Source organism: Apium graveolens, chromosome 1 (genome assembly GCF_009905375.1).
Source record: "Apium graveolens cultivar Ventura chromosome 1, ASM990537v1, whole genome shotgun sequence".
In the NCBI taxonomy this organism is placed as follows: domain Eukaryota; kingdom Viridiplantae; phylum Streptophyta; class Magnoliopsida; order Apiales; family Apiaceae; genus Apium; species Apium graveolens.
Window position 1 is genome coordinate 190,829,515 of NC_133647.1, and position 56,050 is coordinate 190,885,564.

General features: G+C 34.0%; 5 protein-coding genes across 5 annotated transcripts; 1 reads left to right on the top strand and 4 right to left on the bottom strand.

Annotated features, from left to right (window-relative positions):
* The first annotated feature begins 15,220 nt into the window (after positions 1-15,220).
* On the top strand, positions 15,221-17,687 carry LOC141674125 (glycosyltransferase BC10-like). The gene is made up of 2 exons (XM_074480853.1): positions 15,221-15,978; positions 16,942-17,687. The coding sequence occupies exons 1-2, from the start codon at positions 15,418-15,420 to the stop codon at positions 17,584-17,586; spliced, it is 1,206 nt and encodes a 401-aa protein (XP_074336954.1). The 5' UTR covers positions 15,221-15,417; the 3' UTR covers positions 17,587-17,687.
* Positions 17,688-21,733: 4,046 nt separating this feature from the next.
* LOC141713918 (uncharacterized) lies at positions 21,734-22,621 on the bottom strand. Its single transcript, XM_074517482.1, has one exon. The coding sequence runs from the start codon at positions 22,619-22,621 to the stop codon at positions 21,734-21,736; it is 888 nt and encodes a 295-aa protein (XP_074373583.1).
* Positions 22,622-23,635: 1,014 nt separating this feature from the next.
* Positions 23,636-28,773, bottom strand: LOC141674120 (uncharacterized). Its single transcript, XM_074480846.1, has 9 exons — positions 28,646-28,773; positions 27,837-27,908; positions 27,095-27,211; positions 26,791-26,984; positions 25,934-26,039; positions 25,689-25,836; positions 25,417-25,556; positions 24,279-24,445; positions 23,636-24,188 (listed from the first exon to the last, which is right to left on the bottom strand). The coding sequence occupies exons 2-9, from the start codon at positions 27,895-27,897 to the stop codon at positions 23,895-23,897; spliced, it is 1,227 nt and encodes a 408-aa protein (XP_074336947.1). The 5' UTR covers positions 27,898-27,908; positions 28,646-28,773; the 3' UTR covers positions 23,636-23,894.
* Positions 28,774-31,721: 2,948 nt separating this feature from the next.
* On the bottom strand, positions 31,722-32,261 carry LOC141713925 (zinc finger BED domain-containing protein RICESLEEPER 2-like). Its single transcript, XM_074517487.1, has one exon. The coding sequence runs from the start codon at positions 32,259-32,261 to the stop codon at positions 31,722-31,724; it is 540 nt and encodes a 179-aa protein (XP_074373588.1).
* Positions 32,262-34,925: 2,664 nt separating this feature from the next.
* On the bottom strand, positions 34,926-38,463 carry LOC141674134 (putative leucine-rich repeat receptor-like protein kinase At1g68400). The gene is made up of 2 exons (XM_074480861.1): positions 36,911-38,463; positions 34,926-35,749 (listed from the first exon to the last, which is right to left on the bottom strand). Exons 1-2 carry the CDS (start codon positions 38,259-38,261, stop codon positions 35,100-35,102), a joined length of 2,001 nt encoding a protein of 666 aa, XP_074336962.1. The 5' UTR covers positions 38,262-38,463; the 3' UTR covers positions 34,926-35,099.
* Between the last annotated feature and the right edge of the window lie 17,587 nt (positions 38,464-56,050).

Below are 56,050 nucleotides of genomic sequence, written 5' to 3' on the forward strand. Positions count from 1 at the left end.
AGTTTTGAAGAAGACACTCATGAAAGTCTAATCTTTGCAAATAAAAATGCATTGCTGGAATCTGGATCAAACTCTAATGAACTATTAAATCCTGATGATCCAAATCCTGAAACTCCTTCATATTCTGAAGATAATCATTGTACTAATGAACCTGCACATATTGAGGGGGAGCAACAGCAAGGGTCAGCTAATGGTACTAGCACTGAAGAATCATCTCAAGGTTCTTCTCAATCTAATCTCTCAGAGTCCAATGCTGATTCAACATCAGATTAACATGAGTCAAGTCCCAATATTTCATCAGGAGATAACACAACAGATTCAGGGGGAGCCTCAAATATATTTGATGTGGCATACAATTCAGGGGGAGCATCTAGCTCCAGAAGGACACTTCCCAGTGCTAGAAAATGGACTAAAGATCATACTCCTGATCTGATCATTGGAAATCCTGATGATGGTGTAAAGATAAGAAGTGCAACTCAGAATGAATGTTTATATCATAATCTACTTTCAAAAGAAGAACCAAAGAAAGTAGAAGATGCACTCAAGGATGCAGATTGGGTCATGGCTATGCAAGAAGAATTAAATGGGTTCGAAAGAAATGAAGTATGGAAGCTGGTGCCTAGACCTAAGAACAGGTCAATTGTAGGCACAAAGTGGGTCTTTAGAAATAAGACTGATTCTGATGGAACAATCATCAGAAACAAGGCAAGATTGGTGGCTAAAGGTTATTCCCAACAGGAAGGTATTGACTATGATGAGACATTTGCTCCTATTGCTAGGCTGGAAGTAATCAGAATCTTCTTGGCATATGCTGCTCACAATAAGTTTAAAGTCTTCCAGATGGATGTCAAGAGTGCATTTCTCAATAGAGAACTTGAAGAGGAAGTCCATGTTGAACAACCACCAGGATTTGTGGATCCTGAACATCCTGACTATGTTTACAGACTTGATAAAGCACTCTATGGACTGTAGCAAGCACCTAGAGCATGGTATGAAACCCTTGCTTAGTTTCTACTTGAGAGTGGATTCAAAAGAGGTACAATAGATAAAACCTTATTTTATCTGAATAAAGGTAAACATTTGCTTTTAGTTCAAATTTATGTGGATGATATCATTTTTGGATCAACTAATCAAACACTGTGTGATAAGTTTTTAAAGTAAATACAATCAAGATATCAAATGAGTATGATGGGAGAGATGAGTTATTTCCTAGGCTTGCAAATTAAACAAACTGATAATGGAATCTATATTAATTGGTCCAAGTACACAAGGAATCTACTGAAGAGGTTTAATATGCAAGAAAGTGCAACTGCAAGTACTCATATGGAAACTGCTACAAAACTTGATCCTCATGAAGGTACAACAGTTGATGTCACAAGCTACAGAGGTATGATTGGTTCTCTTTTATACCTAACTGCTAGTAGGCTAGACATTATGTTTTCCACTTGTTTGTGTGCAAGATTTCAGGCAAATCCAAGGGAGCCACATCTAATTGCAGTAAAGAGAATTTTCAGATACCTCAAGGGTACCGTTTCACTTGGACTTTGGTATGCAAGGGAAGCTGATTTTGCATTATGTGGTTATTCAGATGCTGATTTTGCTGGATACAAAATAGACAGGAAGAGTACATCAGGAAGCTGTCATTTTTTGGGAGGCAGATTAGTCTCATGGTTCAGCAAGAAGCAGAAATCTATTTCTACTTCAACTGCTGAGGCTGAATATATTACAACTGGGAGTTGCTGTGCTCAGATGTTATGGATGAGAAATCAGCTCATGGACTATGGATTATCATTTTCAAAAATTCCTATTTATTGTGATAATCAAAGTGCTATTGCTATGACAGGAAATCCGGTGCAACACTCTCTTACTAAACACATCAGTATCAGATATCACTTCATAAGAGAGCATGTCATGGAAGGAACCATAGAGCTTCATTTTGTTCCTACTGATCAGCAGTTGGCTGATATCTTCACAAATCCATTACCTGAAGTAACATTTACAAAGCTTGTAAATGAACTTGGTATGGTTAGTTGGGATAAATAAATTCATTTCAATTTATATTTGGTCAAATCCCGATGTATATTGATCAAATCCTGATATGTCCTAAATGTTGTTTTAGATATTAAGACAGGAATATTTGATGTATTTTATTTTATGCATAATGAATTAAGTTAATTTATTTTCTAAATATGCATGTATGAATAAATATATCATTGTCATCATTACAAATCAGCCTAGGGAGACGCGTCTCAACAAGATATCTTTTGGTTAAAACATTAAGTTAACTCTTCACTTAATAATTGATCAGTCCTCTAGTCCCTTGATATTCCTTTGGCTATTTGACCGTCATTTCAATTCAGTCATAACATCTCCTATTCTCACACAAAACGATCTTCTCTCTCTCATTTCTCATTATTTTCTCTTATCACAAAAATGGTTCTTTTCAACATGTTCATGAACTTTGAGAACTTCAACATTGAGTTCAGTTGCGATGACTGGCAGCAGGAATGGCACATCACTTCCATTCCCGATGAGGTTTGGAACTTGGTTCCACAGGAGATTCAGACAGATCTCTTGTTCTTTGAGATGGATTATCATCTCCAACTTGATCGCTTGGAAGAAGCACGGCGAGAGGCCCTTCTTCGGCAAGAACGGATCATCCGTCTTGCTATGCTATTTGTCAATAGTAGGAGGAACTAATCAACATCAACAACCTTAGTTCTTTGACTAGGACTGTTGATGATTCATCTTCCTAGATTAGGACTATCTTGTAACTTCTTTTGCATGTAATCCAAATATTTCATGAAATGTACTCTTCTGATATATTAATGAAATTTCTTTTGATTGCAAGATTTAGTCTATGTTCTTTCGCTATGTATGCATGTGAATGTTCTTATTGAAGCCTATTAATCTTTACATCATCCATTTAACATGTATATCATGATGATTGTTTTGATTAAAATTATGGTTTGCTAATAATTTGTGATGCTTTGACAAATAACTGTTAAATTCGAATCGACATATCCTGAGTTTGTCAAATCCTAACAGAAATGAGGTCTCAAATACTGACGACAGGTCAGCATGTTCTAATTCAGATTATTAGTCCTAATTAATTTCTGAGTAGTTTTCTTGCTGCAAATTAAGTGTCTCGCTTAATTAATGGTTAATGGTGGATTATCTAATAAACAAATTTCTACAGTTGTGTCTTGACATATTTGTATGTATTTTGTCTTTACTTCCGTAATTTACTCCACCGTCAAATTCTATTACTCAGTAATTGTTACCTGTTCAAAGTCATATTCACTAAATTACCTTCTTCATATGAATGTGTTATACATACCCCAGAATAGTAAAGTTATAAAACCAGAAGAAATTATGTGACACAATTCATCATACACATAGTTTCATTATGTACATCTCACCTATACTCTCTCTCACAAGCTATACACATCATGACACTGTCTGAAGTTTCACCTCTCTTCAGCCAAACCACAATCATTCATGGAAATACATTTGGCACTAACAATTACTTAGCTCTGCTTACACATCAGTAGCTACCATCATCTTTTCATGATATTCAGGATTTTCTACTTCAATGTCCAATTGGATATGCTCTTATGAATACTGTCAAGGTGTCATACAGGGCTGTCATGTAGGTATGGAATACAGCTTTGGTAAAATCAACAAACACTGGCTTTTCTTTTGAGTATAAGGGCCAAAGATATAAAGTTGATGCTGATATTCTGCTCTAAGCCTTGAGATTGTCTGCCCTTGATGGTGCTCCTGATACTCATATCACTGAACAGCTGTTTGATATGCTAAGGACTTTAGGCTATCAAGGAGAAATCATAACCATTGGAAAACTGGCAGTGACCAAACTGAAAAGAGAATGGAATTTTTTCTTTGATTGCATCGGTAGGTGTTTCTTGAATAAGACAACAAATTTTGATGTTCTTCCATCCACTTCTCTGAAAATTGGGTACTCTCTTCTTTACTCTGTTAATTTTGATTATGGTAATACTATATTACAATTTATAATTGCCAGGAGAGAAGATGCTTCATGAGTGATAGGGTATACTAGATTTCTACAACTGATTTTCAATTTTCTATGCCCTGATGTTATCTTTGATAATGATGAATTACTCCCTGTTTTTCAAATTTCTGAAAAAACAATCACTGATCATATTAAAAGGGATGAAAAAATAAATTTTCAGGACCTCCCTTTCTTCCTAGAGAGGTCAGGAAATTTCTTTTAAGAAATAGACCTACTCCTACACAAGTGCCTGCAAATCCTGATGCTGGCACCTCTGTCACAGTTCCTGATGCTGAGAATCAAGAAACCACCCATCTTGTTTCTAACCCAAACATTTCTTCCTCCAAATAGCAAACACACTCAGCTTCTAAATTAGCCTCCTCTGCTGTCTCTCAAAAGACATCAGTTGTAACAAAGAAAAGGTTGTTTAAGAAATCTGTAATAGCTGGACAGAAAGCTAAACAAGCCTTACTGAGTGAGAGTGAGAAGAAAGAAGACTGTTTTCCGGTCAAGAAAAGAAGACTAATTATACAAGATGATTCTGACTTAGATGATCAGATGCTAATAGGGTCTTTGTCAAAAATCAAGAAATCCATTGATCAACATCCAGATGTCTCTGTTGACACTACTGGAACCAAGGAGCCAACTACTGATGCTAGTGCTCTGCTCGACAAGCTTCCAGTAATTAAAGAAAATGTTGAATTCAAGACAACTGCAAAGAGCCAGTTGATAAGAAAAAGTGAAAAAATAGTTGGATACATCAGAAAGAAGAAGAAGACTCAGCCTCTTCCCAAGGATGTCAGTATACAAGAACCTAAGTATCAAAGGGATTTACCAACTGCAACACATCCGGTCACACAAGAACCATCTTCTCAAAGGGAAGATGTAGACACTGAGGCTACATAAATCATTGTTAATATTGCTAAGAGTGATCTTCTTGCTGACTATGTTCAACTACTACAGGAAAAGCAAACTCATCAGGAAATACTGTCAAAGGTGGATGCAATCATAAATGATCCTATTTTTGAGAAGAGCACACAAGAACCTTCACCAAGCATTGCTGAAGCAGCTCACATTTCTCAGACTCCACAAGAACCATCAGTTCAAAGTACTGATGCTAGTCTTTCACCTTCTCCTGACAGATCAAATCCTGATGTTACAACAGCTCCTACTCAGATTTATCCTTCAACTGAACTAGCTACTATTGACGATCCCCTACTGATTGCTAGTTTGCAAAAGCATCTTGATGTGCTGTTTGTTCCTCCACTATCCTCACTTCCACTTGAGGACTCACCTTCAGGTATTGTTAACTTCCTCATATATTCTAATGTTTGTATGATTATAAATAGTCTCTTCCTTGAGGTTACCTCTATTAATATGACAAGCATATAACTCTTCTCAGCCATCTCTTATTTCTTTGATAAATGTGTGATTCAGCCTTTCTGTGAGACTGTGTGAAAATATCATATAACAAAAAAAAATTGAGTGGCAGTCTCCTGTACTGACAAAAGGAGAGGTAGCTTTGAGACAAGAATCTTATAAGTTTTTTTTACTTATAAAGTTTCTTATGTGAGAACAATATTACTCTTAAAAGTAATATATTGTGTGAGAAGTGATGAGATCACTTGAAAAGAACAGAGAGATTTAGGTGTTACCATGTTTCTGTTTCAGGATCTCATCAACCACAGGCATCTCTTGCAAAGGATTTGGATAAATGCAATACAATTCTGCCTGATTCTGCAAATTCTTCTGATGGGTTGTCTGATTCTGATAATGACAGTGATGAGGATGATTCCAACACAGCTCAGCTTAAGACTGCAATTGATGCATCTAAGAAGTCCAATGTTGGTTCTTTTTCACATTTCAATGAAAATCCTTCTTATTACATACTGATGCTGAGCATTTTCGACAGACAGAATGGGATTATAAATGAAACTTGCAAATACTTCTATCTCATCTATTGCTGGCTTGCAACATATTCATTGTGCCTAAGATGAAAATTCAAAATCCTGATCTGAAGTTGCATCTTAAGTCCTCCACTATTTCTGTTAAAGGAATTCACTCTGACCTTGATGACATGAAGAAGTCTCATGCTGCTGTCAAGGAGAAAATTGATGGATTTATGCTTCACAAACCTACGTCAACTGAATTCAAAAGTGTGAAGAATACTATCATAGATGTTGTTGAATCTCAACACAACATGGCCTCTAGACTTTCCTCCTTAGAAGATAAGGTTTCTTCTATAGGTGACAAACTGGATGCTCTATTTCTCTTCTTTCAAATACTGATGCTAAAAAGGGGGAGAAGATAGTTGCTACAAAATGTACACCAGATTCTATTCAGACAATGGATAAAGATATTGATGATGATGGTGATAAAAATAAGAATCCAGTTACAGATGTTCAAATTACTTCTACTGCTCAACAACCTCAACATTCCAAGAAGACTCATCCTTCAGGACAAAGGAAGTCTACTGGTGCTCACAAAGCCAAGCACAAGACTACTGTTGGTGCTCTTGAGGATGATGATGTTACAATCTCTATTCAGCAGATGCTAATGGATTATTCTTTCCTTACAGTCATAAGGAAACAGGTAAAGAGATTATATTGTACTACAAAGACAAGAGGTTTGAGCAAAAGAATGCTAGGAGTGCTCTTGGGTATATAACTGAAAAATTTACTGATCTAACACCTGAAGAAGCAGTTATGCAACAAAAGGAGTTAATGACTCAAATTGAAACTGAAGCTAACACTTCTAAAGGAAGAGGAAAAAGAGGTGGAAGATCTACAAGAGCTAGAGGAAGAGGAAGGGGAGGAAGAACTTCTAAATCAAGTCAAATGACTGAATTTAACTCTACTTTTCTGAATTTTCTATCCAGAGAAGGTTATGTTCCTGTACAAGGACATGAAGAAGATGAAGAAGTTCAGAAGTCAGAAAAATTGATTATACCAAGGAAGAAAAGATCAACCACTGACATTAATCAAGCTGATACGGCAAATCAGAATGTAACTCCTGATGCAGACACAAATCCTGAGATAAAAGCAGATCCTGATGCTATGAACCTGATAACTGATTTTGACTCTGATGAAAAAGTGATCGAAGCATTAAATGATTCAGCCCTTGCTACAGTAGTCACTCCTTATATTTCAGAGGTTGATAGAAGGAAAGCTGATCAAGCATGCAAAGAATATTTGCAGAAAGTTTTAAAATCAAAGAGGGAGTTATGGCATAAAGCAAAAGGGAAGATTCATGATCTGTCTACAAGTTATGCTCCTCTCAGCAAGAAGGATAGAAGATGGAAAAACATTTATACATTTGATTATCCTAAAGGGTTCAAGCATGTTAAATTTATGTCAGCAGGGTTAAGAGATTATATTTCAGAACAGGAAGATGTTGATAAGTTAATCAAGAAACCTTCTTGGGTGGAATACAATAAAAAACTGAAACTTGTCAAATCTCGAACCAGAGGAGGTATTGGTCATTCTGATATGGAGATTCTAAGATCTGATCTGCTGGATACAAATACTCTGACTGAGAATTTTGGTGAAAGAGTTTCTCCTTAACATCTTAAGAAAGTTGAAGTTGTGAAGATCGTTTATAGAAAGATAAATGATAATGATGTCAGAGAAGAGATTCTGTACATTTTCAGGGATGGTAAAGTAAAGAGCTTTACATTGCAGCAACTCTTAATGAAGACTATGACATAATTGAAATACATTCACTATCTTCTTAGAGTTGAGAACAGTGTCACCATAAATTGATCTTCTATGATACTTGAAGTCATCAGAAGAAGAGTTATGACAAAAGATGATAAATACAATGGTGATTATGTTCCTGAGTACAGAACTTATACTGGTCAAGAAATGAAGATGAAAAGGGGAGTTGCAGTGCTACAAGTTTTTCTCAACAATCCTCAGTTATCCTTCAGTCATGATCATGAAGATGTCAGTTTAAGCTACATGTTGATTGGTGATCTTGAGATAAGCAAAAGCTCAAATTTTAAGTTGAGATCAGCCATCTATCAGCTTGGAAAAGACACTGAAGAGAAGAGAGAGTTGAAGAAAAAGCTTGTTAAAGTCCTACGAGACAAGGAGGAAGAAAGATTGAAATACTTTCTGGAAACAACTGTCAGTTATCTGAAGATACTGAAGTAAGCTTTACTCCTTGTATATTTTGTAGATTGGTTTTGGCATCATTGAGAATGGAATTTGTGCTTCATTATATTAAGCATAAATTGGGGGAGATTGTTACATATTGAATTCTCAATGATCAGAAGAAGCTCAGGACCTGGTTGTTTGGTGTCATCAGTATTTGATGTGTCATCAAGATTTGACACATCATCGGCATTTGGATGTCATCAGTATTTGAAGACAGTCAGCTTGGAAGATTTATTCTGTTCCTTATATAGTGGAGTAGATATCTTTTACGTTTGAGTTATAAGATTTTATCTATTCAGTTGAAGATATGTATCAGTTTCAGTTAGCTTTTGATAATGCATATCTTAGATTGATTTGTTGTAGCTGTGTAGTTATAAACACAGTTTAGGTCATCACGTAGTGTATCGATCTCGAGTATCATTCGACCTAGCTGTTCTCAAGAACATCAGTATTTCTTGAGAGAGTTTTGTAACAGTTTTTATCAGATATATAAAAAGCTGTTATATTTTATTACTTGTTCGAAATATTTATACAATTGTATCCAAACCCCCTTAAACAATTGTATATTTACTGGGCATTAAAAATAGTGATCGTGAACTAATGTATTAGAACGGCTTTAACATAGTTTTCTAGTTAATAACGTTATTTAATAAGCGAAACCTCTTTTTAAGTGGTATTTTGGTTTCACTTATTTTTTGGTTTCATCACCTTTTGGTTTCACTTTTTATTATTCATATTATAACTCTAGGTATATTATTTTTATCTTTTCTGATTCATATATGACTTATAATTTTATATATATTATTTTTAATAACCTTTATTAATAAGGTTTCACTTATTTTTTGGTTTCACCACCTTTTGGTTTCACATTTTATGATTCATGTTATAACTCTAAGTGTATTATATTTATCATTTATGATTCCTATATGATTTATAATTTTATATGTATTATTTTTACCCGTTTCTTTTCTTTTTTATTCATATATGACTTATAATTCTATATGTATTATTTTTACTTTATTTGTTAATAAGCGAAATCAATTTTTAAGTATTAGGGGCCATTTTTTACAACTGAATAGTACTGAATCAATTGTAATCTGACTGATTCCCATAATCAGGCCATTTGTTTGCAATTTTTTGATTCTGAATGATCCACAATTAACTGAATCGCTCATGCTTAAAATTTCAGATGAATCATCCAGGAGACATAATAAATAATGCTACCTTGTATTTCATGCTCAAAATTTCTTTGCTTTACATACTAGTACCATATTTGCCTAAAAAATTGAATATTATCACACATTTATATTTAAAAAAAGTTGAGTTCGGTTTGTTGTATCAACTTTAGAAAACAATCTCAATCATTTTTTATGTTTGTTGTATTTAAATTACTGTAGAACTTTGATTAATCTAATAGCCGACAAAATAATAATATCGTTAAAATAATTTTTTTTACGATCTCAATATAAAGAAGACAATGTATATTTATTTTCGTTGAAATGATATATTTTTTTTCCGGTATCGAGACAATTACTTTGTATACAGTATTTAAGTTATAACTTTAATTTAATATAAAATTATATATAATTAGGACATAAAAGTTGTACAATAATCTATGGATCGTTCAGTAGTTTTACAAACAAAATTATTCATTCATATTCAGATTTATCAATCTTTCGGAAATATGAATTATTAGATAAATTTGCTGAGATTTAACAAATGACCCCTTACTTTGGTTTTACTTATTTTTTGGTTCCACCACCTTATGATTTCACCTTTTATTATTCATATTATAACTATAAGTATATCATTTTTTATTCTTATATGACTTATAATTCTATATATATTATTTTTACCCATTTTTTGAATTTTATAAGCCATGCTTTTTTATTATTTTATAAGTTTAAATCCTATTTTTAATTATGTTTTAAAATAAATAGATTCATAAATTGGCTCAACTAAATAGTTTTCGAAAAATATAAAACCACGACCAAGTAAATAGGTCATGTATTTAAGTTGGAATATATTAATTTAGAATTTTTTAATTTGTTGGTGGAATTCTATTTTAATAAAATGATATGGATATTATAGAAATTTGTATTTTGATTTCACCCCAATAAAATAATAAAATTGTTCAAACCGTAATATGATTAAAATTTTATTTTCGTAGAACCCTAAATTATTTCTTGATAGGTACTTGATTTCATTTTAGTACGGTTAGGTTGTATTTTAATTTCATCCCTAGATTTCTTTCATGCAAGTTCTACGTTGTTTTCTTAACAAAATATAGATTGTTGAAATCATATTGTAATTACGATATTTTTAATTTTCGTAGAATTCTTTTAATTTTTTTATTAAAATAATAAAATGAAATCCTTTATACAGCGTTATTAATAAGGGAAACCATCCTTTATACATCGTTATTAAATTTCTTTTTAGTAATTACGAATTTTATTTTTTTTTGACAAATGCAAAAAACTTTCATTAACTTCAATATAATACAGTCGGGACAAACTCCCAACTGTCGATACAACCAGGTGGTAAAATAAATATCATACTAAAAACAATTAGATGATTTGTTTCCTGATCGTTTAACACATAGGAATTTAAAAATTCTTGAAATTAAAAACGAAATCAAAGAAATCCCGAGCAATCCAAATTGTACCAACATCTCTGAAAATAGCAACATCGCAATTGACCATATCACATAAAAACCATTGTTAGCCCAATGTTCAAAAACACCAATCGCTGAGATTGGAAAAACGACACCACAGCTATCTACTTGCCGGACACCGGCTATAGACATGCCGAAAACACCCCAGTTATCTACATGCCGTATACCAGCTATAGACATGCCGAAAGTGTAAACACGTGAAAGATGAACAAACTTTGGTTGTGAAAGGTGAGCTCTTGCAATAATCAACACCGCTCCAGATTCGACGCAGGCTTTGCAGATCACCAAGAATATCAATAAACTCGTTCTCAACCGATTCAACACGAAATAAACCCAACCATAATTAAACAAAAACATAACAAAGCACTCCAAAAGGAGAGACAAAACACACACTCCAAAAGGAGATACACACAAACACCCAAAAAATTGGGTTTTATTGAAGGCAAATTAATAAGGACAAAAGAGAATGAAGGGTTGGGGCTTTCCACCGGAGAAAACCAGTAGAAGCCCCTTGATTTACTTGAAAATAAACAAACCCTGGGAGAGGAGAGGAGAGGAGGGAGGCGGCTAGGAAACAGTAATTACGAATTTTTGGTTTTACCTTTTTTTAAATCTTACTATAGCTCTAAATATATCATTTTTATTCTTCTTTTTTTTTATTCCTATATGACTTATATTCTATATGTAATATTTACCCATTTTTTGATTCTTATATATCATATATTTATTTTATTTTTATATAAACGGAATAGTATATATATTGTAATTTCTAGATTCATACCTATAGAGTTATATTTCAGCACCAAATGCAAATTTATATATACATAAAGAATATTTTACGAGAAAAAAATATGTGATCACAAACTATAAAAAAAACAAATCCAGCTAACAATAAGAAATCCAATATGTAATTACTTAGTTAGTAATGTTGATTTAATATTTTGTTAAATTATTCGTCAATCATGTTACTCATTACTTGCGTAAAATTTTGATATAAGATGTTAGTTATGTTTTTTCGAATAACAGACACGTAATAATGTTGAGTTTGTTGTTATAATAAGATTTGATTAATGAAAACTACATATAATTGCAAAAAAAAATATTGCAATAATCGTATAATTTTATTTATTATATATTTTAATTATAATTTAGACTCGTAATAACTAATAAGTCGATATACATTTTTTTAAGCTTAAAGTGTATTACAATCTATTCAATATAGCTTTAATAGAAGTCGTTACCGTTAAATTATCATTCCGCTAAGAAAAGAATAAATTATTTAATGAATAAAAAGAAATGAGGCAGAATAGTTATCACCCGTTTTCATCCAAATTGACCATCAACTTGCCACAGATTCGATGAAGTCAAGTCATGAAAAGTAGTTCAAAATAAGTTTGGATGTGGATTTCACTTCAACGAATAATGTTTGAATGCATGATTCCCCTTTTTTGCATTTGCGGTGCCTTAAAAACATGTTTTTGACTAAAAATTTTATATATCTTTACCTTTTTTGAATACATATAGGATTAAAAAATTAAGTTTCAACTATTTTTTTAATTAAAAACGAGTTAATTCATGAACTTTGTTCTGACTATCCAGTTTAGGATTAAAAAATAATATAAAGATTAATTGATAATTTTGGAGTAATATTGTTTGTATTGATCAGTGTGAATTGTAGTGAACTCAATAGTGATTGTTCATTGGTGGAAGAGATGGTTCCAGATTCTTACATTTCCTACGTACACCAGATTCGAGACGTCAGCTTCATTATTTTGTACAAAATTGCGTTTACCTAAAATTGAAATTAAATCACTAAACTCTTTTCCCCTCCTGAAACACTAACTAGGTTAGCAGATTCAAGTTTCGCGGTCACTTGTATAAACAAGAAATGTTGGAGGTTTCAATTCCTTAAAAATAATTAAACGTACAAGACAATTTCTCATCCATATTTTTTGATTAACTGTGTTAATTTCAGTTTTTATAATATTTATACAATTTATTTGCTTTGTTAAAAAATTATAATTGTGAAGATTATTAATTTAAAAATTATTTTATAATATGATTACAATATGTAGGATATGAATTGAAATGAATATAAGTTAATACACAAAAAACATGAGAAAAGTTAAATTGGTAACCTAATTGAACATGTGGCTTATTTTACTAGCATTGTTGATAAAATTTATTTTGAAAATTGATGAAGGTGGTATATATACTGAGATAATAAAACATAAGTTGAGTACCGGAGTTAGATTGAGCACGGTTGGATAGCTCAATTGGTAAGAATTTATCCTCTTGTCCCAGGATTTCATGAATTTATGAGAAGAAATACTCATTTATAAGACAATTCAAAAAAAGAAAAGTTGAGTCAGATTAGGAACCTAATTGAAGGCATAATTTATTTTCACCACCAAGAATTTTCTGGAACTGATAGTCTTTAAGATGAGGAATTAATTTAGATTTCAATTGATACATAAAATGTAACTTTTTTAGCTAAATAGATAATTAATTAGATAATCATATTGATACTATTTTTATCTTATTTTTAATTATTTAGAATAACAAATGGAAACCCATAATAATTTGCATGCATGAACATGTGAATCAACTTTTACTTAAAACTTCAAAACTTATACAATAATAGATAGCATATATTTAAAGTCTCGAAGAAAACATATCAAAATCCATATAAGCTAAAATATTTATATGGGTGCAAATATTTTGATTAAGGTAAAATATAGTTCATTTCTTTTTCTCAAAATAAATAAAAATAATAATGTGCTTCTTTTTATATTCTCTCTATTTTTTTTATTTGTCACACTTTTATACACATTTTAATGTCATTTGACCGGTCAGTTAAAATTATGATTTGTAAAAAAAAAATTGTAAATAAAAGTAGATAACTTATATTTTAATTGAAAAAAAAAATTAAAATCATATTTCTAATTAACCGGTCAAAATATATTGAAACATGCAAAATTAAAAATGACAAATAAAAAAAGAGTAGTGCTAGGTTCTCCAAATATCTTCCCAAAAATTTTACACACCTGGCTTATTTTAATTCGTGGACGCATATTAATGCACGCGGGGTACCATTTTATTATTAGGAAGGTTACCAAATATTTGTGTGACACGTTAGATTTGGGGAAATTTTTTGATGTAAAAATTTGAGATTTTTAGCATTTTTCATAAAAAAAATAGAGGAAATATTTCCTATTTAATGTTCGTAACTATCATATTCCTTTTCTAAGTGTCAGACAATATATCCATACTATATTATAATAGACGAAACATTAAAAGTTTGGTAGTCGGTTGTTCCGCAGAAATTACTTAATTAACCTTACTTAATTATTTAATTTTAATTACTGCATCGATCAATTCCAATTCTAATTGATATTGAAGTCAACTTACTCCATTATTTTACCAATTTCATCTCTATTTTATATCGAACTCTATATCATTATAATTTATATCAAATTCAACTTTTTCTACCAATTTAAATTTTAATTCATACCGAGTTTTAAATTTTTCTAATTTATTACTTCCAGTTTTCTGAACTAAAAAATCAAATTTAATTAAAATATTTTTAAAAAAAAATACACATAAAATTATCAATAAAACTATATCGTTCAATGAGTAATATTATCTTTTTCAAATATCTTTTATAGAGTTATAATTAATCGATTAAGTAATCACAATGCTAAAATAATATTGTTTTTTAAGGTACCAACATAATGGAGACATTATATTTTTACCCATAATAAAATAATAATTTCGTTATAATAATATTTCTCTCATTACCAATACTATCACTTTAAATAAGTTTAAATGTTTTAAAAAGTTACGAACATATATGTCTACTAATATAATTATCATGTATTCATATCATTTAAAATTTTAAATGAACAAAATTAAGAATTGAATTCAATATATTTTTTTAAAAATATATATAATATTAAAAAAAATCTGTGCAATCAGATGAATTTTAAACCTAGTAATCCTATATATATTAACCCATATAACAAAGTTAAATTTTAGTCATGCTTACACTACATTTCTACATGTCTTTTGGAAGATTTTCTTCCAATAATTGAGACATCATTGCATTAGTGGCCAGGAAATTTCGAGAACGAAAGAAGTCACATTTTATGAGCTTACATTTTCACAATCCAAACTATGCAATTACACACTACAGTCTTTGTATTTGACACCGTAAATCCTTTGATTAACTACTTAATCTCCACGCGGCCTACTTAATACCTTCTTAAATTTGTAAGTTTTAGAAATTTCTCCTCCTCTTTCCTAACCACCTTCTCTTGTATATATACCTATTCATACGAGTATTCATATAAAGAAAATTTTCTTATGCAGATAGCTAGTTTTCTTGTATTGTTCAATTAGCTTTGTGTAATCTACATAGAGCAAAGGGTTGCATTTTAGAGTTTTACATAAACATAAACAAACTCTTTATGCATTCCCACAAATAAGCTCTCTTCAATACATTTTTACAAGAACAAAGCTTGATTTCATAGCAATACAATATTTCAAGATCCATGAAGACTCAAAATCATGTTTTCACTCCCAAGATTTTGAGTCCTTCAATACAAGGACTTGTAACAGTCCTGTATTACATCCTTTTCTTTGCTATTGGTTTAACTTTCGGAATCATAATAACCTTTCACTCCAAAAACTTCTCGTTTAATCTACAACTAACACAATTCTCCCTCTCCACTTCATCATTTTCACCATCACCATTATCTTTTTCTTCACCGTTCTCGTTATCTAGTCGTTCCAGTGTTAATAAAACTCTGAAAAATCGTATCGGATTACGAGAGTATATGAAGCCACCGAGGCTTATGCATGACATGAATGATGATGAATTGTTGTGGAGGGCTTCAATGGCTCCTTACAGGAAGGAGTTTCCGGGAGCTAAACCAACGGCAAAGATAGCTTTTATGTTCTTGATTAAACAGACAGTTTCGTTTGCGCCTTTATGGGAGAAGTTTTTCAAAGGTAATGAAGGACTTTACTCAATATATGTGCATTCTGATCCATCTTACAATCAGTCCGAAACCGAAAGTTCAATATTTCGAGATCGGAGAATTCCTAGCAAGGTAAATTGTCTGCATTACACAGAACATGTTACTTTACTGATCATTCTTCAAATTGTGTTAATCATTGTCTTGTCTGAACACAATCTTCTTGTCTTAATGTGTTAGTCATCTGTGTTAGTCATCTGTCTATGTCATAACTAACAACAGAAATAGAATAATCAAAGGATGAAATCTAGGCAGACCATTAGGCCACCCACCTATATCTTGAGATTTTACATATTTTACAAGAATAAAAAAATGGTTAAACAGACACAATAGTAAAATGTCGTATCCAGTACACAAGTCTATTGCATCATCATAGTCGGAGATTTGATCTTCTGCTAATTACAAAATCTGCACTCTTAACCAGAATATAATATAACTAATCTGAGTACAGAATCTTTAGTGACATTTACCTCGTGGGAGATGGCATTATACTAACATTTAACATGTTATGCATTCTTAGAGAAATTATTGTTAACACGTAGGTGGGGCGATTATAACTGCATATCTAATTTCACCTTAAAATTCACGAATCTAAGCTAAGCAAGCCATAGAAGTGACACGAATCCTTGGTGTAGTTCGGTGAACTCAAATTTAACAAACAAGTCATGATATATGTTTCGAGGGGAAAAGTCACATGTTAGGCTTGGTAGCTAAGCTAGCCCATGGTTGGCAACTACCTGCAATTCACCAACCTACTTCTGAAAATATTTACTCGTTAGTACCTCTTTTTAGAAATTACATGTTGTGTTGGCTTTCATTACTTTTTACGAGAAAATCAACGTAGAACATTCTGTGGTATACAGGGAATCTACTATGTGCAAAACATTTCATTAACACATACTTAAAAGTTACAAGCAGAAATATAATCTTAATACTAAGGTTATGCTAACTAAGGAGGCAATTTTTATGCATTATAGCCCCGTCAAGTAATATAATGATTTTCAATTAACATGGTTGTTCATTCACACTCAAATGCAGGTAGTAGAATGGGGAAACGCTAACATGATTGAAGCAGAGCGTCGTTTGCTAGCCAATGCACTTCTTGATTTTTCAAATCAGCGTTTTGTTCTACTCTCTGAATCATGCATTCCTCTGTACAATTTCTCTACCCTATATTCATATCTCATGAACTCCTCCCAGAACTTTGTGGAGGCCTATGATTTAAACCACCCTGTTGGACGTGGTCGCTATAGCCAAGATATGTACCCGATTATAAAACTTTCCGACTGGAGAAAAGGGTCTCAGTGGTTTCAAATTGATCGTCTATTAGCCATTCAAGTGATCTCCGATACTACATATATTACTATGTTCCAAAAATATTGCAAGGGCTTGTGCTATTCTGATGAACATTACTTGCCTACATTAGTTAGCACTAAGTATTGGAGGAGGAACTCGAACAGGACACTGACTTGGGTCGACTGGTCGAGGGGTGGGCCTCACCCGTCGAGGTACTCAGACACAGATGCAACCGAAGAGTTTCTACAGAAGATGAGGACTGAGAAGCAATGCAAGTACAATGGAAATATAACCCATGTTTGTTACATGTTTGCAAGGAAGTTTTTGCCAAGTGCTTTGGATAGGTTGTTGGAACTAGCACCTAAAGTTATGCATATAAAGACATGAGCACAACTATGAATATTATATTTACATGATTAGGGCACTGTAATTCCATAACTTGTAATACTTCAATATTATCTGATTCCAAATCCTATATACATCCGCAAGTATCATGAAGGTACTAAACTAAACAAGGCAACCATTTGTGGAAGCAATTGGTATAATGTAAAATGAAAATGGAGAAGAAGAGAAAATTATAAATTTGTACCTCATGATCTGCAACAACCCCAAAATCTCTTCCTCTATATATTTATTTCTCATCCACTCTAAATTGGTGATCACCTCCAACTCTGGCACTGTCCACTCTTCCTGCGTAGTTCAACGCTCAAGCTAGTAAGCAACAGTATCTCGAAGTGTAAACACCAAATTACAGAGTTCGGGGTAAAGACAATTATAGTATTCGGCACAAAAACAAATGTGGATCTGAATGTTTGTTGATTATTGAGTTCTCATCATGTTGATCTGGTGAATCCCCTAAAAAGGTGTTCAATACATAAGTAGAGGTTCTAATTAAGACAGACAAAACATATAATGCTAGTAGACAAAATAAGATAACAGACTACAAGTCTGGGCCATAACAATTTGGCTATTACTCCAGCTGTCTAGGAGATAGGGACCATTAACAGGAGAATTTCTTGTTATTGTATTTCCTTTATTACTCCCCTTCAAGCTGGTGAGTGAAACTCGATAGTGAAGCTCCCAGCTTGCTGCAATGATTAGTATGCAGTTTCACAGGAAGGGGCTTTGTCATGATATCTGCAACTTGCTCTGAGGAAGACACCTTTGTTGTAGTGATTAGTCCTGCCTTTAGCTGATCTCTGATATAGTGACAGTCAATCTCTACATGCTTCATTCGTTCATGAGAAACAGGGTTTGCTGCTATGGCTATGGCTGCTTAATTATCACATTTGAGCACTGCTGGTGGAAGGTTCTTCAGTCCCAAGTCTTTCAGTAAAGCAGTCAGCCAGGTTATCTCACATGTTGTTAGTGCCATGGCACGATATTCTGCTTCTGCTGATGATCTGGCAACAACATGTTGCTTCTTTGTTTTCCACGAGACAGGAGACTGACCAAGAAATATGCAATATCCTGTGATAGATCTTCTTGTGACTGGGCAACTAGCCCAGTCACTGTCACAATAAGCTGTAAGTTGTGCAGATGAGGATGATGCCAGTAGCAGACCTTGATCAGGGGTACCAACTAAATATCTCAGCACCCTTCTTGCAGTTTGCATATGTACGGTTGTGGGAGCTTGCATGAACTGTGTTAACAGCTGAACCGAGAACAGTATATCTGGCCTGGTGATGGTCAGATATATGAGTTTTTCTAATAATCTTTGGTAAACACTTGGATCAGGAAGCAAGTCCCCTTTGTCTGGTGTGAGTTTCAGGTGACTATCCAGAGGTAACCGCAGAGGCTTTGAAGTAGTCATTCCAAATTCCTGTAGAATGTCAGCAGTGTATTTTTTTTGGGACAAGAAGAAGCCAGCTTTGGACCTGTCAATTTCAATTCCCAAGAAATAGTGAACTGGTCCAAGATCCTTCATGTGAAATGAGCTGGACAACATCTGCTTCAGGTAATTTATCTGTGCATCACAGTTTCCGCAGATCAACAAATCATCCACATAAACAAGTATAAGTGTGATTTTAGACTCTGTGTGAAATACAAAAAGACCATGATCAGATTTTGATTGAATGTAACCCAGGTTGAGCAAGGTTTGAGAGAGTTTATGGAACCATAGCCTTGGTGACTGTTTCAAGCCATAGAGAGACTTCTTCAGTCTACACACCAGATTGTTATTTTCATCATTCAAGGTGGCTATTGACTGAGAGTTAATTCTACAGCCTTTGTAGAAGTAGCCTTGAGGCATTTTCATGTATATAGTTTCATTCAATTCCCCATGAAGAAAAGCATTGGACACATCCATTTGTAATGTGATCCAATCCTCCATGGCAGCTACAGCAAGTAGAGCTCTCACAGTGGTCATCTTGGCCACTGGTGCATAGGTTTCCAAGTAGTCTTCTCCATATTTTTGTTTGTACCCAAGGGCAACCAATCTAGACTTGTGTCTTTCTATCTTACCATCTGGAAGATATTTGGTTTTGTAAATCCACTTACACCCTATTGCTGTTTTACCAGGTGGTAGAGTTGTCACTTCCCATGTGTCATTCAGTTCCAGAGCTTCTAACTCACTGTTCATAGCATTGATCCAGCACTCATACTTGACAGCTTCTTTAAATGTCACAGGGTCTGCTGCTTTGTTTAGCTCAGCAAGCAAGCAAGTGAATTCAGGTTCAACAGATGTGTAAGCTAGGTTGGTGATGTGAGGTGCATAAAGAGGTTTGGTAATGTAGTCTTGATACCTGACAGGTGGTTTATGTTGTCTCGAGGATCTCCTGACTGGTTGGCTTTCTTGAGATTCTGTAATTGGTTCCTCATTATCTAAGGTGTTGGTGGTTGTATTGTCAATTTCAATGGTTGAAGGCTGATTTGAGAGATCAGACTCACTGGGTTCAGGTAATATAGGGAAAATCATGTATGTATAGTGGATGTCAGGTGGTTGTGTGTTTGTTATTTGAAGCAGAGGTAACATGTATTTTTCTATGGAGTTATTGTTGAAGGGGAAGATCTGTTCTTTGAAGGTTACATCTCTGGACACAAAGGTTTGTTTGTTTAGTAGATTGTACAACCTATAACCCTTTTGACTCACAGGGTATCCCAAGAACACACATGGAACTCCTCTAGGGGAGAATTTGTCTGAAGTGAAGGCTGGATTGTAAGCAAAACTCAGGCAACCAAATACTCTCAAATGATCATATTCAGCAGGTTCTTTGTATAAAGTCTCATAGGGTGTTTTGTTTGCCAATACAGTTGTTGGTAGTCTGTTAATGAGGTGAACAACAGTGAGCACACAATCTCCCCAAAAGGATAAAGGCAGACCAGCTTGAAACCTGAGAGCTCTGGCCACTTCTAAGATATGCCTGTGTTTTCTTTCTACACGGGCATTTTGTTGTGGTCTTTGAACACAAGATGTCTGATGTTTTATTCCATTTTTGGCAAAGAATATCTTACACAAACTTGTGTTAAACTCAAGGGCATTATCTGACCTAATTGTTTTAATAGTGGTGTGAAAGTGTGTGTGCACATACTTCAGGAATGTCTCCAGGGTAGCAAGACTGTCAGATTTATGCTCTAGCAAATAAATCCAAGTATTCCTACTATAGTCATCTACTATCGTTAGGAAATGCCTATATTTACCCTTAGTGCATACTTTGTAGGGGCCCCAGATATCTATATGTATAAGATCAAACTTGGTAGTAGCATGAGAATCACTTAAACTAAATGGCAGTTTAGTGAACTTAGATAAAGGACATGTAACACACACCTTGTTTTGCTGAGCACCAGTTGCAGTAATAGCTTTAATCTGTCTGATCTTTTCTACCGGAGCATGGCCAAGCCTGCTGTGCCACAGTTCCAAGCTATTTCCTTCAGTCACTGAGCTTTGACTAGAGTTATTGACCGCAGAGTTTGTTGTGGGTACATTACCAGAATTCACATTCCCATTGTGAAGCCATTCTGCAGGTACAGCCTGGGCAAAGTGGTTTATTAGATAATATAGCCCATTTCTGGCTCTTCCAATGCCTTGGACCTGCTTACTGTCAGAGTCCAAAATAATGCAGTGAGACGTCTGGAAGATAACTTGCACTTTGCTGTCTTTCACCAATCTTTGAACTGAAAGGAGATTGTGTTTGAAGTGAGGAACACATAAAACCCCTTTCAATTTCATTCCATTATCCAGATTTACTTCTCCAGAATGAGTGATTTTTGCCTGATCTCCATTTGGAAGGTTTATGGTTGTCTGACTGCTAACAAGTGAGGTTTTTGACAGATTCTGAAGGCAGTGTGTCATGTGATCTGACGCTCCTGAGTCAATAATCCAATCATTGCTCAGGGCTGTCACAGTGTTGCAGTGCACCATCCCAGAGAAATGGTAGTCAATCTCTTCATCTGTTTCAGACCCTTTAGCTTGCTGCATAAGTTGAGGCATCATTTTGGCTAACTGTTCCAATTGATGAGGACTGAAACCAGCATATTCACTGTTTGATGTTTGCACATTTGCAGCCAGTTTTTGGTTGTTTCTTTGGTTTGAATTTCATCTGGTGTTATTGAACTGTTTGGTTTTAGAGGTGGATAGGTTTTGTGGATTTTTTGGGTGCCATTTGGGGTAGCCAACAACAGTCCAGCACTTGTCTCCTCTATGGCCCTTCATCCCACAGGCAGTGCATATTATGGTTTTATCAAGATTTGCCCTGCTAAATATAGCAGTTGTTTCAGAAGTGTCACTGTTTAGGCTTAACAATTCTCTCTGTGCTTCCTCTTGTTGTAAAGTGGAGGAAGCACTCTCAACTGAGGGTAGAGGGTTCTGCATTAACAGGTGGCTTCTTTGAGGGTTGTAGGTTTCATTTAATCCATTTAGAAATTGAAAGAGTTTTGTTTCTTCTTTTTGTTGGTGAATGGTTTTTAGTAGGGTTTTGGTTTCATCAGTGGTTGTGGTTGAGATGAGTAAAATATTCATGGCATCTAATTCCTCCCACAATACTTTCATAGATGTGTAATAGTCATTGACAGACAAAGAATTTTGTTTGAGTCCATACAGATCTCGATTCAGTTTGTATTTTCTCGATCCATTGGCAACAGAGAAGCGTTCCTCAAGGTTAGACCAAATATCTCTAGCACTAGTCATAAACATAACAGACTTTTTAATGGAAGAAGACAAGTTATGAGTTATCCAGGCTATTACCATATTGTTGCAGATCTCGTAGAGATCAGCTTGAGTAGCATCGTCTGTAGGTTGTGTTGTAGATCCAGTGACAAATCCCAGTTTCCTCTTTAAAGACAAGTTGATTTCCATTGAGCGTTTCCAGGCTCTGTAATCAGCAGATCCCTGTAGCTTGTCGACTTGAATAGATGTCGGAGTATCAGATGGATGTAAGAATATTGGGTTTAGCATATCTTGGTACGTTATACGTCCAGTTGCCATTTTTGAGAAAAGGAAGATCTGATTTCGATATTTGAATAGAACTCTTTAAGAAACAAGATTTGTTATGGGATCTTGATAGGTGTTGTGTTTTAACAATTCATTCCAGATTTGCAGATGTGAAGCTCTGATACCATAAAGACAATTATAGTATTTGGCACAAAAACAAATGTGGATCTGAATGTTTCTTGATCATTGAGTTCTCATCATGTTGATCTGGTGAATCCCCCAAAAAGGTGTTCAATACATAAGTAGAGGTTCTAATTAAGACAGACAAAACGTAGAATGCTAGTAGACAAAATAAGATAACAGACTACAAGTCTGGGCCATAACAATTTGGCTGTTACTCCAGCTGTCTAGGAGATAGGGACCATTAACAGGAGGATTTCTTGTTATTGTATTTCCTTTATTAGACTACATATAATCTAGTGAAGCATTTGCAGAAAACACTGTGTTCTTGTTTGTTTTATACTGTTACAAGTATTGAGCTATATTGAACAGGAAATTCAGAGTAATATTTGCATGTAAGAGTTGTTTTTTAGCACTTGCATGTTATCAAGTGGAAGTTGCAAGGAATAAACAAGGCACAATTTGACACAGAATACAGAATTATTTTTGAGTTTGAAAAGATTGTCATAGAAAAGCTGGAAAATAAATTGATATAAGGTTCTAGGTTCTTTGCAATCGTTTGCTAATTTGTAATTTTATCTGGCAAACTGATACTTAGTAGTCGATCAACCCAGAAACCCCATGATAAGAAGCAATCAAAATATAGCAAACAATTGGTACATAAACCCTCGACTAAATACTATAGACTTGTGTAGAAGATAAAATCACAAGATAACCACCATGCAGCGATACTGAAATCTAACTGCAGGGAATGATTAGGTCAGGTAATAGAGGATCAAAAAGACGTACAAAGACGTACCACTAAATTACCTTGCTCAAGTTAAACCATTTTGTTAGTTCTAAGTACAGAAATCAAACAATCAAGTCCAAGGATAATACATAACTTACTGAAAATTAAACATGAAAAGCATTTCATTGCCACGAGATACTTTATTTTGGTAAAATGGTTATTTTGCCCGGGTTCTCCAGAATTCTAATATATCTACAATAGGTATATATTTCTTATGATCTAGTCATCAGATAACTTTCTAATGTCATGAGTAGAAGAGGTATAAATCTATTTCGCTGCTCTGGACTATTTTTAATCCCGTAACCCAGAAAGGTGATTGAGTTTAGCATCTGTGTTCATGCTGTACACTAGACATTTTTAATCAATCTTTTCTCTGGCTGCATCAACAAGATATCGATTCAAATTCTGGCCAAATATTTTGGTAGAAAATGACTCTTCAACATGTCTTCTGGCATCTTTACCCATATTCTCTGCCAACTGCGGTTCCCTGATAAATTTACTCATAGACAAAGAGAAAGCTTCTGGATTAGGGTCACAGAGGAACCCAGTAATACCATTCTTGATTGTCTCAACAGGGCCCCCACTGTTACAAGCAATGACTGGCTTTTGTGCTGCCATTGCCTCGAGAGGAACAATGCCGAAGTGTTCATCCTACACCCAAAGTCTAGTTTGTCAGATATTTTAACATATTAAAACCTACTCTAGTTGATGCTAATATAGATGTATAGGAATCTACAGTACCTTTGGTGTATAAAGAACACAGAGACATTCAGAGAGAAATTTGTTCCTTTCCGATGTAGAACAAGATGTAACAAATTTCACACGACCAGACACACCCTCTCTATCGGCTAATACTTTTAGTTCCTCCAGGTATTCAACATTCTCTTTCAGGCGTCTGTCAAAGCCACCTGAAAGAAAAGGTATAAATATAAAATTCATTTATATTGCATTCGCATCCCTGAACAGAAGCATCATGGTAATATGGTGTACAATGCAGTTATTCCAGAAAGCTATGATAATTTATATCAAGGTACACAATTTATGAAAATGGCGACTCAAAGAAACATCATCTGTCAGGCTGACACTAACGGAATGTACATGTAAGGTGGAAGTTTGTTGAAAATAAAAGGTGCAAATGTGAGACGGGGTAACACATTAGGATTTAGGGGTTAAACTGAAAATTGAAAATTTGTCAATTAGTTTGTATACAAACAATATACGCCAACAAGGTGAATTGTAAGGACTGCAGTTATGATAATGTATAACAAGTCATGACTTCATTTAGTCATTTAAACAACCCTCCCATTACACATGATGAACTCGAGAAGACAGAAAAGTACCGACTCCTCCCAACTAGCAATATATCTTCAATGTCCAAAATTATTTTAAAAAAATTAAAGAAAAGGGTGATCATGGTTTTATTTGGTCCGCATTAGATGTCAAACCATAATTTATCCGCAAAACGACAGTTTCCAAATTTTTAAGCAAGGATGTTTTAAGGGAAATAACAAACCGGCATCATATTTATGGTATATATTAAATACATAAATGTGCTGTAATGTGTGTTCGCGAGCAGATCAGGTTGAAATCAGTTTGGTGTAGACTGAAAGAGTGACCAAATTAAACTGAGCTGTTTCTGACATACCCCAACCCAAACTGCGATTTACTTAAAACTGTTTTTTAAAGCAGGTTGAGTAATTAACAATTCCTTACCACCCCTAATAGAATAATGATAGAGCATGTATAAAATTTGTATGTAGCGTCACGAGAAAATGGTGCAACTGTAAACTAGACAGATAAATAGATAAAAAGAACTAATCAAATATAAGATAATTGGTGATGATGTCTGATCTGAGGCTGTAATGTGTCAAAGACTCACCTGCAATGGTCAATGTAGCATCAGCCAAATTATGTCCTTGAAGAACGTTTTCTTCATCTTTACAAAGAATTGAAAATGCAGAAATAGCCAAGGCTATGTTCTTTTTCCTTTCAAATCGATTGATGGAAAGAAAATTCAACCTAAAAAAAGAGTAGCGAGTATATTTAGCTTCATATTCAAAATAACAAGGTTGCTAAAATAAGAGAATAAATTTGCATTACTAAATAATCTATAGAAGTTGGATGTACCAAAACACAAAAAAAGTGTTTTACTTGAAATTATTTGGTTTATTAAACTGTTCCACATTTACTGCTGGATAAAGCACAGCTGGTCTAACTCCTTGTGAATCAAGATTCTTGAATGTCTTCGCAAAAGTTGTTGCAGTGAACTTGCTGTTAACCAAAATTAAATCTGCCATTCCTGTACTTTCACCAAGAAATCAAATAAAAAATTACACATGTTATGGATAGAACATAAAAGCAGAAGATTCTCGTGGAAGTAACTAAGTTTAAAAGACCTGTTGTTACTTCCTCTACAAAGTCTATTGGCTTTCGATATACCCTCCTCAGAGAAGTTGAATGTTGAGCTAACAACAAATCGGGAAAATGGCAATAGAACACAACCTGTATAGGTGATGGGTAATATGAACATGCATGAGGTTATAGTCATGGACAACTGGCAAACGAGGATGCATAAGGAGTGGGAAAGGAAATAACTAATAATGTACATAAGCACAAGTGAACACTTATAATCAATATTACTGACAGTAGGATACCAAAAATATGAAAACAGATTTATCTTAATACTACTTAACTACATTAAAAACAACATTGTAGGCTTAAAAAACTATCCTTATAGCCTAGCCATATCTGCCAAACCCTTCATGACATCCGATGCAAAAGCAGATATACATACTCCACTCTTTTAGTTCCAAAGTTACAGATATGTTTCAATTGTAAATCTATATAGTTATCTCATCATATTTACGCTTGTCAGGTGGTAAAATGGTTGTACCATCCCTAGCATTAGCCTAGGGGATCTCATCTCCCCCCCCCCCCTCTCTTGTTAACAGGAGGTCAAATGTTCAAAACTCTTGTACCTCCAAAAAATATATACGCAGCCACCATCGAATATGAAATAAATCGAGATATTCGAAGACTAGAAATCAATCAACTTACCATTGACTAAACTATTTACAACTGAAGTAGTCTTTTACTTTTACTTTTTTGACATCTGATTACCAGTTGCAAAAAATTATAATTATATTTTAAACAAAACTCTGAAATAATCTACTTGCTACAAATTAATGGATTGATAAATATGCAATAAAATTAAAAGTTTCACAAAAAACTCATCTTGATAAATGAAAATTACCTTTGAAGACCTTTTCAACTTCATCAGTGGAATGACTACAGAAACCTGATCGACGAGTATTACGTCAAAGGATTTCCACATAAATAACATGCAGAGGGCCACGAATAAGCAGCGAAGATATGCGCATAATGCGTGAAAATGCTGGAAGATATGTCGGGGCAGGAAAGAACCATACACTGTAACAGGAAAAGTACCTGGACATTTTTCCATAAAAAGGAAGATCAAAATTTGATAGATAAATACAATAGCAGATATATAATCAATTGTTTCACCATGTTAAGTAAAATTTATTTATAAATCTCACCTGAAAGAGTCTCCTCAAAACATCGGTTTTTATCATGGTGCGCTGTAAAAATATGAACATTATGGCCATGTGATGCAAGTTCTACAGCAGCGTCAACAATTAACCTTTCAGCTCCACCTATGCATCAGGTCAAGTTAGAACCAGACCTTCTGGTAAAGTAATCATAACACAGGATAAAAGAGCAAACATAAACAGTAACAAGAAAACGAGATAAGCAGCAATTAACTTCATCTGCACAAAAACATATGAAGCACGATATCATCTATGTTTTATTTGAGTATGTGTATGTTTGGGGCGGGGTTTGAACGGAACATTTAACAATGAGAAGCAAGGTCTTATCCAGTGTATTTATTTCTATCAGAAGAAGAGATGCATGTTTTCCTCTTCAAGTGTTCTTTTATGGTATTAAACAAGGATAAACACACATCTCTTACCCTAAACAGTATTATCGATTGCAAGTTTTGAAGTGCAATTCCATTAATGTATATATTCTTGTACAATTTTGCAACTTCAGTCACAGATACATATAAGTTCTAATCAAAATGAAACTGAACAAGACATTAATAAGTGCAGAAGCTATACCAGATCTGCCTTTAAAAGACAAAACAATAAGAGATTGTCAGTTCGAATGACACAACAACCAAATATAATGATATAACATATCTACTCATATATACAGAAATTATGAATATAAAAAAAAAGCTTGCGCACACATGTATGTGAGTTAAAACCAAAAAATTACCAATTCCAAGATCGGGATGTATGATGCCGATGTTTAGCTTTGATCCCCCCATTTTTTCCATCACCTCCTTCCCTGGATCAATAGTTAACTACAATTAGATGATGAATTATTCACAATGCCAAAACAATTAAAATACCACAATTATTTTATACTAAATCAAGAGTATACTTTACTTCACATTAAGCTACTTGCTTGATTTCAATAACACTAACTATGAACAAAGCAAGGAAAACGAGTGAAAAAAATCGAAATGCACTTCTTTATTAAGCCAGCCGGGTATACCAAATGCAACAAACATGAACCTTTTGGGGCCGTATGCTAGTAATGATCTAGTAGAGATTAAAAAAAGAAGATGAGAAGCAGAAAGCTCGTCTTCAAGGAATAACCTATGTAATATGCCTTTCCTGGTTTAAGCATCTCTTTCGGTTTGAGTAAGCGAGTATTTAAATTTCCGTAATAGACCGTAATTTATGAAAATCAAATGACCATTACAGTATTACCATGCATCCATTTTACAAGCTTTGAAATCACATTTAACACACATTTCGACAAGTCGCCCTTGTTAAGACACTTACATATTTCTCAGGGAAATTTCATCAAACACTTGTCAGGCATTAATCAAACACTCACTGTCACAAGCTAAATAACTTCGCAATAAATAAAAGTACATACAAAAGTTTAAAGTACCCAATTACCCATTACAAATAATAAAATTATCAACACATAAATAATAAATTCCATTTAAATAGCTTCACGATTAAAAGAAAAATAATTCAATAACAAAAGGACTAAAGTAGAGAACGGTTTACCTGTACAGCTGTGATTTGCTTGATGATGGCAATAATTTATGAATATATGAACATGTAAGTATATATATATATTTGGGAAGTTGATGATCGAAAGTGAAAGTCAAGCGACTCAGCTATGTATACAGAAAGGGTAAGAGAGATTAAAGTTTGAAAAAATATTTATTTATTTATTTGTTGTGAAAATAGATAATTACCAAAAAATTGGAAATTTATCAAATATATTTATATTTTCAAAATTACAATAAAAATTTCAAATATAATTGCAGGTCAAATTACTCGAAATTGCAGATCAAATGTTGCATAGATATGAGATTGTGTCGTAATTTTAAAAATATTTTCTACAACTTTATTTTTGAAAAAATCCGCTTAATTCAATTTTTTAGATAAACAAATATCAGAATTAAAAAAAAAATGGGTCATGTTTCTTTTAAATCATTAGCCTAAGAAATTTTAGAATTTATACGTTTGAGGTAAGTTATCCAAAATTCTTTGACGGAAGTATAATTTTGTATAATTCGGCTGAATTTTTATATTGAAATTATAAGATATTTTAATAATTGAATTTAGAGATTTTATTAAAAAAATTAGTTCCTGCAGTAGCATTTACTTTATTTGTAATATTAATTAGGGTTCTGCAACATAATTCGCTTTATTATTTAGTATTAATATGATATTTATGAAGAGTTCAAGTGTAAAGAATAACATTCTGTAGGTGAAACTTTGTCTTATTTGTGTTAATAATTAGGGTTAGTAGCACTTGTACATAGAAAATGTCGTGTTTATGTATTATATTTTGAAAATATTTTTAAGCATTTAGATCCGAGAGTCTATTTAAAATTTAGGATTGTGCAGCAGAATTTACCTTAAATTGTAATGATTCTAAAATTTGGATTTATCTAATCTAAACGCGGCCCTTAAAAAATTATAACAAAAAGAGAGAGCTTTGAGTCGTGAAGTTTGTGTTATTTAAATTTGTCTATATTTGGCTGAAATGTGAAATTTTTATTTGTTTCGTTTATACAAAAATATAATTATATTTAGCGAAAAATTAATTGCCTAGATATTATCTTCTAATTACCACTACGAAAAAAAGACTTGCCGCACAGTGCGCATTTACATGTTTTTCCGTTAATCATAATCATGTACTCCGCAAGGGCTGTGTATTCGGTTAAAACCGAACCGAACCGAATTTTTATTCGGTTAATCGAAACCTAATTACCAGAAAAAACTCTGCCGAACACCGAACCGAAATTTATTCAGTTTGATACCGAAATTGAAAAAAATAAATCGGTTATTACCGAAACTGAAATATAAAACCGAATTTTAAGATAATAGGCTAAATTTTTCCAAAAACAATCAGAGAATTTAAGTTTACAGGCAACAATTTAAAACAAACAGAATTACAAGTTTTTGATGCTTCATAACATTAATTTGCATTTAAAACTTAACAACTTGGCTAATATAAAATGAGTTTTGAAATATAAGGAAATTGCAGTGATATTGCTTGGCAGAATGGAAGTTGGCACTTGACAGAATGGCAGGTGATGAAACATTGAAACTCCAGACTGCAGTCCAGACTGCAGTCCAGTCCAAATTCCAGACTCCAGACTCCAGTGACCAGATCTCCATTTCTGCATTTCTGCATTTTTGCACTGCTCTCCTGCAAGTCTATACGAAAAAATAGATAGAATTCAGGATAAAATAGAAAGAATTCAGGATAAAATAGAAAGAATTCAAAAAGTATTTTTGATGAGCCTGATCCTTTTGATCTTTTATACCAAAAGATCCAGACTTTTGATCTTTTATACCATAAGAATAAATCACAATGCAGCAAAATTTTACTATACTTCACACTGCAGATCTAAAGAACCAACTATCCGACATTAAGAGATACTGCAATGCATATTAAACATATTTTTCACCTTAATTTACTGATTTTAAGAGATACTGCAATGCATATTAAACATATTCTAATGGAAGAGAAGTATTGTTGTATTTTACCTAATTTTCTTTCTTTGAATAAAATAAATTTCAACAGAAATGGAGGGGGATACTATAAAACATTCCGGTAATTAAAACATTTCCATGAGCAGGAGCAGAATATAAATAAGTAAATTAAGATCTTGGTACTAAAGTTTGAGGTACCCTGGCTGAGCCTGAGGATGAACTGCTGAGTCTGACTGATTACAAATTAACTTATTTTAGATGATTATTACAAGGAGTGGGTATTTGTTTTAGATTTAGAAGGAGCTGATTGTTTTTTCATCTGATTCAAGTAATTTAAAACTACAAAAAACATACTACACTAGTACAGTGTACACTGTACTGTAGTCTGTTCTCTCACTATACTGTACAGTGTATTACATGACAGGGTATAGGGTTTTACCATGGTTGAGTCTGACTAGTTCCACCAGTGGCGGATGCCGCCGTAGAACTTGCATCCATGTTCATCTTCTCTAGTGCTGAAAAAACACAATTTAAACAGAAAAATCATAAGTATTTCTCACTATTTAAATTTAAAAAACCTAGAAATTAATGTAAAGAATAGCATACCTTCATCAAGTTGTTTCATTTCATCCAGATCCTCTTTAACACTTATAGCTTCAACCATTTTAGGTGTTAAAAAACTCCTAAAATCATTGAGAACTCTACCTCCCGTGCTAAAAGCCGATTCCGAAGCTACTGTAGATATTGGAAAAGCTAAAATATCCCGTGCCATTTGAGATAAAACGAGAAATCTCATCGAATTATTTTTCCACCACTCTAATATGTCAAACCTCTCGGAAGTACTAAATGTTTTTGATTTTTCACTCAAATACTCTTCCAAATCCGATGCACTACCATCACTTGAAATCATTCCAATATCTTTCTTAAATTGCATTCTCAACAATTGAGATGGATGCACTTGACCAACATTTTCTTCTCTATTTTGCTCTATAACATCATATCTTTGTTTCTTTTTTGCAATTTTAGATTTGTATTCATTGAACATTTTATACAATATTTTTTCTAAAGACTTTCCCATCATACCCCCAACATCTTCCCCGTACATGTGCCTTAACATATACACCAAAAATTACAACTTGTACCTTGGATCAACCACCACCGAAATAAACAAAAGATTGTTCATTTTAGACGGACTTCCCCAATATTTTTCAAACTTTTCCAACATCTCCTTTTCAATAGCATGCATTTCAACATTAGCACCATATGTCCAATCATTCAAGGTAGAATGAACGACATATATCTCATGCAAGAAAATGTTAGAAGTGACATAAGAAGTGCCCGAAATCTTCAAAGTTAGATCATAAAAAAATCTCAAGAATGATGCAAATTTTCTCATGGTAACCCAATCTTCACAAGTAGGCCTTCCATCAACATTACCCACCTTGAGATGTTTTTTATACCTAGGATCTTGTGTATCATACCTACTAAATGTTCTCTCATATTTTTCCGCTACATCTATCATTTCATATGTTGAGTTCCATCTAGTATCAACATCAAGAATCAAAGATCTTTTAGTCTCAATTTTCTCATATTTTGAACACTTCATAAACACTACCACTCTCGCGGGTGATTGTCTAAACCTAAATGGTAACTCATCAACAATAATCATCTTTATATATTTCTCTCTAGCCAAATCTTTGTCAAAAATCCAACTACCCAAAGTACTGTTTCCCCCATCTTTATTAGTTTGAAAAGCTAATTTCGTTTGACGACCTTCAACATTGTATGACTTGCAAGACTTTAAATGATTACGCAAACTACTAGTACCATTTCTTGAAGTATTTGCTCTTAAATCTTTAGCACAATACTTACACTTACCTTTAACAATTACTCCATTTGCATCTTTAATTTTCTCATAATGTTCCCAAACATCAATTCGAGATTCCATTGCCTTTCTCTTTCTCGGATTCGAAGCAACGGTTTCGGTCTGAGCTTCTAATTCTTCCTGATAATCATGCTCGTCTTCCATCTACAACAGATTACAGGGGTAACAAATTAAAACTAAAATCATTCAACAGAAGCAGCAGTAAGTACTAAGTACTAAGTAGCACACACAAAAAATGAAATACACAGACCAGTAGACCACATACCACAATAGCTTGAATCTTCACAATCTGTAATTTACCAGTATAAAAATGTATGTAACTTACATTAAAAGAATCAGTCCACAGACTAAAAGAATCATTGAATCAGTACATTTATAAATTATAACAAACGAATATACTTGTCTCGAGCTCTTATATACTGTACAGCTCTTAATTGTCGAAAATTACGAATTCAATTCAAATACAAACTAATCAACTATCATATTCATAACTGAATAAACATAAGCAAAATAATAAACAAACCCAATTATTTCAAGATAATAAACATAAGCAAAACAAACCCAATTATTTCAAGATAATAATCATATCTTCAATCCAATTTGAAATCCCTAAATCCAATTTGAAATCTCTAAATCCTCAAGTCGAACATAATCTAAACTGAAGTGGAGGTCAAAGTACTTACTTCTCGACGCCGGTAGTGTGTGGACTGTGGAGGAACGGAGGTCGACGCCGGTAGGCGGTAGCCGGTAGGAGCCAGGAGGGAGGGGGAGGTCAATTACTCGCTTATGGTAGAAGTGTAAAGTGAAGTACAGAAAGAAAGTATAGTAGTACATATAAAAAGATATAATATATAATATATAAATTATTATTACATATAAATAATTTCGGTTACTTTAAACGGTTTCCGGTTAACCGCGGCTAAAAACCGAAAAACCGAAAAACCGATTTTTTAAAAAAACATTACTGAAAACCGAACCGAATTTCATATTTTGGTTAACCGAACCGAAAAATATCGGTTATTCGGTTCGGTTTTCGGTTAACCGAACCGGATGCACAGCCCTACTCCGCATTTCAGTAAATCATGGTAGTTAATTCATCCCTGCTAGAAATGCAGCAAGTAAAAGTGTAAAACGATGACAAGATTAAAGCTTAACGCATTTGAGACACACCAACGTCCTCTTCTGCTCTATGAACCAGGCATTGCTCTGTACCATTTCTTTCACTCTTTGTTCTTGTTTCGTGAACTCTTAGAACTTTGCCCGAGGCCTTTTGTTCCTTTTCTAGTATACGCAGCAAATGTAGTCAATATTATAATCGCTTTATTTAGGGAGAGGGGCGGACCTAAGGCTGGAGTTGCGTGATTTTTAATCAGTTTTATTATAGTTGTTCCATTTTTGTCCAGAGAAAGGTTAGTTTTATGAGAAAAATTGTCCCTTTTAACACATTTTTAATATTTTTTTTAAAGTAAGATATTTAAACTTGCACAGTTAAAATGATAAGTTTATATAGCCTTTGAAGTCAATATCTTAATAATAATGTGCAGTTGCCAGATATAAAATCCTATGTTTCTTGTTTAAGTACCCGGGGCAAGTGCCTTGAAGAATTTAAATTTGAAATTCTATATCAAATTGGCAGCAACAAGTGCGCATACAGGTAGGTTTCAAATTGATGGCAAATCAGCTACTACCCAAATGATGTGGAGGGCTGTTTTGGAGTGTTTACCAACTCGGTCTCAAGCACGAAGCTTGTGCAAGTCCAGAGTAACTGGCCGATGTGCAAGCATGAAATGGAGTCAATTTATCATGTCTTAGTGGTGTATCCGTTTGCTACAAGGTGTTGGCAGCAACTGCACTTAGATCACAATCCGAAACCAATGAATTTGGAGAACGGCCTAATGTCGTGTTTCAGGAGGCGGGAAAAAATGAAGAACTACATAAAGTCATTCTCCAAATTCATTGGTTTCGGATTTAACCAGAGCCGTTTATATATCTCAGAGCCATTCTCCAACAAATCCAAAACGGCTCAAAATTACCGGTTTATTTACAATTAAATCGTTCAAACTTCGAAGTTACATAATCAAACTTACCAAATGTTTAGAAGTTTAAGCGTAAACACAAGTACACAACCCGTGACACCCGTAAGTTGAGTTGCTTTGCATCAATAATGAGGAAGAAAAATAACAGAATACAGCTACTTCTGGTAATCTCTGTCGGATAAAATGTAACATTATATAAATGGACAATCCTTATATGCGATAAAACAAATAGAAATGGACAAACTTTGCAAAGTATCAAAGTATCTGCAAATGATCTTGGCCTGGTTTTGCCACTTGCTCACATGCTTGAATAGTTGTATGGAACTACTATAACTAAAAGTTAAAACAATACTACTTGCATTGTTAACTAGTTGTAGGTTCTCAAATGTTAACAAACGGCCATAGTGAAGTCTTGAGCACCAATTAACATTTAACAATATCATAAATAAAGATCAGGAGTAATAGATGTTACTGCAGCCATTACAGATGAAACTAAAGACGTGGTAGTTTAATTGCAAGAAAAGGAAAATCATTTACAGCACCATTGAAATTATACTAATTAGATCAACTGTTTCTGTCTGTATTCTTATTGACTAACGCCTCCGCAATTATCATCTGAGGCAGATACCGCTGGCGAGTCCTCGGAAACAGAATCATGAGATGGAGAGACCTCAACCCCTCGAATCTCCTCTATCATTTTCACCACCTGGCTCATCATTGGGCGTTGATCTGGAGAGGCTGCTGTACATGCCATTGCAATCTGCAACAATCCCACCATTTCTTCCTCTATATTCTTGTATCTCATCAACTCCAAATCGAACACCTCTGCTGTCCACTCTTCCCTTACCACTGATTGCACCCATCGTGGCAAATCTATTCCCCCGCCGTCTACTACTGTGGACGGGCATTTTCCTGTGAGTAGTTCCAGCAACAGTACCCCAAAAGAGTAAACGTCAGACTTTTGGGTAAATTTTCGGCCACTGTCAGTTGGTGATTCTGGTGCGCGGTAGCCATTTGATCGTGGGGCGACGGATGTTGCAAAAAGAGAGAGACCAAAGTCAGAAACACGAGGATTGCCAGAGCTGTCGAAGAGAATGTTGGTGGATTTGATGTTGCCGTGGGTAAGTCTGAGAGACCTGCAAGAGTTGTGGATGAAGAGTATACCACGAGCTGACCCGGCTGCAATTTTTAGCCTTGTTACCCAATCTAGTGGGGCTCGCCCTGGTCCTCTGTTACCTGTCAGATAAATAATGGAGCCAGGTCTCAGAAGCAATTAATCACAAATTTATATGATAGATAGTGAAACATTTACCAAAACTGAGTAGTAGTAAAATGAAGATTTACAATTAACAGTATCAAGTAAATCTTCGAAAGAACTTTAGACTAGAATATTGATAGTAAGAGTTGTTTTTAGTACTCAGCACATTATCAATTGAGAGTAGCAAGGAGTAAACATTGCATTGTGTGCCAGTGCAGACTGAAGAATACAAAAATATTTGAGTAGAATGTTGTAAAAAACAGGATGATGACAATATAGATTGATAAAAATAATAAAGATTGGTGCAGATGATAGTAATGATAATAAGGGATCATGCGATAATATAAAAATTAAACAGAAGAGCATGCTTAGATTAGGTAACATGGGATCAAAAAGTAAAGAAGAGATAATAGTAAAAAACATAGATGTCATCAAAATAATTATTAGAATCATGTTACTTTTCTGATCCAAACACATACAATCTTCTTGCCCATGATTCTTGTGTACTAGACAACTAGTGCATCAATTTTGTCCTATGTGAATAGTGTTAGTGCAACTACTTAACACTAAATACCTTGATTAAGCCACTAAGTAATAATTATTGAATTAGGAACTTTGAATCAATAAAACAAGTGAAGTATAGGAATCAAACAAGCATAACTGAAGCAAGCATAACATACATCTTGCTGAGAACAACAAAGAATCATCATCTCAGTATAATGAGATACATTATAATGGCAAAATGATAACTTTGTGCAGCTTCATAAATAAACAAAAATCTTAAAGAATCCATAAGTTTTAAGTCTTTTAAAACTTTTCAATATTGTTCTCAAACCTCTCCCCACTCGTCGGATACTACTACCTCTTGCTAGAGAAGTGTAACTTCTTCATGTCTCCTACCCTCACCGTAACTTAAACCCTCCCTGGACCTCGCTTACGCTATTTCCAAATGGGAAAACTCGGGATTAGGAATATGATCTCTACAAATGGTAAAGCCTACAAACTAACCCGTCAAGTCAATAAATCATAGAACTAAGCACATGAACTACAACAACTACTAAGATTTACGGAGTTGACAATAAAATCCAAGAGATATCAAGAGTCAAGACAATGTAAACAAGAATTAACAAAAAACATACCATGTAAAAGCCAAAACAAGTTCCCATTAGGCATGTAATCATAGACCAACAACTTCTCATCCCTCGCAAAATAGTAAGCCTTCAAAGTCACCAAATTCTCATGTCTCAACCTTCCCAACACTTCCATATGCTGCTCAAATTCCCTCTTCCCACCACTACCTCCACCCGCCTCTTTCAACCTCTTAACCGCAACCACATTCCCATCATCAAGCACGGCCTTATAAGCCGTCCCAAACCCTCCTTTCCCCAACATTTCCGCAGAAGCTCTCAACAAATCCTCAAGCTCAAACCTATTGACCCCCTCAAAAAACACCATTTTACCCCTCTCAAACCCGGGCTGACCAGTAGGATATGGACTCGTTGAATAAACAATTTTCTCCCCTTCTACAATTTGCGCCGACCCGACTCCATTCCCACTCTTCCGGGTCCAAAAATAACAGTACAAAAGCAATGACACTACAGCTAAAACAATCACATCAGCTATTATAATGGCCACTATAGCAAAGGGGCTTATTTTACTACCTCCACCATGCCCATCACCGCCCGATTTTATGGGGGCAACTTCCGTTTTCGGTAACGACGTCGGAGAAGACGATACAATCACTGGCGGTACAGAACCCGACCCTGACATTCCGGGTCGGATTCCGGGTATGACACCAGGTCGGGTCGGGTCATTAGAACAGTTTTTCAATGGGGGCCCACATAAACCCAAATTCCCGGCAAACGCCGTCGCAGGAAAAACCGACAAAAAATCCGGAATTTCCCCGGCGAGTTTGTTGCCGGAAACGTTAAATTCTTGTAGACTCGGCAGTTTAATGCCGGAAATATCGCCGGAGAAGCTATTCCCTTCTAACCGGAGGGTAAGAAGATGAGTGAGGCCATTAACACTCGCCGGAATCTCCCCGGAGAGATTATTAAACGACAAATCAAGCCGGAAAAGCCTACCCAAACCTGCCGGAAACACGCCGGAAAACTGGTTATTCGACAAAAACAATAGCTTTAAAGCAGTAAGATTAGAAAGATCAGGAATGGGTCCTGAAAATTTATTCCCTTTAAGACTCATGACTCGGAGATGACTCAATGAAGTGAGCTTCTCATAATTTCCGGTGAGTTGCATATCCTCAAGAACAAGTCGAGAGACACGGTTATCGAGGCAAGAAATGCCGACCCATTTGGAGCAAGGGTCAGTTTGGTTAGTCCATGTAGTGAGCTTGGTGTTGTATGTATCAGCAGATGATTTGAATGAGAGGAGAGAGTGTGTTTCTTGTGGGTTTAAGAGACAGTGGAGGGGAGTGAAGTGGAGGAGAGTGAGTGTGAGGAGGAGTGTGAAATGGGGTTTTGCGTTTGGCATTGTTGAGAGAGAGAGATGAAAATGGGAGAGAGAGAGAGAGAGAGAGAGAGAGAGAGAGAGAGAGAGAGAGATGGGTTGTATGGAAGAGGAGACTGAGTTGTGAGAGAGAGAGAGAATGGAAAAGGAGAGTGTGTGAGGTTTTGAGGGAGGGAGAAACGGAAGGGAAGGGGGGTAAAATGGTAAAAGTGTGAAAAAGATGTATGATAATGAGTTTGTGTGAAGCAAGTAGCAAATCATAAATGCCTGTGTTGTGGTTTATGTGTAAACTTTATGACCCCTTGCCCGATCTGGCTGTTGTTTCGATTTAATTTTATAAGCATAAAATGCTTGATAATCGTAATGCAAGGGATTGTGAAAATATTAATCGCAAAATTAAAGGTGATTCTTCACCTCATATACCTGTCACTTTGGAAACTCCCCTAACAAGCATTAAGCATCCTTAATTATAGATTTTCTTTTACAAATATGGTTTATAATTTATTTGATCGAAACCAGAATATGGGATTATAGAAAATTAATGCAAAAGTACTTACATTATTCAATCATGTTCATTATTATGGGTTGAATGTTGCATTTTTTATTTAAAAAGAATTAAACAGTTATTGGAAATTTTTAAAAATATTAGTTTATTTATACAAACAAAAAATCTAAAATTATGTGTAAAAAATTCAAATAACATGTATAAAAAGAGGATGTATGGGTATAAAATCGGGGATTTTTTTTTTTTTTGCCAATGGGGGTTTTACTAATAAATCAGTTGCATACTTGGTATTCAATGCCTAGTTAACAACGCATGAGTAGAGGAATTTAATTCATTCTCGGGACTGGTAAAACAAACGTACGAGTCAACCGCTCATTATTCTTTACATTAAACGTATTAGGGCTAACCCAAAGTAGTAGGAGTATGAGTGAGTGATGACCGTTTGAGGAGTAACGTATATTTTGCATACACAAGTACAATCATCAAATTTGCTCAAAAGGAGTGAAAGCATAGCCCTGGAGCCTCGGAGCCTGTTCGACATCAGCTCGTGTCTGTAATTAATACATTTTGTTTTCTATTTTTTCATTTAAAAGCTTCAACCTTGATTTTTATATTCTAGTATTTTATTCAATGTCGACTTCATTTTGATTTTTGACTATGTATTTCCGACATACTTTCAGTTAAAATTTTGGCTAATTTTTAAATTGAAAATGAAAATATTTTAATTATTCGTGTATCCAATCTGATTCTTGATTAATGTTAAGACTAATTAATGTTAGAGATAATAACTTGATATTCAAAGTGTATCTCAAATATCAAGTGTTATTATTTTCAAATTAATTAATATTAATTATTCACATTAATTTCATCAATAACATCATTTTAAATTGTTTACTCAACAATATCATGACATTTGAAATTAAATTTTAATATTCAATTTGATACATCTAGTACTAATCATATTAAACCTCACTTTTCTAGCATTCTTTCCTCAATTAAATTCAATAAAAAAAATCTCCTAACAAAAAATAAAAAATCTAAATATTTAATCATTAATTGAAATTTGTGATTATGAATGATATTTTTCCTTGCCAAAATGTGCTAGTACAAAGATGCATTAGTGTAATACTTAACAAGCTTGATCTATAGGAGTACATTGAAGTTGGTGATTGGACAGGCTACTTATATGAACAAACGGTCAAAATCTGAAAGCTTTGCTTTCCTGAAACTGGAAAAAAGGGAAAAGCGTGGTCCATCTCCACATATTTCTCGAAATGCACAAGCATACAATAACTAATCATTCCCTTCGATTACTCACAAACCACAATCTCTGAAAATGCAATTAGGTTCAAATCACACTTTAAAATCATTATCACTTGTTAATCGATATATTATTAGTAGGAGTATAAACATTTTATCCAAAAAAAGGACTTTTTGTGTTACTTTTTTCTCTTTATCCAGAATAAAATATGAACCATGTTTCACTAAATTTCAGGATAATGATAATAATACGACTACTAATATTAGAGGCTTTACGAGAAAATTAGGAAACAGCTTTTGACCAAGCACATGAGAAAAAAAGTAATTTACCGGGAGCCTGAGATGCGCGCCAAAACTTTAATTGGGATCCGCATTCTTTTACAGTTGTCTAGCTCACATTTTCAAGCACAACCACCTCATACCATTGAAATTTATTTACTTGCTCCTTTCTCCTTCGTATAGCAACATTTCCTTACTCGTTTATTTTAAAACTATCGATAACAATTTCATGTTAAAGTACATTAAATGTTATATATATTAAAATATATTAATATTTAAAATTAAGTTAGTCAACTTTCACTTAATTGCAAAATATCTAAACTTAAAATGGTGGTCAATATAAAATAGTACGGAGAAAATATTTTTTATAATCAGGATACAGTATCTCATTAAAATTCTAAAAATTCTCCCAACGCAACAGAATTTCTTAGCACTATATTCACAGGAAAACGGAAAACTGTGCTTGAGACTTTCATTTTACGTCAAATTTATTTTATATAAGCTTTATATTTTGTATAAATATTTTTTTTATGATAATTAACTCGCAGCCGCTAACCTTCGGGTGCGTATTGGGTAAATCCTACGAGTTCACGTAATAGAATGCAAATCACGTTAATCAACGTAAACCGCATTTAAGTGACAGACTCTCTCAGAAGTTATAATCATAAATTCTCCTCCCATAAGATTCGAACATGTGATCAAAAGGATTGTTATCCTTTTTTTAACCAACTGAGCCAACACTTGCGGATTTTTGCAAAATTTTACTATTTCTCAATGCGGATAATCGAATACGTCATATGCCAATTTCCCGTAGTCAAATGGCATTTGGGTTGTGAATTGTGTGGATGCATGAAAATGCATCTCCATTAACAGATGATTTGGGTTAAAAATTAAGGCCCGAGCCCAATTGATGTTGGGTGCAAAACTATATTTTGACATGTAAATAAATGTTCAGTAAACTTTTGAAATATTTTCTTTGACCCTTTTTTTTTATAAATATATCTTATCTATACTAAACTATAATAATTGAACAGAGTATAATTTGTAGTTTGGTTGACCCTGTTTTTTGTTATCATTTTCGATCACGACCGTCAGATCTCTTAACCAAATAATCATAACCGTTATATCTGAATACTAAAAAATACACCAACTCAACTTACATGTTCGAATACCGCCAACAACAGACATTTATATTATTATTTATAAAATTACAAATAAATTTCTAGGTTCGAATGCTACCAACAACAAACATTTATATTAATATTTATAAAAAAAAATCATTAACCAAGTTCACAGTTTCGAACCTCGCCAACATCCCCACCAACATCAAACATTTAATTATTATTTATAAATAAGTTTAATAATTCAAATTTCATCAACATATACTATTTTATACTATACTATTTGATTTAACTTAAAATTATACACAATCAAATTATAATTAAATTATTATTAATTTACATATTCAATTATTTATATTAGAATTTCAATAAAATCATATAAAATATAAATAAAAACATATAAATATTAACGGAAACCCGTGCATCGCACAGGTTTTAAGCTAGTAACCTTAAAATTGAGTATACGTTCTATAAACTGTGAAAACTGTATATTGAACTACTGATTATGCATCATCCTCTGTTATATATTTATTTTATCGTAGGTAACCCGTAGCCGCTACCCTTCGGGTGCACACTGGGTAACCCTACGAGCTCACACAATAGCCAGCAAAACACGTGAACCAAGGTAAATCGCAATTAAGCGACATGCTCTGACTCAGGAGGCATAATCATAAATTCTCCTTCCGAGGGGATTCGAACATGTGACCAACAGGATAGTTATCTCCTCTTTAACCAACTGAGCCAACCCTTGCGGGCATCCTCTGTTATTAGTTAAACTTGTTTTGACCAATACTTATATTGGTCAACCCAGTTTTGAGTAATAAGTTATGATAGTCGTGATTAAAATACTAATAATAGTCAAACCATGATTGACTGTTATGCTTCATTGTTTATTTTGAATTTATTCGAAATTAATTGTTACGCAGTATTTTTAATTAAAGAGTGAGTTAGTGGAATATCTTTTATTTGCTTAAATGGGTTAGCTACTGATGATGTAAGTATCTAGTAATACTTGAGTACTTATATAGGGAATAAGAATCTGGAGAGAGAGGGAGAGATTACTTTTTGTTTACCTAGATACGTGTAATTGTGTATTCATATTATGATTAATTATTATATGGTTAATCAAAGAGTCCCTTCAGTTTTTATCTCCTCTGCTATAAATACACCCTCCGCTCTCAAGACTTCTCACTGTCTTTTCATACTCAATTCATCATCTTCTCAATATTTTATTCACAACTTCACTCAACAAAAATGGTTCAACCCCAATTTTACACACGCAACGGTGGATGCTATCTGCCGATCTTCAATCCTAGTGATGAAAAGATGTACTTTGATCCATACTATAACGACTCGTATATTTTTAGAATTATTTATTATGTAATTATTGAATAATTAAATAAATAAACTATGTATATGGGTCCTGTCAGCGGGTTATTGCTTGTTATTATGTATAAGTGATTTTTGGCATACGGGGTCGTTCGTGTAACTAACTATTGTGTTGTATTATTTCTGTTTCACTTTTAAAAGTGAATTTAATGCAAATTTATTTGCATAAATATTTGAAATGTCTCTAAAATTGTTTTTAAGGTTTTATAACTACTATATTTATTTTTGGGATTTTATAAAATTTAGAAATTCATATTTTATTAATTATTTATTCCTGAGTGATTTTCTAATTGTATTTATTAGTAAAATCAATAATAAAATCGAAAATATTTCAAAAATTACGAAACTCATATTTATTTAAGTTTGAAATATTCCGAGAATTTTAAAATTATTTTAGAAATTTTTGGGAGTAATTTCACCCGCGCGTTGATTCGTTTAATTGATAAAAATAGTATAAATCGCATTTCAGAAATTATTTTAAAATTATGAATTTCATGTTTTTATTAACTTCGGGATATTTGTAACATTTTAAGATTATTCTCGTAATTTTCTGAATTTGTTTTGAGTGCAGCTCGGTTCGTTGATCGTTGAATGCGGGTACGAGTTGCGTTTCAAAAATGCTTTAAAATTCATGAAAATTTTATTTTATTAGTTTCGGGATATATATATATATATAATTTTAAGATCATCTCGGATTTTTTTCGATTAATATTTACTCGTAATATTGTACTGCTAATGGGTTAAAAATCGATACAAATCGACTTGCTGTCAGAGGGGGGCTACGTGTCAATGGTTGGACACCTGTTGTAACCACCTAAATCAGTTTATTTAGAAATAACAACACAGGAATATACCCGTGTTTTTCTTGGCTAAATTTTGTCCCTCCTCTCCTTTTTCGATCACTCCAATCTCTTAATCTCTCTGTTATTCTCCTCTCTTCCCCTCAATTTTACCTTTTTCCTCTCATGTTCTTCTATCTCCATCGCCTTGTGCTCCGGTTTTTCGCCGCCGCCCAGTTCCGCCGTCGCCTGAATTTCTTTCTCCAGTTTGTTCTTCAGTTAATCACTGGTTCTATGCCTATTTATCTTATATATATACATGTATACTGTGTATGTATAACAGTTGGTGTGGGATTCCGTGATTTCTTGATGTGTCTTTTCCGGCCTGTGTTTCAGGCGGTTGTAGTGTTTTCCAAGTTGTTGTTTTCCGATTTGTTATTTATAGATTTACCATTTAATTGGTGTGTGCAATAATTTGGGATTTCTGGATTTTTGCAGGGAAAATCATTTGATTGTTTTAATGAAATGAATTTAATTACAATCGGTAATTTAGTTATCGGCGAAATTCGCGTAGAACACCCGTAATAAACGGGCACCCGCGGATTTTACCGCCGTCAGTGATGAGCCTCGGCGAGCCGACGGTGGACTGTGATGGTCATTATCTGAGTCCTTATAAATAATTTAATATGTAAAGTTATTTTTGAAACGAGAAATTAGTTAATTTAAATCGAAGTCGGGCATAATTTTGATATTGAATTGTGACTACTGGACTAATGGCTTGGGTGAATGATTGGTTGTGAATTGTGATTGTGAATTGCGAAATTGATTGATTTGTGTTTATGATTGATATTTGACGTCGATTGTGTTTTGACGGGTAGTCCGATAAACAAAAGAGACGCTTCCCGATTTTTGGGAACGTATCTTGTAAAATATCGGAAATATCAGTCAATTGTATATAACTATATAATTATAAATAAATTATTTTGTACAATATAACTGACAACCCGTTTTCTGAAACAATGAGTATATGTATTTTCCGAAACTGAATATCAAGCTGAGTTTTGAATACACGAACCCTAACTGATGCCTGTATTATGATAATGTATGTGTTACGAGTTGGGTTTTGTTAAAGCACGGGTAGATTGTTAGTGAGGATATGTCAAGCATAATCAGAAGTCTAAATTAGGGTATTTCGACTCTATAGGTTCTAGTCGGAAGGCCCGAGAATTGGCATTGGACGAAAGATAGTTTGGTGGTCAGTCGAAAAGCTCAGTAAGGTTCCAATCAAAGCACTTAAGTATTGAGGTCGAATCCAGGGTGATTTAGTGGATATACAATAAAGCCTGAGCGACAGAGTCGGCTCAGAGACGATCAATAATAGTTGTAAAGCCCTGCAAGGCAAGTACTTCTAAACCTTCTCAAGATACAGTGCAAATATTTCTAAATTCTCTTGTGACATATTGTTAAGCATTTAAAATAATTTTGTTTTATATTGTGAGTACTTGGAATCATACAGCCTTGAACCCGGATCACATCATTTGATCTTTGATCCGTAGGCCTTATTCTTTGTAAACCATCCCTTGTTGATTTCCAGATACTAAACCACACAAATATGATACCACTCTCCAAATATATAACTACCAAACACCAAACACTGGAACCGAATTGTTTGAACATACATAAACTTTTATACCCCAACCATTTTGTATAACATCAAAGAACTAAACCTTGAAAAATCCTTGTTCATCTGATACCTGATTCCCTTAAAGGCTGGAGGCCATTTCTTTTACATACTTTGATATACCCTCGTGGACCCATTAATTGCACCATGCTCTTATGCAAATGTTTTATTACCGTTGAGTATGATCTTATTTTATCGAGTTATATTGTTTATCCTATTGAACTGCTTTAGAATTGGATAGTTTTCTTTATGTGGACCAGATTCGTGGTTAGACCAGATTCGTGGTCAAATTAGGCCAATGTGTGCCTTGGATCCAGTTTATAGATCAGAGTTGTGTGCCTTGCTCGGGGTTAGTGTGACTGATCAGTAACCTAACCTTGGTTTTAAAATTTAAAATGAATGTTTAATTCTAATGATTGTTTAACAAGAAACTTGATTCCTCTGAATCATCTCGCTTGATCATTTTTAACCTCAGTTATTGTTAGTATTACTTGCTGAGCTAGTTCGCTCACTCTTGCGAATCTTTTTATGTATTTTACAGTTAAAAAGGATATATTTAGCAAAAAAAAAGGATATGGTTGATAGTGAGGTTCCTCAGTCCAAAGTGCGAGCTAGGGTTCCAGTTTGAGTTAAATCGAGCTAGCAGGAGCTTCATATGGTAGTGAAATAGTAAGATTGTAAGAATAATTTCCTTATAGTTGTAAATTAAATTAGTTGGGATTTGGTACGCTGTAATATAAGTTAAGGTTGTGGCTTGTTTTCATACTTTAACCTGTTGCGATCCGTGGTTATGTAAAGCAGGGTCATTGCAAATAATATTTCATATACAGGTTTATATATTGTGTATGTGTTGTGGACCCCAAACTTCTGACCCGGGTTTGGAGGGCGCCACAGGTTGGTATCAGAGCTACATGTTATAAGTCACTGAAACAAGCCTAGATTATTGGGATTGGGTAGAGGGTTAAGATTATGAATAAGAAATAGAAAGATATGACGTCGTGAGGTTGAGTGCGACTGTATAATAGGTTTCCGATACGATTCGTGTTGCGATTCGAGATTCTTAGCTTGCGACGTGATTTTCAGATAACGGCAATGACAGATCCTGTTTTCCCGGTATCATCTGATCATTCGGAGCCTTCCGTTCGAGGATCGTCATCTTCTTCCATATTTGATTTGCACCTTGTTCTTCCATCGGTATTAATGGTATTACCTTCTGTTATGACAGTTGCACCTCTTCAAGTTATTCTACGATATTCTACCACCTCTTGATACGAGACTACCTATTTAAGAACCTCCATTTGTTTATTCTTGTTTTTCTGGACATTCAGCTGTGAATGTATCTTTTCAGTTTACCATATACCTTGTTTTATACCCCCAGTTTAAAACCTGTCATATGAAGCAATAGTACCTACGAGGATGAATTCGGGAGTTACAGTAAATGGTGAGTACTTGAGATATAAATAAAGGTGAGAAGAAGTTTAGAAAGAAGATTCAATTGTTCCGGAGGATAGCTGCTACCCGGTTAAGATAAGCTATTAATGACTAGGCCACCCTGGACTAGTTTGTGGAATGGATTAGATGAGTTTTGAAAGAGAGTTAGAGAAGATTATGGATCTGGAGCTTTCTTGAAGTTAGTTAATGGTGTTATGACGATGTGATTTATTTATAGTAACAAGGTGATGTGACATTAGCCGACTTGTTGACTATTGGATAGTATGTTCTACTTAACGACTGCAAAGTTGATGACGGGAGTATTACCAGTATGGGATCTTTGATGTGAAGCTACAAATAAGATAACATTCAACGACAACTGAAGTTTTCGTTGATTAAGGAAGGCAAATGGACCCAATAAAAGAGAGAAGGTAGATTGAAGTGAATGGACGTTGATGTGATCGTGTCTTTATTTTGGTACCCTGTTATATGTAGGAAGGACAACAACCAACTCATATAGTAAGGACAACCAGATGTGCGATTTTCAAAATTTTTTTTAAACAAACTCTCGAAAGAGATTTTCTTAACAAATTTCCAAAGGCTTTTTTTAATAAAATAAGTTTTAAACATTGGTTGTCAAGTTACTACTTGAGTTTCTTGTTTGTTAAAAGACCCGTATTACCTGGAAGGATACTTGTTTCAGACTTAGTATTGTTAATTCAGAGAACAAATTAACTCGCGATTATGAAGAAGTCGATTATTCCTAACTGTAAGGTACAAATATTGTTTGATAAGATTAACAACAGAATCAGCGTACGGAGTGACTATTCATCCAATTACTAGGACTATCAGAGTTCAAAGAATTCATTGATTTAACAGAAGCCTGAGTATGACCGAAGAAGATTGGGAAGATTCCCAGACTTTTCTAAAAGAGGAATATTATTAACAAAAGGATCGTTATGTTGAATGACTCGTGGTTATTCTAATTAAAAAGAAGAAACTCGAGGATATCTAGTAAGAACGCCATTATGATCGAATTATTAAAGTATTATACGTGTAACTGCGATGTTAAAGACGCAAGACATAAAAAGTAAGAATCTTCCATAATGTTTAGTTTGCGAAGGCATTTCAGCGTACTTTCTAAAGTTATTATATGACACAATTGGGATATGATCGAACAAACTCGAAAGATGAATACAAGTGAAATATGGATGGTGACCAATGGTATCATTCTTGTCCTCAATATTACAGCGTATTTTCCTTTTTAATTCCTAAAAATGTATGAACTTCTTTTCTTAATAAATTCTTTATGATGATATCAAAAAGGAGGATGTTGCATTCCTTTCAAATTTAATTGTTCCCCTCAAGTTTTGCTCTCTGATTGGGACAAACAGTATTATGGTGAGATGCTTTGTCGGAATGACGAAGAGTCGGGTGGGACGCCACCTAATCATATGCTGTATGCCATATGGTACGAAAGACTGGCCATCTTAAGTACCAATGTGATTGTCTCATTCATATTTAAATCATTACTTCTTCTTTTTTTTCAACTCTAAGTATATTAAAATTGTGAATCCTTCTAGTTGTTTTTTTGTACTGTCGTTCTTTGTAAAAGTTTTTTTCAAACAAAAATCAACGTATCCTGAATTAAGCGAATGAAGTTCCATCTACCTCTCATGCATGGAAAGGAAACAAGGGCATATGGCGATGATTGCAAATCACTAGCCCCAGTCAGGGATGCACTAAGAGTCAAGGGAATTTACTCCAATAAGGAATACGTCTCCGAGAATGAGAATTTGCGATTTTTCTGTGAAATATGTTATTTAGAATACGGATGTGATGACATGAATGATTATTGTGGATACCTTATGCGTTAAAGTATTGAAAGATGTGGGAGCAACTTGATCGTTTATCTTTTAAGGTTTTGTTGATAAGATGAATTACCCTGTTGAATTGATAAGATTATGACTAAAGGACTAGCAAGTCAAGAACGTGTAATTATTAAATAAGTAAGTACCAATGGTGGAATTGATATTTCTGGCAATAAGTTGTGAAGAATTGATAGCATTTGAGATAAGAGGATTTGACATTATTCTAAGGAATGGATTAACTATTTTAGCGTGATGCCCAGATAGACCGTTGTGATGAAAGATAGTTCTGAAGACGCCAAATGAGAATGTGATGAGGTTCAGAAGATGAAGGAAGGTAAAGAATTTGTTAACGATGACTTAAGCTAAGAAGTTACGGTGACCAAGAGGTAAGCACTATGGTGATTATGAATAGAAGTCAGGAGTAAACAAAATTTGAAGGTTTTATAGTAATTAATGAGTTTCAAGATATGTTTCCAGACGAGTTACCAACATTTCCCCCAGATTGAGAAATTGAGTTCATGATTGACTTAGCATCTGAAATGAAACAAATGTCCAAGGCCCCGCACAGAATGGCGCCAGTTAAAATGAAGAAGTTAGCAAAGAAAATGCAAGAGATGTTAGAAGAAGGAGCGATTAGACCTAGTGTTCCCCATATGGTGTACCGATATTATTTGTTAATAAGAAAGATGGAAGTAGGAGATTATGTGTCGACTAGTGAAAGCTCAACAAGTTTACTACCAAGAGCAAGTATCCGTTATCTCGAACTAATGATTTGTTTGATCAGATGAAAGAAGCAGAGTATTTTCTAAGATTGATTTAAGCTTTGGGAATTATCGATTGAAGATTAAACATATGGACATATCAAAGATAATTTTCAGAACTAGGTACTGTTGTTATAAAATTCTAGTATTGTCATTTGGATTAACCGATATACTAGTAATATTTAAACTTGATGAACATAATCTTGAAGGGAGATCTGAATAAGTTATATTTATGTTACTTAAAGTCAGAGGAGGATCATCCAAAGTATTTAATGATAGCTGGGAAGTTGAAGAAGAAAGAAGTTGTATGAAAATATTACAAGGTGAAAGTTTTGATGATAGGAAGTATAATTCTTAGCATAAATAGTCAGTGAGAATGAGACCAAAGGGGATCCAGCAGAAATTAAAGTTACTATGAATAAAGAAAGACCAAAAGCACCAACAAAAGTAAGAAGTTTTATTATTAACTGGTTATTATCGGAAATTTGTTCAAGATTTCTTGAAAGTTGCAATACCTTTGACGAAGCTAACCAGGAAAAATAAGAAGTTTATATGAAATGGAGAAGGGTGAAGAAAGTTTTGCGGAGTTAAGGAAGGGAATGGTTACAACACTTGCTTTATCACTTTGAAAGTATCAAGGAGATTTTGTAGTTTATAGTGATACTTCTCATAAGGGAACATGATGTGTGTTGATGCAGCATAATAAAGTTATTGTATATGCATCCAGACAACCGAAACCTTATGAGTAGAAGTACCCTACTCATAATTTGGAATTAGTAGTAATAATAATATTCGCTTTGAAAGATTGGGAAACATTACATGTATGCAGGAAGGTGTAAGATCTATACAGACCATAAGAGTTTGAAATATGTATTCATGGGGAAAAGCAAATGTAGTGGCAAGCGATAAGAAAAAAGGAGAAAGTAAACATAGAGACGACACCGAAAGAATTACCTATGAAATTTCGGAAGTTGGAATAGGAAGTCATATATATAATCCAAAGAAAGCAAGGATGGATAGTATGACCTTTCAGTCAGAATTGTTAAGAGAAGATAAAGAGATGTCAATAGGGGATAATGGATCAGGATGTTAACAGTTTAATGAGAGGAAACTTATGCACTTAAAAGAATGATCACGATATCCTCAGATTTTCTTTTAGAACTTGGATGCTACAAGTGGCAGAATTAAAGAATGAGATCCTAAGAAGAATTCACAATCCTAAGTATTTAATCTGTTCAAGAAATGCCAAAATATACAAAATTTAAAGAAGAGAATTTATAGCCAGCTATGAAAAGGAAATTTCAAAATGGATTAGGAGGTGTTAGGCATATCAAAGAAGTAAGGTAAAGTGTTAGAGGTCTAATAGATTATTACAGCCATTAGAGATACAGAATGAAAATGGGAGCATATTACTCTGGATTTTATAGTCAAAATACCAAGAATGAAAGCAATACACGATGCTAATTGGATTATGGTGAACAAGTTAGCTAAGTCAGCTCATTTTCTACCTATTAATGGAAAATTTTCATTTGGACAAATTGGTTCACATGTAATGGAAGGAGATAGTAATTAGTCATGGAGTGCATGTATCCATGATATTCGACCAAGATTCAAGATTTAATTCAAAGTTCTGGAAAAGTTTTCAAAAATGTGTAAGAAGCTAAATTGAATATAAGTACAGCTTATCATCCACCGACTGACGGGCGAAGTGAAAAAGTGATTCAAATAATTAAAGATAAGTTATGTAATGGTGTCATCGACTTCAAAGGAAATTGAGATGAACATCTACCTTACTGGAAATTTGCTTATAATAACTATTATCACTCCATTATTAGATTGCCTCCCTACGAAGCTCTTTATGAACATGAATATTGATCACCAGTATATTGAAATGAAGTCAGCGAACATGAAATACTTGGACTAGAGTTACTACAATAAACAAAAGAACCCGTCAAGATTGTTTAGAAGAGGTTAAGTGCCACACAGGATTATTAAAGGAACTGTGTAGATCAAGCTAGAAAGAGTACAAAATTTGAAGAAGGAGATTTAATATTGTTAACAGTGTTACCGTGAAAAAGGGATCATCCAAAATCCGAAAGGAAATGAAAAATTGAGTCCGAGCTACGTTGGACCTTTTTGAAATTTTGAAATGTGTTGGTAAAATAGCATACAAATTAGCGTTACCCCGCATGGGTAGCATATTCATAATGCTTCTGTATGGCAAGGTTAGAAAAGTATATTATAGAATTCTAAACAGACAAAGAAAGAAAGCGGATTTGCATCGAAAGAATATGAATATATAGGATTAGGATCGTGGTACAGGAAAAAGTTTCATCTTGAAAGAAATTGGTTAAGTTGGAATAGAAAGGACAAGTAGATTCCTAAATGTATTGAACCGTTCGAGGTATAAAGAAATATAGGTGAAGTTATCTATGAGTTGATATTGTCACCGCAGTTGCAATGTATATATATAATGTATCCCACGTATCAATGTTAAGGTGATATGTTTCTGATTCGAACCAAGTCGTTGATTAGGAGCCAGTGGGCTCTTATCTATATTTGTTCTGCATAGAGTGATTGATCCAATTCTTGATCGTTAAAAGCGAATCCTCAAAAATGAATTTATACCTATAGTGAGTATGTTTGAATAAATCCTCGATTAGAAAAGTTTATTTTGGAGTTAGAGTCATATATGCTTGACAAATATCCTCACTTGTTTAATCAAATCAGATTCTGAGGACAAAATCTTTTAAAGGGGGAAGGATATAACGACTCTTATATTTTTAGTATTATTTAATTATGTAATTATTGAATAATTAAATAAATAAACTATGTATACAGGTCCTGTCAGCGGGTTATTGCTTGTTATTGTGTATATGTGATTTTTGGCATACGGGGTCGTTCGCGTAACTAACTATTGTGTTGTATTATTTATGTTTCACTTTTAAAAGTGAATTTAATGCAAATTTATTTTTATAAATATTTGGAATGTCTCTAAAATTGTTTTTATGATTTTATAACTACTATATTTAATTTTTGGGATTTTATAAAATTTAGAAATTCATATTTTATTGATTATTTATCCCTAAGTGATTTTCAGATTGTATTTATTAGTAAAATCAATATTAAAATCAGAAATTTTTCAAAAATTACGAAACTCATATTTATTTAAGTTTGAAATATTCCGAGAATTATAAAATTATTTCGGAAATTTTTGGGAGTAATTTCACCCGCGTGTTGATTCGTTTAATTGATAAAAACAGGTATAAATCGCGTTTCAGAAATTATTTTAAAATTATGAATTTCATATTTTTATTAACTTTGTGATATTTGTAACAGTTTAAGATTATTTTCATAATTTTTTGAATTTGTTTTGAGTGCAGCTCAGTTCGTTGATCGTTGAATGCGGGTACGAGTTGCGTTTCAAAAATGCTTTAAAATTCTTGAAAATTTTATTTTATTAGTTTCGGGATATATATATATATATATATATATATATATAATTTTAAGATCATCTCGGATTTGTTTCGATTAATATTTACTCGTAATATTGTACTGCTAATGGGTTAAAAATCGATACAAATTGACTTGCTGTTAGAGAAGGGCTACGTTTCAATGGTTGGACACGTGTTGTAACCACCTAAATCAGTTTATTTAGAAATAAAAACACAGGTATATACCCGTGTATTTCTTGGCTCAATTTTGGCCCTCCTCTCCTTTTTCGATCACTCCAATCTCTTAATCTCTCTATTATTCTCCTCTCTTCCCCTCTATTTTACCTTTTTCCTCTCATGTTCTTCTGTCTCCATCGCCCTGTGCTCCGGTTTTTCGCCGCCTCCCAGTTTCGCCGTCGCCTGAATTTCTTTCTCCGGTTTGTTCTTCAGTTAATCACTGGTTATATGCCTATTTATCAGATATATATACATGTGTACAGTGTATGTATAACAGTTGGTGTGGGATTCCGTGGTTGCTTGGTGTGTCTTTTCTGGTCTGTGTTTCAGGCGGTTGTAGTATTTTCCGACTTGTTGTTTTCCGATTTGTTATTTACCGATATACCATTTAATTGGTGTGTTCAATAATTTGGGATTTCTGGATTTTTGCAGGGAAAATCATTTGATTGTTTTAATGAAATGAATTTAATTACAATCGGTAATTTAGTTATCGGCGAAATTCGCGTAGGAGACCCGTAATAAACGGGCACCCGCGGATTTTACCGCCGTCGGCGATGAGCCTCGGCGAGCCGACGGTGGACTGTGATGGTCATTATCTGAGTCCTAATATTTTTTTAAAATAAATAATTTAATATGTAAAGTTATTTTTGAAACGAGAAATTAGTTAATTTAAATCGAAGTCAGGCATAATTTTGATAGTGAATTGTGACTACTGGACTAATGGCTTGGGTGAATGATTGGTTGTGAATTGTGATTGTGAATTGCGAAATTGATTGATTTGTGTTTATGATTGGGATTTGACGTCGATTATGTTTCGACGGGTAGTCCGATAAACAAAAGAGACGCTGCCCGATTTTCGGGAACGTATCTTGTAAAATATCGGAAATATCAGTCGAATGTATATAACTATATAATTATAAATAAATTATTTTGTAAAATATAACCGACAACCCATTTTCTGAAACAATGAGTATATGTATTTTCGAAAGAGAATATCAAGTTGAGTTTTGAATATGTGAACCCTAACTGATGCCTTTATTACGATAATGTATGTGTTACGAGTCGGGTTTTGTTAACGCACGGGTAGATTGTTAGTGAGGATATGTGAAGCATAATCGAAAATCTAAGTTAGGGATTTCGACTCTGTAGGCTCTAGTCGGAAGGCCCGAGAATTGGCATTGGACGAAAGATAGTTAGGTGGTCAGTCGAAAAGCTCAGTAAGGTTCCAATCAAATCACTTAAGTGTTGAGGTCGAATCCAGGGTGATTTAGTGGATAGAAAATAAAGCCTGAGCGGCAGAGTCGGCTCAGAGTCGATCAGTAATAGTTGTAAAGCCCTGCAAGGCAAGTACTTCTAAACCTTTCTCGAGATACAGTTCAAATATTTCTAAATTCTCTTGTGTATTGTTAAGCATTCAAAATAATTATGTTTTATATTGTGAGTACTTGGAATCATACAGCCTTGAACCCGAATCACATCATTTGATTTTTGAGCCGTAAGCCTTATTCTTTGGAAATCATCCCTTGTCGATTTCCAGATACTAAATCACACAATTATGATACTACTCTCCAAATATATAACTACCAAACACCAAACACTGGAACCGAATTGTTTGAACATACATAAACTTTTGTACCCCAACCATTTTGTATAACATCAAAGAACTAAACCTTGAAAAATCCTTGTTCATCTGATACCTGATTCCCTTACAGGATAGAGGCCATTTCTTTTACATTCTTAGATATACCCTCGTGGTACCCATGAATTACACCATGCTCTTATGCAAATGTTTAATTACCGTTGAGTATGATCTTGTTTTATTGAGTTATATTGTTTATCCAATTGAACTGCTTTAGAATTGGATAGTTTTCTTTATGTGGACCAGATACGTGGTCAGACTAGATTCGTGGTTAAATTAGGCCAATGTGTGCCTTGGATCCAGTTTATAGATCAGAGCTGTGCGGCTTGCTCGGGGTTAGTGCGTGACTGATCTGCAGCCTAACCTTGGTTTTAAAATTTAAAATGAATGTCCAATTCTAATGATTGTTTAACAAGAAACATGATTCCTCTGAATCATCTCGCTTGATCATTGTTTAACCTCAGTTATTGTTAGTGTTACTTGTTGAGCTAGTTAGCTCACTCTTGTCAATCTTTTTATGTATTTTACAGTTAAAAAGGATACGGTTGATAGTGAGGTTCCTCAGTCCAAAGTGCAAGCTAGGGTTCCATTTTGAGTTGGATCGGGCTAGCAGGAGCTTCATATGGTAGTGAAATAGTAAGATTTTAAGAATAATTTTCTTATAGTTATAAATTAAATTAGTTGGGATTTGGTACGTTGTAATATAAGTTAAGGTTGTGGCTCGTTTTCATACTTTAACCTGTTGCGATCCGTGGTTATGTAAAGCAGGGTCATTGTAAATAATATTTCATATACATGTTTATATATTGTGTATGTGTTGTGGACCCCAAACTTCTGACCCGGGTTTGGAGCGCGCCACACATACGGACTTATGGTTCGTATTGGTGGTGAAGTTTATCACTCAACTGAAGTTCCAAACTCAATCTATGATCATCTCTCTTGAGATGATCAGTTGGAACTATATTTCTTCATCGGATAAGTTCTTCTTGAAGAAGAACTCTGTGTTGAACTGACGGAACGTGTTCGTCAAGAAGCTCTTGAGCTGGAAGAGAATATCATCTCTCTTGTAGGCACAATAAGTAGGATTTATCATCGCAGGGCAATGAGGGCGGAGCAAGCAGCAAAGAGGCAGAAGAAGTCCGAGTAGCTAGATTGTTTTAGGGTTTTATGCTTAAAATTCTATAGAATCTTATACTTTGCTTCTTAATTAATGAAAATATTTTTGTCTTCTTTGACTCTTTAAGTGAATGAATGACTACTTGTTTACTGTCTTGATTGTGCTTGAATGTTTTTGACTGTTCATATTCAAATCAGTAATGCATGCTTAATTTCAGATGTTTTTATAGTGCATGTGAAGAAATATTTAGTTGGTTAGAGACTACTTGCTGAGGTAGATCTTAATGATACTAACAGAGACATAGAGGTT

Coding starts and splice junctions, on each gene's coding strand:
- LOC141713918 (XM_074517482.1), bottom strand. CDS start 22,621: ATGGCAACTGGACGTATAACGTACCAAGATATGCTAAACCCAATATTC.
- LOC141674120 (XM_074480846.1), bottom strand. CDS start 27,897: ATGGAAAAAATGGGGGGATCAAAGCTAAACATCGGCATCATACATCCC. Junction 26,040..26,790: donor AGTTGAAAAGGTCTTCAAAG/GTAATTTTCATT, acceptor TCACCTATACAG/GTTGTGTTCTATTGCCATTT. Junction 25,557..25,688: donor AATAAACCAAATAATTTCAA/GTAAAACACTTT, acceptor CTCTTTTTTTAG/GTTGAATTTTCTTTCCATCA.
- LOC141713925 (XM_074517487.1), bottom strand. CDS start 32,261: ATGATTATTGTTGATGAGTTACCATTTAGGTTTAGACAATCACCCGCG.
- LOC141674125 (XM_074480853.1), top strand. CDS start 15,418: ATGAAGACTCAAAATCATGTTTTCACTCCCAAGATTTTGAGTCCTTCA. Junction 15,979..16,941: donor ATCGGAGAATTCCTAGCAAG/GTAAATTGTCTG, acceptor ACTCAAATGCAG/GTAGTAGAATGGGGAAACGC.
- LOC141674134 (XM_074480861.1), bottom strand. CDS start 38,261: ATGCCAAACGCAAAACCCCATTTCACACTCCTCCTCACACTCACTCTC. Junction 35,750..36,910: donor CTTGTTTTGGCTTTTACATG/GTATGTTTTTTG, acceptor TTTATCTGACAG/GTAACAGAGGACCAGGGCGA.